This window comes from Paroedura picta, chromosome 11 (genome assembly GCF_049243985.1).
Source record: "Paroedura picta isolate Pp20150507F chromosome 11, Ppicta_v3.0, whole genome shotgun sequence".
Taxonomy (NCBI): domain Eukaryota; kingdom Metazoa; phylum Chordata; class Lepidosauria; order Squamata; family Gekkonidae; genus Paroedura; species Paroedura picta.
In genome coordinates, this window is record NC_135379.1 from 29,497,399 (window position 1) to 29,559,112 (window position 61,714).

At 41.5% G+C, this 61,714-nt stretch overlaps 2 protein-coding genes and 1 long non-coding RNA gene across 11 annotated transcripts in view; 2 read left to right on the forward strand and 1 right to left on the reverse strand.

The window, feature by feature from the left end:
* CBX3 (chromobox 3) overlaps positions 1-2,853 on the forward strand; it is a 294,217-nt gene extending 291,364 nt beyond the window's left edge. For all 7 annotated transcript variants that reach the window (XM_077303092.1, XM_077303091.1, XM_077303090.1 and 4 more), the window contains 2 exons: positions 35-129; positions 2,150-2,853. In XM_077303092.1, coding sequence (XP_077159207.1) covers positions 35-129; positions 2,150-2,276 — 222 coding nt within the window. In that variant the 3' untranslated portion in view covers positions 2,277-2,853. The remainder of the gene's footprint in view (positions 1-34; positions 130-2,149) is intronic.
* A 7,403-nt stretch (positions 2,854-10,256) lies between these two features.
* Positions 10,257-16,888, reverse strand: LOC143821133 (uncharacterized). Its single transcript, XR_013225693.1, has 3 exons — positions 16,651-16,888; positions 11,074-11,151; positions 10,257-10,596 (listed from the first exon to the last, which is right to left on the reverse strand). It is a non-coding gene; the product is annotated as an uncharacterized LOC143821133 (long non-coding RNA).
* On the forward strand, positions 16,324-59,644 carry SNX10 (sorting nexin 10). 3 transcript variants are annotated; one of them, XM_077304773.1, is made up of 7 exons: positions 16,349-16,653; positions 19,948-20,036; positions 28,055-28,103; positions 34,752-34,838; positions 40,786-40,886; positions 44,099-44,197; positions 57,128-59,644. In XM_077304773.1, the coding sequence occupies exons 2-7, from the start codon at positions 20,011-20,013 to the stop codon at positions 57,378-57,380; spliced, it is 615 nt and encodes a 204-aa protein (XP_077160888.1). In that variant the 5' UTR covers positions 16,349-16,653; positions 19,948-20,010; the 3' UTR covers positions 57,381-59,644. The 3 variants fall into 3 exon arrangements, with proteins under 3 accessions (XP_077160889.1, XP_077160888.1, XP_077160887.1); XM_077304772.1 differs by having other exon boundaries at positions 16,456-16,653; positions 19,934-20,036; XM_077304774.1 differs by lacking the exon at positions 44,099-44,197 and having other exon boundaries at positions 16,324-16,653; positions 19,934-20,036.
* The last annotated feature ends 2,070 nt before the right edge of the window (positions 59,645-61,714 follow it).

The following is a 61,714-nucleotide window of genomic DNA, read 5'->3' on the forward strand; positions in this document are numbered from 1 at the left end:
AAATTCATTTTTCTTTAAATATTTATTTTAACAGATTGATAAACCAAGAGGATTTGCAAGAGGTCTTGATCCTGAGCGAATAATTGGAGCCACAGACAGTAGTGGGGAACTAATGTTCCTTATGAAGTGGTACGTGTAGTTCAGAACACATGTTAAATTTTTATTTATGTATTTATTTTCTTAGATTTTTATACCGCCCTCCCATACGGCCCAGGGTGGTTTACATGGGACGTCATGGGCTACATAGAACACTGTACACTAACAGTCACAACACAACATATCAGTAACAATTCTAACAATAAATATAAGTTTAACAGATTACCATAATTAATTAATTGAACAATTTCAATAAAACAACTTTAACATAACCCCTAGGGAGGTCTGAATCATTCAGATTATGGAGGGTATGACTTGAGGGGTCCACCGGATGTTTTTAGGTCAGATTAACTTCAGTTTAATGCCTGGTGGAAATGCTCCCTTTTTGCAGACCCTGCAGAATACTGGGAGTTTGACCAGGGCCCTGATCTCTTCAGGGGGCTCATTCCACCAGGTGGGGACCAGTACAGAGAACGCTCTGGCCCTTGTTGAAGTCCAACATACTTTGGGGCCAGGGATTAATAGCCAGTTGGTGGTGGCACAGCATAGTGGTCTTTTGGGGGTATAGGCAGAGAGATTGGTCTCTCGGGTACACTGGGCCCAGGCTGCGTATGGCCTTTAAAGTAAATTCCAGAACCTTAAGGTTAATCCAGAATTCAGTTTGGAGCCAGTTCAGTTGTTGGAGTACTAGCTGGATGTGGGATTTCCATGGTGTATTTGTGAGGACCCTGGCCGCAGTATTCTGAACCAATTGTAGTTTCCTGATCAAGGATAAGGGTAGGCTTGTGTAGAGTGAGTTTCAGAAGTCCAGCCTAGAGGTGACCGTCGCATGGATCACTGTGGCTAGGTGTTTTGGGACTATGGTGGTAGAAGGCCTGCCGTGCTACTCTTATGACCTGCGCTTCCAGAGAGAGGAAGGTGTCGAGGATCACACTCAGGTTTTTGGCAGAATGGGCTATTGCTAGTCGTATTCTGTCCAGGTTGGGCAAACACGTTCCCTTGCTTGGTCCCTTCTTACCCAACCACAGGATCTTCGTCTTTGAAACAGGAATAGATTTTATTCCGCTGGTGTAAACCAATTATTGGAGAAGTATTGACTACTGTAGCGGGATGGATGTGATATTACTGCACATACAGTGTAGAAAACTTCAGGGAATAATGTCAGAACAATAGCCTTGCATCATACATTGTAGCAGGAGTCAGAGTAAGATTGAACTTTCCTACAAATAATTCATTTACTAATAGGTCAGCAGCCTGATATTCCATGTAAAATTTTGGAATCAGGTTTCACCAAGTTCAGTAAATTCTGCTGTGCTTTAAAATTGCAGCCTTGATTGTTACTTTGGAAAACTTCCCTGGTTGCTGTTGGCTTATTTACTGATGGAATAATCAACATTAATTGGTGAATTTATGAACTGATTTTATGAACTTAGGCAGATTGTGAGTGGGTGGTCAGGAAGGAATATACCAATGTTTGCCTCTTATGGCCCTTCCTTGCATACCCTAATTGCTAATCACCACTGTGGGATGGTAGGTGTATTTCCTCCAGGCCAGGCTGGATTCTGGCAGTTTTTATTGGGGGGGGGGATCATTTGGGCATGGAATTGGGGTCACTGTGAACATGCAAATAGTTGTGAATTCCTGCATTGTGCAGGGGGTTGGACTAGATGGCCCTGGAGGGCCTTCCAGCTCTATTTCTATGATTCTAGTTAACATACAGTAATACCAGTAAATAGAACCGACAGCCACCTCCCATTGCTGGCTACTCTAATTAGTATTGGGCTTTATAAATGACTTTCTGTTTGGGCAGAAGAACTCTTGTGGTTCTTTTCTAACTGAATTTAGAACTATAATTTAATTCCCAATAGCCTGAGTGTAAATCTCATGGGTTATAAAAGGATACCTTCAAAATTAACATGCAAAAATTGAACTGCCTTGTGTTTATGCATTTGAAAAGACATAGTAAAGGTTCTTCAGATCCTTATTACACATGTTGGTTATGTTACCTCAAACAGCATTTAAAGTAATTTTTTTATTAAAATTCTTACAACAGGAAGGACTCAGATGAAGCGGATTTAGTGCTGGCCAAAGAAGCTAATGTGAAATGTCCCCAAATTGTAATTGCTTTTTATGAAGAGCGGCTAACTTGGCATTCATGCCCAGAAGATGAGGCACAATGATTGTTTGGCTTTTTTTATATATGTATAAAGAATAAAGAATATTAATAGCTGTTTGGTTTTGACTTACCAAAAATGTGGAAAATGTCTACATTCTAATAAGATGAGTTTGATTATTTTTGAAGTGATGTGTTTTGCATAAACAGAAAGAAAAGGGTTTGTTCTATTTGCTTTGTTAATTATGGGAGAACATTTGATACGGCTCCCTGCATATTAAGTAAAATGTTTTATAAAGTTAATAGTGAACTCTTAATGGCAGTTCAAACAAACTCACCAGTGTTTTTGTAGTTCTCTATTTTGATTGACGTGCATGTATTTTATTCCCAACTTAGTCCTTTATCAGTGCAAGTAGAGGTATTCCTTTTTAAGGCCATTGAAGTTAGTGGTTTTAAAAGGGTGTAACTCTGTTCAGGATTGCACAGTAAATCTATAAGGCTGTTCTTTTTCGTATTTTTGGCTATTTGGTTCTGAAAGGACCAGGTGAAAACTTTGTAGTAAGTTGAAGGTGCAGACTGTATATTGTTTTATTGTAAATATATATACTGGTGAATGGTGATCAATAAAATACATTTATATTCTTGTTCCCTCTTCACCAAACAATGGGAAACTAAGTCGTCTGAAGGCATGAGGATATCCCTAAAGGCACAAGCTGAGTTTCCCCCCCTACAGGATTGATACCACATTACATGTACTCCTCAGTTTCTTTTTTGTACTGTGTTTAAATTGTCTAACATAATTTGATGATCACACTGATAGTATTCTTAAGTATTGCTCATTTTTACTATTTCGGCAAACTGGAGTCTGTGGGGGAGGGGTGAGAGAATTTTTATGCAGGTACTGAAGATGAACAAAATCCATTGACAGTGTCTAGAAGAAGCTTCATGAAGCAAAACATTGGAATATGTTCTCGAAACTGATGGAAAGTTTGTTTTGATCTTCAACATGAAATGTGCACAGATAGTTGTGACAATATGCTGGCCCTCTGATTGGGCCTGGAGGGAGGGCCGTCCCCCCAGGGCCGTTCAGAGGAGCTGGCACACTGTCAGGAAGTACCAATGGGCCTCTGATTGGCCTTCATTGGGAAGATCTGTCCTCAGTGGGAAGGCCCTCCCCCACTGAGCTTCAGTCAGAGGTGAGGACTACTGCCAGCCTGTAGGTGCCCACCACCAGAACTGCTGGCAACAATGGGTGTGTGTGATGAGGCTGCTACTAGTTCCTGGCTGTTTGAGGGATAGTTTCCACTTCTGTACCTCTTCAGAAGACCGTAGGCTATTTTACATTGCTGTTAGAATTACTGACATATGCAAGAAGCAGCACAATCTTAATGTATTTTCTCCAAAGAAAGTGAAACCCTTCTCTGCCATCTTAGTAGCTACTCTTATTTCAGGTGGGGCATTTAATGCTATGGGAGCAGCATTTTGTTATACTTGTTTTCACTGAATGTATGAAACACTGTAACCTTGTACGGTATCTCTTGCTGATGCATTGTTAAACAAATGCCAGCAATACATACCCATTTTATACTGCTGTACAAAGTAGTAGAATAATTGCCCCTCTGTTAAATAATTGAGTGGTTACCCCAGAAGTGAATGAGGAATAGTACAGGACAAGCTTGGATCCTGAGAAGAACTGCTTGAACAGATCAGCTTCTCCATCTTAGTCCTCTGTTCTGCCCCCCAGTGATTCAGCAAACTGCCCTCTAGATATGCTCAGCCTTCATCAGGGCATTCTGTGGCAACAAGCACAGTCACATCAGGTAAAGATCCCTTCTGTGTCTCAGTTATTCAATCTTGCTATTTATGTGACTGGCATGGAAGGTGGACAACTAGCAGTGATGTTTGAAATAGAATACCTTTTATGAGTTACTGGACGATTTGAGAACCAAAGATAAGGAGAAAATTCATTGAAGCAAGATATTACTTTTGCCCATCATATGACATCCTAATAAAGGTATGGGAAATTTTCCTAGGAAAACTAGCAAGAAGACTCAAATGCACTACATCTGTGATTCCCAGGCACCTAGTGGCATCATGGGTATCTGCTGATGGGTTTTCTGGCATCCTTTTGCTTTCACGTGGTATCTCATGAAGCCAATAGCATGTCCTGAATTTCCTTGACCTTATGGGAGCAGGAGGTGCTTTAGAAGAGCCTAGAAGGCATCTCTTTTTTCATTTATGGGGAATAACCGGAACCAGGTGCTTTCATTGTGGGAGGATACTTGGCTTTCAACTTCCCAACATTTAGTGATTGGCCTCTGTTCCCCATAGTAGCCATTTTGTGATTAGTTCAGCACACGGTGGTAGCCATTTTATGGTGGCACCTATTCCTCAAAAATTTCAAAAGTACCCACAATACCTTGAAGAAAGAAACTCTTAATGAAGCATTGACTTCCATCAGCCAGAGTCCAGTTCATTAGATGCACAAAAGGAAGCATATATATGGGCTGACTGGTTCTGGGAAGTGGAGGTATATAAGTAATAAATATTAGATGAAATGTGAGCTCTAGTTTGCTTTACTAGCTGGTTGGTCTTTAAGGTGCTACAGGGCTTTATAAATTAGAAATATTTGCTCCGAAGGGTTTGATACCATAAGTAAACTAGACTTTTCAGCAAGCTTAACATCTGCATTTGTGCTTTGGTACTATTTTTCTTGTTCAATGTTCATAAGAGCCTCTGCTGTATCAAGTGAACAATCCACCTAGTGTCAACATCCTGTTTCCAGCAATGGCAACAAGTGCCATTTGAAGGTATATAAGCTCCTCTGAACTCAAAAGATGTTTTTCTGTTTCAAAGTGCTTCATGCCTTTCTGTACCCTCTAGGTTCTCTGTATTCTACCAGACATGTTTCATCAACCTGCTGTATGTAAGAAGAATAATTTCTCAAAGGATAGGGGATCAAAAATATGGAGGCTATGATGGCCATAATTTCCCCTGGCAGTTACATTTTACTACAAGAAGTACTGAAACACCATTGACTACCATACCAAACCAGGCTCAAAAGTGCCCTGTAGAAAACTCAAAAGAGTTTCATCCTCCTCCCCAAGTAACATGGCATCCTCGCAGAAGTAATTTGTTGAGTTTTGATCTGTGGTATATAATGATAGAAGAATTCTGATATCTTTTCAACCCTAAGTCAAGCAGTAATTTAGTTTAAAGATTAAATTAGTTCAAAGACATCTATCTGCGCATAGCTCTTTCCTGATGGACATATGTTTAGTTTCCGTGTCTTGTTAGTAGATACTGTGGATTTAGTTTCAGCTGAATGAAACGGAAAGCAGGCTTTGGGAAATTAACAATTGTAGTTTAAATTAGAGTTCTATAGGTTTCTAATATAACAATTTTAATAGATTTATAAGGTTTACAAAATTAGACTTCTTAACTATTAATTAGTCTTAGCATTTCACAATATTTACATATCAACCTCCCAAGTTTGATTCGTTTCACTGTGACCCCTTCCCTGCCCCCCCCCCCCCCCCCGGGTATTACATCCAAACAAATAGTGACCATGCAAATTAAGCTTGTTATTCCTGTTTGGTTCTTGTATCTGTTAAACATGTTGTAAACTAATTTGCTGCTCACCCTCCATATGTATGGACTGGTAACTTCCATTTCAATGTATCTGAAGAAGTGCTGCACACAAAAAGGTTACACCTTGAATAAAATTTTGTTGGTCTTAAAAGTGCCACTGAACTCTAATTTTGTTCTGTTGCTTCAGACCAACATGGCTACCCACCTGAATCTAAGGTAGATGGGGGGGGGGTGATGGAGATGCTACTCTTTGTGCATTTTTAATTCATGTGACTTGTTAAAACTGCTACCAGCATACAGTTTCTGATAGTGACAGACTAATCCACAATTATGACTTTCCTATACAAATCTTACTGACAATTTAAGAAGCTTGGACATTAGAAATGTTACCGTTATTAGTCTGTAACCCTACTCCTAACAATTCATCATGTTGATAAGGGCAAATAACTTTATAAGTGGATTCAAAGGAAAATAAATTGAGAGTCACAATTATCTACCTCAAGAGAGCATTATCTACCTCAAGAGTAAAACAAGGCCTGGCAGAAAATGGCAAATTTACAATATTAAGAAGCGAACAATATAGTCCGAAACTTTAAGATTTTTGCAAACACTATTATCCCCTGCCCTGGAAGGGAGTGATGGTTCAGTGGTAGAACATCTGCTTTGCACACAAGGTCTAATCTCCAATATTTGTAATTAAAGCCTTGTACAGTAGCTCATGTAAAAAGACTAGTACATAGAGAACACTGTCAACACTTGATAGTGACCTTGAAAGGCAAATGGTATTCCGTATAAAGCAAGGTCATCCCAAATGCATGCTATAGTGCCCCCAAATCAAATCTATATGACCTAAAGAGCATCCACACATTGTGTTTTAACAACTGATTATACAAAGTGCTGCCAAGTGATGTGGAGTGTTACCTGTGAAACATTTGTGAGTATTCCTGATACATTCCCATTTGTCCCCCATTGAAATGACAGGTTCAAATTTTGACTAGTGGTCTGAGCTAGAATCTTATAGCGCATGCACAACATTTTTGATAGCATGCTTCAATTACTAAGGTTCCTGGATTTAAAAGAGTTAATGTCTGTCATAACATAAATCTTTGAAAAGCAAACCATAGCAAGCATCTCCCCTCCAAGCTTGATTTAGAACAGGGCAAGACAAATGGTTGGGATCCCCGTCCTTTGCTGGGAAGGCTGATCTAACCTTCGGGCAGAAATCTCTTCAACACACGTCCTTTCACTAATTCACATATTAGTATCGAGTAGATCTCTAAACTCTAATATACTGCTAGTATAAGGTCTTAAAAACCTTTGGAGGGACATCTGGGGGCACCTGGTAAATTGTACTTATGTTGAAATTTAAAAAATATATATTACAATACTATTTTTGTGTTCTATGAAACTTTTTGTTGCTCCATATAGAACAAAATTTTTAATCAAGAACCCCCCACCCCCACCCCTGGTCAATGGTGTCATGCTTTACCAATGTTAAAATCTGGTCACCTTATGCTAGTAAAATTCCACATTTAATTCCTCTATTGTGTGGCTACTTCCTGCTAAAGACCCACAAACCGCCCATAAGAGGAAAGTCTCCACCAATTGCAAAAGCAGGAAGTAGATCCATCCCTTATTATGCCCCCAGTTTCAAGAGAATTCCTGCGGAATAAATATTTTGCGACTTCTCCCGGGATGAGAAAGATACTGGAGTGTTGTGGATTATACATTTTTTCAAAATGAGTTTACAGGGAAATCCTATTTCCAGAAATAACAAAATTAATCTGTGGCTGCAGAATTAAGCAGAAGTCCACTGAGTTCTTGAAGATTAACAAGCGATTCCATTATAAACTGGTTAGTTAGAATATTTCTTCAGATACATGGCATGTACAATTATTTTACAGGCATTTTTGTTGCCAAATTTATAACAAAATGGGATTTGTAGCGCAGAGAACATTTGTAAATCATGTAGGTTTGCATATCTAAGTGATCCTAGCCACTGTAAACCACAAAGGTACAAAATGGTAGGGCATCCCTTTGTTCTGAGTTTCCTTCTTGTATGGCTTAATGGCAGAATCAATATAGGTAAGAAAATGTCATATTGGATGCATCTGGGAGTTAAAGAATATATAAATTTGTTTACATGCAATTATTCATTAAGCAGAGTCTCAGCAACTTTATTTTTTATTTACTTCATTTAGACTTCCAAATTTCTCCCCCCAAAGGCTTACGTACCTGGCCCCAGGGAGGCGCGCTTGGCCTCAACCAGTGTCAGGGCCTTTTTGGTCCTGGCCCCGACCTGGTGGAATGAGCTCCCGGAAGAGCTATGGTCCCTGCGGGAGCTTTCGGCATTCTGCCGGGCCTGCAAGACAGAGCTCTTCTGCCAGGTCCATGGTTCAGGCCAGCGCGCCAAGGAAAATCTGACCTCCCCTTTGGAACCATCCTTGGCGATTCATGACATTTCCCTATGTCTACCCTGGATGTACTGGGGGGCACTTTGATTGTTGCAGTACACCTTGGGTTTGTAGATTGTTATTTTATAATTTTAGGGGTGTTTTTGGGTTTTTTAATGTATTTATGTATTATATATTTTACGTATTTATGTAACCCACCACAAGCCTTCAGGGTTGGGGACTACACCGTTTGTCTTCGTGGCGTTTGTAATACAACTTGACATACTTGAGCACCTGCGCAATTGTCATGACCTGATGAAGACCTGGTCTTGCTGGACTGTATGTGTAGCCCCTACCAGGAGGCTGAGGTAGGGAAATATAGAGAGATTAAGTTTGCCATGTAGAAGCCCCATTGCCACTGGGTTGTATAGGTGGCTACAACAGCAATAGGGAAACTACCCAAGCCTGCCCCCATGTGGAAAACAACCATGTAAGGCAGCTTACTATGTTCCTTGCAAGCTTGTAAATCTGAGACCATTTCTGCACTAGAGCTAGCCTGCAACATGAAAGCAAAGTGGACCTGGTAGTAGATTCAGAGTTTCAGCCATCCCACCTCAGAATCAGAGCGGTGACATGAAGTCAGGCATCAGAGCTGCAAGCCAAACCAGGGGGCTGGTTGCAAAGAGACTTGGGAGGGGATGTGGAGCTCACAACTCTCTGCACTCAGCTGGAGGAGGGAGGGTTGTTTTGTAAGGGGGACTGTCTCTATGTTTCTGCCACTGCATGACTTGAAGTCCTGAAACTTTGCCATGATTCTAAAGTGGCAGGGTATTTTGGCTTCATAAAAACATTACCTCTGACTCACAGGCACTACTGGTGGCTGACCCTATGGAAAGATGTGGTGACTTATGTGCAGGGGTGCTCCATCTGCCTCACCACTAAGAAAGTGGCACGAGTGTTCCTCCGGCCTCTGGTGATCCCTTCTGTACCTGGGAATGAAATAATGATGGACTTCATTATGGATCTTCCCCCTAGCCAAGGCAAAATGTTAGTTTGGATGGTGGTAGATGCATTTTCGAAGCAGGTACACTTCATCCCATGTACATCTATCTCCACGGCCCCAAAACTTGCCTCACTGTTTCTTCAACACATGTATAAACTGCACAGGATCCCAGTACGTTGCCTTTCAGACAGAGGGTCTCAGTTCATTGCCAATTCATTGCCAAGTTGCCATGCCTAGGCCTAGCTGACACACAAAGACTAATTTCCTTTGTACTTTTCCAAGCACGCCAGATAGTTGTTATCAAGATGTTGTGCCTTCCTTGCCATGGTATCTGTTTTATGCTCCCTTGAACCCCATATGTGTCAATTGGTTATCTGTATGTTAGTTCTAACTATGCCTTAAGTGCAGCACCTTGTTTTGCTCTAATAAAGAAACATTTCTAAAGAAGGTTTGCTTTTCTCGGAGTGAACAAAGAGGCTCAAAATGGCTGCTTTTGAGAGTAGACTGTAGGGCATTATATCCTACTGAGCCTCCTTCCCTCCCCAAATCTTGCCTTCCATAGATTCCATACCAAAAATCCCTGGGAATTTCCCAGTCCAGGGCTGGCAATCCTGTGAATCAGGCCAAAGATCCATATAATCCAGCATCCCCCCCCCCACACACACACACACTGGTGAGATAGAAACCTCCAAAAGTCTTGCAAGCAAGCAACTGAGACCCAAGTGTCTGTTGTTTTTAGTCCCCAGGACTGTTATGCAGTTTGCTTCAGAGCATAGCACAAGTGTCTGGATCAGGAGGGGGAGTCAGGCGTGAGCTGCTGGAGTACTCAGTGCTGCTTCTTTCTGCTTTTAAAGTGTTTAAGTGTGTGTATATAACTTGCAGGAGAGTGGGGGCTGCTTAAGTGTTGTTTTTGTTTGACTGCAGCTGATTGAATTAGTGGTCTGGCTGTTGTACCAAGAGGGGAAGGGAGTGACTGCTGACTCAGCCATCTGCTGCCAAGTGGGCCTTTGCACTATAAAAGGCTCCTACTCACTTTTGGGGAGAGCTCTTGGCCCCGGAGTGGAAGAGTACTAAGTAGTTTTTCTTTTCCGCATGTACATTCCCTTTCTGCACCTACTAAATTGCCACACTCCATCTAAGATGCATTAGCAAATGTTTTTGAACTGTATTTCAGGGAATGTGCACATGAAACTGTGCTCTGGGATCTACAGTCAGGGTGGGACTCAACCTGGATTTCTTGCTGTTCATAATTATAGTGCATCTGTAGAAAACATAGATGGAAAGAGGCTAGGTTCTGTACTGTCTTGCCTCTTTTCTTCTCTCTCCACAACTTTTCCTTTATAATACTTCCGTTCTCCATCCTCATTCCATCTGGCAATTAATTCCCTCTGTTTCTTGTACTAGTGATAAAGAAAATTAGAATTAGCACTGCTGTTGATTCCACTGTGAAATTATATCCTTCTTTCCATTCCATGGAACCATTATAGGCAAAAGAATGCTAGTTTCTCACACCCCCAAACTACTGTACTGTAACTATTGAAAATAAGGAAGGAATTATTCACATCCAGGTTTTTAAATAGAATTTAGACATCATGGAAGAATGCATGCTCAAAGGAAAGATTTGTTCTTAATGGTATTTATGACTTTAAGTCATATGGCAGCAATAGTCAGCAAACCTAATGACTGTATTTCATGCTTTGATTTCCATATCCAGGGAAATGGATGTGAATGTGTGGAAAGTCTTGTTGCAGTGGTAAAGTTTAGTGTGACAAACAAGAAGACAGCATCAAAATTATTTTTAATTTTTAATCAATTATAAAGCACGTGTTACATTTTGGATACATATATTTGTATGCAGTTTAAAGAAACCTGTGTACCTCAAAAACTTGCATCCCATATTTGAAACCCTCCTGGAAGTTGGCAGTCCTAGTAGTGAATCAGCCACCATCTTGGTCCTACCAAAGAAAACACACACATTCATATCAGGGTGAATAAGGCAACACCTTGAAAGAAACACAATACCAGGTGGAAAGTTAAAGTATTCTGGTCCCGACCATACAGGCTTCAAAGATCAATATCAGTTCCTTGAATTCAGCCTGGAAACAAACTAGAAGCCACTATAGGTGGAAGAAAACTGGAGTGATATGGTCCCTATTACCCACCCCAGTAAGTACTTAGACTGCAATAAACTGTACAAGTGTAGCTTCCAGACATTCTTCAAGGGGAGCCCAATGTAGAGCACACTGCTGTAATCTAATCTAGATGTTACCAGTACATATACCACAGTAGCAAGATATTTTCTGCCCAGGAAGAGCCGCAGGTGGATCACCAGCCAAACCTGCTGAAAGACACCCTTGGGCTATTACTGCCACGTATTTACCCAACAGGTGGCCTCGGTCCAGAAATATCTCCAAGCTTGGAACCTACTCCTTTCGGTAGGTCAGACCTTCCGCTCTTCAGTAGCACTTCTGTTTTATTGGATTAAGTTTCAGTTTGTTAGCCCTCATCCATTCTAAATCGGTCTTCAGGCACCTATTCACAAATCTATAGCCTCCTTGGAATTTGCTGCTAAGAACATAAGAAGAGCCCTGCTGGATCAGATCAGTGGTCCAGTTAGTCCAACAACAGGGCATTGAGGCCAAAGCCTTCCCCTGATGTTGCCTCCTAGCACTGGGATTCAGAGGTTTACTGCCTCTGAATGTGAAGTTTCCCTTTAGTCACCATGGCCACTAATAGCTGTATCCTCTAATTCCTTTTTAAGCAATGGTCATCACTACCTGGCAGAAAATTCCATATTTGAATCACTCATTGTATAAAGAAGTATCTACTTCAGTCTGTGCTATTACTGCCCATCAACTTCATTAGATGCCCTCAAGTTTTGGGGAAAGGAAGTGAAAGTTCTCTTTGTCAACTCTCCCCACCCCATGCATAATTTTATAAAACTCATATCATGTCCTCCCCTTAGTCATCTTTTTTCTAAATTCTAAATTCTCAGAGTTTTTCAGCATTTCCTGAGATAGAGCTGAGTGCTATCTGCATATTGTTGGCAGCTCAGCCCAAATCTCTGGATGACCTCTCCAAGCGACATTACATAGATGATGAAAACATGCTGGACAAGATGGAACCTTGGAGAACCCCATGGGCCCAAGGCCAAGGGGCAGTGCAGTTGTTCCCTAGCACCACACTCTGAAACCTTCCCTTAAAGTAGGCAGAACAGTGCCTCCCAGTGCTGAAAGATGTTGACTGATAATATCAAAAGCCCCCCTTCAAGGATCGCTGCCTTGTTGTGGCAAGGGGGCTTGCGTAGTTCAGTGAAGCTATGAGCTATGCCGTGCAGGGCCACCCAAGACGGACAGGTCATAGCTGAGAGCTCTGACAAAAGGTGATCCACTGGAGAAGGCAATGGCAAACCACTCCAGTATCTTTGCCATGAAAACTCTATGGACAGTTCCAATAGGCATAACGATATGACGCTGGAAGATGAGCCCCTCAGGTCGGAAGGTGTCCAATATGCTACTGGGGATGAGCAGACGGCTAGTACGAGTAGCGCCAGAATGAATGAAGCGGCTGGGCCAAAGCCGAAAGGACGCTCAGTTGTGGAAGTAACTGGTGGCGAAAAGACAGTCCGATGCTGTAAAGATTTTTATTCCATAGGAACCTGGAACGTCAGATCCATGAATCAAGGCAAGCTGGACGTGGTTAAACAAGAAATGAGAAGACTGAACATCGACATTTTAGGAATCAGTGAACTAAAATGGACAGGAATGGGTGAATTTAATTCAGATGACCATCAGGTATACTACTGTGGACAAGAATCTCACAGAAGAAATGGAGTAGCATTCATAATCAATAAGAGAGTAGGAAAAGCAGTCTTGGGATACAATCCCCAAAATGACAGAATGATCTCAGTTCGAATCCAAGGCAAACCATTCAACATCACAGTGATCCAGGTCTACGCCCCAACCACTGCTGCTGAAGAGGATGAAGTTGATCAGTTCTATGAAGCCCTACAACACCTTCTAGAAGCAACGCCCAAAAATGATGTGCTTATCATCATGGGGGATTGGAATGCTAAAGTAGGAAGCCAAAAGATAACCGGGATAACAGGCAAGTTTGGCCTTGGAGTACAAAATGAAGCAGGGCACAGGCTGGTAGAATTTTGTCAAGAGAATACAATGGTCATAGCAAACACTCTTTTCCAGCAACCCAAGAGACGACTCTATACATGGACATCACCAGACGGTCAACACAGAAATCAGATTGACTATGTGCTCTGCAGCCAAAGATGGAAAAGTTCTATCCAGTCAATAAAAACAAGACCAGGAGCTGATTGTGGTTCAGATCATGAGCTTCTTGTTGCAAAATTTAGGCTTAAATTGAAGAAAGTAGGGAAAAGCACTAGGCCACTCAGGTATGAACTAAATCATATCCCTGACGAATACACAGTGGAGGTGACAAATAGATTTAAGGAATTAGATCTGATAGACAGAGTGCCTGAAGAACTATGGACGGAGGTTCGCAACATTGTACAAGAGGTAGCAACTAAAACCATCCCAAAGAAAAAGAAATGCAAGAAATCAAAATGGCTGTCTGAGGAAGCTTTACAAATAGCTAAGGAGAGAAGGGAAGTGAAAGGCAAGGGAGAAAGAGAAAGATACACCCAATTGAATGCAGAATTCCAGAGAAAAGCTAGAAGAGATAAGAATGCCTTCTTAAATGAACAGTGCAAACAAATAGAAGAAAACAATAGAATGGGGAGGACCAGAGATCTTTTCAAGAAAATTGGAGATATGAAGAGAACGTTTCATGCAAAGATGGGTATGATAAGGGACCAAAATGGTAGGGACCTCACAGAAGCAGAAGAGATTAAGCAAAGGTGGCAAAATTATACAGAAGAACTATACAAGAGCGAGCTTAACATCCCTGATGACCACAATGGGGTAGTTACTGACCTGGAGCCAGACATCCTGGAATGTGAAGTCAAATGGGCCTTAGGAAGTCTGAGCAACAATAAAGCTAGTGGTAGTGACAGCATTCCAGTTGAACTATTCAAAATCTTAAAGGACGATGCAGTAAAAGTGCTACACTCAATATGCCAGCAAATTTGGAAAACTCAACAATGGCCACAGGATTGGAAAAGGTCAGTTTACATTCCAATCCCAAAGAAGGGCAATGCCAAAGAATGTTCAAACTACCGCACCATCGCACTAATTTCTCATGCTAGCAAAGTTATGCTCAAAATCCTACAAGCTAGGCTCCAGCAATATGTGGACCGAGAACTTCCAGAAGTACAGGCAGGATTTCGAAGAGGCAGAGGAACTAGAGATCAAATTGCCAACATACGCTGGATCATGGAGAAAGCTAGGGAGTACCAGAAGAACGTCTACTTCTGCTTCATTGACTATGCTAAAGCCTTTGATTGTGTGGAGCACAACAAATTGTGGCAAGTTCTTAAAGAGATGGGAATACCAGAGCATCTTATTTGTCTCTTGAGAAATTTATATGCAGGTCAAGAAGCAACAGTGAGAACTGAACATGGAATCACTGACTGGTTCAAAATTGAGAAAGGAGTTCGGCAAGGCTGTATACTGTCGCCTTGCCTATTTAACTTGTATGCAGAGCACATCATGAGAAATGCGGGATTAGAGGAGTCACAAATTGGGATCAAGATTGCAGGGAGAAATATCAACAACCTCAGATATGCAGATGATACCACTCTAATGGCAGAAAGTGAAGAGGAACTAAAGAGCCTGTTGATGCGGGTGAAGGAGGAGAGTGCCAAAGTTGGCTTGAAACTCAACATCAAGAAAACAAAGATCATGGCATCCGGCCCTCTCAATTCCTGGCAAATAGAAGGGGAAGAAATGGAGATAGTGACAGATTTTATTTTCCTGGGCTCCAAGATCACTGCAGATGGGGACTGCAGCAAAGAAATTAAAAGACGCTTGCTCCTGGGGAGGAAAGCTATGGCAAATCTAGACAGCATCCTAAAAAGCAGAGACATCACCCTGCCAACAAAAGTGCGTTTAGTCAAGGCTATGGTCTTCCCAGTTGCAATGTATGGCTGCGAAAGTTGGACCATAAGGAAGGCCGAGCGTCAAAGAATTGAGGCTTTTGAACTCTGGTGCTGGAGAAGACTCTTGCGAGTCCCTTGGACTGCAAGGCGAACAAACCAGTCAGTCCTAGAGGAGATCAGCCCTGACTGCTCTTTAGAAGGCCAGATCCTGAAGATGAAACTCAAATATTTTGGCCACCTCATGAGAAGGAAGGACTCCCTGGAGAAGAGCCTAATGCTGGGAGAGATCGAGGGCAAAAGAAGAAGGGGACGACAGAGAATGAGGTGGATGGATGGAGTCACTGAAGCAGTAGGTGCAAACTTAAATGGACTCCGGGGAATGGTAGAGGACAGGAAGGCCTGGAGGATCATTGTCCATGGGGTCGCGATGGGTCGGACACGACTTCGCACATAACAACAACAACAATATCAAAAGCTGTAAAGAAGTCCAGGAAAATTAAGTCATGCTGCTCCTGTACTTTTCCCAGCTCAAATCATCCCCCTCCCCCAGGGTAAATAAGAACATTTCCATTTCATAACCAGACTGGACTGGATCTAAACAATTGCTTAATTCAGGAATCTGAAGTTGGTCAGCCACCGCTTGTTTAATCACTTTGTTCAAGAATGGTAATTTGAGAATGGATTATATTTATATAAATCTTTGGTGTCCAAAGTAGGCTTCTTTAGAAGTGGACACACCACTACCAGCTTCAATCTAATCTGGAACTCCTCCCGCCCCCCTTAAATATTTCATATTTTCACCCTATCTTTCCTCTGAGCAGCTCCGGTCAACATATACCCACCTCCTCCCTTTTATCCCCATGACAACCCTGAGATTGACTGTTCCCAGGGCCCCCAAAGAACCACTATACCATGCTAATATCCAAAAGGAACATTTCCTTTTAAAGACACACACTGCCCCCACACCTCATACATTACTGTAAAATTAATTAGGTCAGCATGGCCTATCAGCACTCCCCAGGCACAGAAGTAGCATTATCTCTCAATATACTAGTTGCTGGAGAGCTCAGGCAGGAAAGGCCTGGGCTTCCCGGAAACATATGTTTCAAGATCTGTGGAAAACAGGACGCTCAGCTGAATAGACCTTTGGCCTGGCCGGCTGCTTTTCTGACGCCCCCGAGAGCGTTTGCTTAGCGCCCTCCCCACATCTGCACCCCTCCAATAAGCCCACAGCTCTTTCTTCCCCTTCGGCTTTTTCCTTCCCTGGCGACGCGCCCAGCGAGCGAGCCCTTGCGGCTCCTCCTCCCTCGCCTGGTCACATGGATGCGAAGTCCCAGCCCAGGCCCGGCGCTGAAGAGTTGCCGTTACCGCCCTGGCTGCTGCTTTGGCTGCTGAGGAGTCGTCGCGAAAGTTCCCGGCAAAGCGACGGAAGACCAACCGGGTAAGACGTGCGGGGATCCGCGATGGCTGGCGGAGAGCGCAAGAGAGCCGTCTGGCATCTCCCTCCTCTCCCGGTGCCTTCAGTTCCTATGGGGACAGCGTATCAGCAGCTTCTGGTGCTGCGCCCTTGTGGGGTTTATCGCCGCTGTCCCCGCGCTCTTACGCGCACGGTCACCGGCGACCACACTTCTATTGCCCGCGGAGAGGGAAAGCTTCCCTGCGTGGGAAGTGGCGCCCCATCCCTCAGGTGGTTCGGCTGTGTTGTGCTCGCCCTAGAGGAGCATTGATTGGAAACGGGAAGTGAGAGAGCGGTCTGTGTCTCGATGCGCGCGCGTCTCTTTCTAGTCTGAAAGGCGGCTATGAGAGACGAGTCTCCTTCTAAGCGCTTGTGTTGACTTCTTTTCGCGGGCATTGGTTCAAAGCTGTAGTGTGCCCAAGCGGCACACAATATATTGATTATAATTCTTTTGGTTTCGGAGGAGCTTCCCACTGAGACGTCACTGTGATTCAGCCTCCTGGATCATGGCTTTATTGTGAAAGCGAATGCACAAAAACATGGACAGTTGATGCACTCGGAAGCACATCCTTCCCACAGCTTTGTGCATGAGTATAGCCCTCTCACTTCTGCCATGAACTTAGTAGGTTACTATGAGGAGGTCATGATTCAGCCCCTCATTGCAATCAATCAATAATGATGTTAATCTACTTTACAGATTGTTGAAAGGATTACAAGGAAACGCATGGGGAACAGTTTGAACAGTTGAAAGTGTGCATAACTCCTTGTATACAAAAGTATAATTATATGATAGCTGTAGCCAAATTTGTTGTTATCATTCACACATCACTCAGAATGCTGGTGTAATAAATGATGGATGTTATTTTATTTTAAACAGCTAAGATCTTTAAAAAGGAGATATTTTTATAAACCAATTCCATTTCTAATTTTTTACCCAAAATATGAACAAGCAGATGAACATCAATATAAAATAAGAGAAAAATACAATAAAAATAAAGGTATTTGGAGTAAGGAACATCAGGCTGCCTTATACTAAAGTCAGGCTATTGACTCACCTACGCGAGTACAGGCTGCTATAACTTGTAATGGCTCTTCCTGGTCTCTAGCAGAAAAAAATCTTGCCCAGAAGCGGAATATCCATTCTTTAACTGGAGAAGCCTTCATGCAAAATGTGTGCCTTCTAATGAAAAATAAAGCGCCAAGCATCAGAACACATAAATAATGGTGCTTCTGTCAAGTGTGAATAAACAGCATATATAAATCTGGAGGGAGAATAATTGAGGAAAGGAGACATGAGAAGAGTTGAGGATATTGGAATGACCTGCTTCTTGAACCTGGTTTTGTACATTTATGAATTTGTGTGAGAGAAAAAATGAATGAAAAAATGGAAACATGCATAAACCAGTAGGGCACTAGGGGATTACTTCAACTTTCCTGGATAATTAATAGATTTAAAAGCTGCAAGTATTGCACCAGAATTGTTTCAAAGACAGGCACCAACAAGAAGTAGTTGAATTGGAATTCATATGCAGATTTGCTAGATTAAAGATTAGTAGCCCCTTAGGGACCAGCAAGATTTTTGGGGTACAAGCTTGCAAGAATCGGGGCTGTTCCACACATTGAAATAAATAGCGTTACAACAGCAAAATGGCGTAACGCTAAAAAATAATGCGCCTCTGGCCATTCCTTACCACCTGGCTCTCTCACTTTCATCTGCTACCTTCTCATGCTTCTTAGCACTCCGCATGCCTCCTTGAAATGGCAGAAGAGAGGAATGTGGTTTACATGAGACTCTTTTCCACCTGTCAAGCAAGCCAGGTAGCAAATCAGCCTTCTCCATATTTTAAAGGGCCCATGATGACAAGCTAATTTTTTTAAAGTAAAACTTCTCCATTGAAACACCTATGCATCTAATCATAGATGCATAGTGCATTATATAATGCCACCCATTATGGAATCATGAGCCATGAATCTTTTAAAAATTAATCTTGTTCCCGATTTGGGGGTGGGGAGACTTTAGAGAGGCATGCTTTGTGTTTTAACTGGGGGAATTTTTTTTTGCCTTGCCTGCACAATTTAATGCCTGCTCGTTGCTCCAGGCAGTTTACTTAAGAGCAACAACAATAACAACTTGTCCCCGGGAGAAGGGAGAGGGTGGCAGGTGCAAGGCAGAGATAGCACTACTTTGGATCCAAGCATTTCATTAGCATGTGGCTTGCTGGTTCCTCTTGTGCTTTTTAGCTGGGCGAATCCACTTTATACGATTCCCCAGCTAGAGCTTTAAAAGGAAGGATGTAGCTACCGGTTTGCTGCTTGGACACTGGATGTTAGCAGTGTTGTGCAAAACGCCATAAATATGGTGTCTGCATAAGGCATTTCACTATATTTATTGGGTGCGGAATGGCCCTCAAAGTCCACTTTGCCATGGATCTGATGGAATCTGGCTGTTCTACTACAGACCAATACATCTACCTCTGAAACTATATTACAAATTTGAGACCATCAGGCTTGGGCTCTCATCCTACATCGTCAGTGCACATCAGTTAGAATGGATACTTTATTATTTTGGCTGGCTTTTGTTTTCATATGTGTTGTGCAGTGGAATTTCACATACCTTGCATTGGTCAAAGTAAGATAGTATTTTGTACCCCGTTTTTTACTACCGAAAAGGATCTTAAAGTGGCTTACAATCTCCCCACAACAGACACCCTGTGAGGTAGGTGAGGCTGAAATGTAACTAGCCCAAGATCACCCAGCGGGCTGCATGTGGAGGAGCGAAAAATCAAACTTAGTTCACCAGATTAGAGGCTATCACTCTTAACCTCTAGCTGGGTCTGAAAGGCCCAGTTTCCTGTTCTTTATAATATTCCCTCATCATTTCAGCTTGTTGTATTCTGAAGTTGTTGAAGTAGGCAACTTCCACTTATTGCCCAAAGATATTATTATATTTATATACCAACCTCCCTGAAGGCTCAGGGCGGTTCACATAAAACAGAAACAAGACATATAACTAAGTTTAATAATAATACATTGATATTGACAGGAAATAAACTAAAGACTTTGTAAGTCCAAAGGTAAAAAGAGCCTTGTGCCAATGTACAATTTAAAAAGAGCTCATGAACCCGAGGTGCTTCTTCTAAAATCAATTTATGAGTGGGTATTAGTGATTAGCTCTGTTGTAATGATACAAAAGCAATACACTGCTTGTGACGTTACATTGTAGACAGAGTTGCATATTAACATGGTTATTTTTCTTCTCTCCTAGTGATGAACCAATAGAGAACTTCCATATCCAGATTTTCTCCAGCTTGTCAGCAAAATCCAATCACTCAGGCTGTGTGCATGAAAAGGAATTCCCAGTCTCCAAGGTAAGTAAAAATATATATGTTTGGGGTGTTTTTGTGGTAACAGGGAAAGATTTTTCAGCTTGTGGATGACATTAAGTATAATATGTATGTAGTCACTGCAGAGTGTGCTGATACTGTAAGTATTGATAGTAGTCAAGTCAAACTTTGTTACAGTAGTTCAGACCAATTTATATAGAGGCAGAAGCATAAGAGACCAAAAAAATATGGTCATCAAATGTAATACAATTTAAAACATATAATAAAATAAAACTTAAAACTTTGGAGCATTGGATTTTTATGGTGGTTGTGCAAAACTTAGCCAACTGAATTGTCATTTGGGGGGGGGGGTTCCTCATCACTTAGTAGCTTCTTTGCTCGATCTATATCCTGATGTTCTGGAAACTTTTTAATGAGTGGTTCAATCAAATTGCCATGAATTTCTGCATAATCAAGGCAGTGGACAGTATATGCTCTCTTGTTTCAATTTGGCCACTCCCACAAGACCACTGATTTATGTCTGAGATCATGGAGAGCCACTGCCAGTCTAGGTAGGCAATATTGACCGTGGCGGACTAGTCTTTAGTAAAAGGCGAAAGATTTATGCGATCTGAAGAGAAACCAGAGTATATGGACTAGTCTGAATCAGTATAAGGCAGCATCAGATGTTCAGGTGGGTTGTGCTCTCTTTGTGTAGAATATAATGTAAAGATAATTATATGTCTGGTATACATAATGTTCAGATTCAGATGTATTGAGATACAGCTCCAAGCCAGGTATAAAAACATTTAAACCTACAAGTGTACATAGAGTTGACATGACCTTTAAAAGTTTTATGTAATTGTATTTGTATCAATTTTTGCTAAAAGTATGTATATCGATCCTGAACTGTGAATAGCCCAGGTCAGTCTGATCTCGTCATATCTTGGAAAATGAGGAGGGTCAGCCCTGGCTAATACTTGGATGAGAGATCACCAGGGAAGTTTACACAGAGGCAGGCAATGGCAAATGCCTTGAAAACCCCACAGGGTCCCCCATAAATCGGCTGCAGACTGATGACACTTTCCACCGCCACATCATGCTAATTTCAAAGCAATTAACTTTCAAAACATTGAGAAGGCATAATTAAATTTGTAGGACTTACTTCTGAATAAACATGTATACAGAGATATGTGAGTCAATGCAAGTGTATCAATTCAAGTGATCTTTTTATATTGCTTCCAGAATCTCTGATATCTTGATGTATCTGATTGAGGCCCCGTTTAAGGATTTTAAGGATTTGCAGGGACCAGAGCACCAGAGCAAGTGCGGTCCTAGCAGAGCACTACAGGCGCTGTTATTGGTGCTTCCCTTTTCTCCTGTTTGTGCCTATGTGTGTGATTGTAGTAAAATGGATAGCAAAGACTTAATGGATAGCAAAGAGATTAGGAGTGGAGGGAGACTCTGTCCCCTGAATTTGTTATTTCTCCTTAGCTTTCAGTTCCTATGTTAGTTGGAGTTGGCTTGCAATAAAAAGTTGTGTTCTGCAGCTCCTGTGAGTATGTAGATTTATCCCCCTCCCCTCCAATTACATAAGTGAACCTCAGGGATTTCTTTGGAATCTTGGCTGAGGTGAAAGTGGAGCACCAAAAGACAGGGTGCATGTGTTTGTGTGCACTTCTTGCAAAAGGAAGGCTGCAAAGCCCATCTTCAGCAACACTGCAATGAACAAATACCTTCAGAGTGTTTAACAGAATGGAATACAAAAGCTGCCCCAGATCGGGCCTCCTCCTCCTCTCCAGCACAACAATTACTCTCCAACTCCTCCTCTGCAGCTTGACAATCCAGGCAACAAGGCTTCTTGCCTCAGTTGAAGCCAGTGGGGCAGAACGCCAGAAGTAAGGGCGTAAGCTCTCTGCATTCTTTGGGAAGCTCTCTGTCTCTCAATTCAGGGGTTTTGTTGGTAAGGCAGGGGCGAGGCTCCTTGGACTGTTGGGCCCATAGCACATGCTGTAAGTGCTACATGGATAAACCAGGTACTAATCTGATTCAGTAAGCCCTTGCTTCTCCAACCTGTGTTTTAAGTTGTGGCACTACAGATCCTTCTGGCTTTATCACATGCAACATGTAGTGGATTGATACTTATAAGAATCGATGTTTTGAGTTACTTCAAGGTTTGGAAGATGTGAAATGGTCTTGAGCACAGTGAAGTAGGTTGCAGTAGACAGATGACAGAGTCTCACATAAAGAGAGATTTCTCATGTCTGTGCAATGTATTAAGCAAGTATTACTTCCTCTTTCCCTTCAAGGTCATTTACAGGAAATATTTTACATCTTATAATGCAGCAGCCTGCACTGTATATGCTGTCCATATTTTGCAATAGCAAAATAATTGCATAACAGCAAAAGCAGAGTGATCAGGAAGACATCCCAATCTATTTAAAAGATTTATACCTTGTCTACCAACTTCAGTAGTCTGTCTAGCTTCAGACTCATTTGAAAATATAGTAGTTGGAAATAAAACTGTTGGTACGAAAGTGATAGTTGAGTCAAACTATGGCTCTCCAGATATCCATGGGCTACAATTCCTGTGTCCGCTGGCAGGGGCTAATGGGAAATGTAGTCCATGGACGTCTGGAGGGCCAGAGTTTGACTACCCCTCTAACATCTGACAATGTCCAGTAGGATGTTTACAGTACCTGAGTTACATGGCAGAAAAAGGTTTCTAAATACGTATGAAATTTCTTTTAGTGACGCAGCAGCAGCTGGAGATCATTCCTGCTTAAGTTAAATTCTAAGGTCCTTGTGGAATGTTTGATTAGTATCCTCAACACTCAGGTCTGAATTCCTACTCTGCTGTGGAAACTTACTGGGAGGTCTTGGTCCCAATACACACACCCTCAGCCTAACCTACCTAGAGGACAAAATGGAAGAGAGATTGACATAAGCTGCTATGAGTCCCCACTGGGGTTAAAAGGCAGGATATAAATAAAGTATATAAATAATAATAAATGTACTGATCTACTTCTCTGGATATGACAGAACGGCACCAAGGTCCTGGCTGCTCTGTGTTCCCCCCAAAAATGCCCTCTTACAAACTGTTTGCTTTTTCTTTTGTTACTGTTGCCTCTGAAACAAATGTTTATATTTGTCTGTGCAATTGTGTGCCTTTGGGAAAGGGCTCTGGCACAACAAGGGTCCTGTGTTGCCACTTCCCAAGTCAAACGGTGTTGCTTTTTGGAATTGGCTTCAGTCCGCCATCTGTAAATTGTGAATAATGGATATCTGATGTTCCAAGGTGACTGGGAAGGGGAACCTGATAAAAACTGGAAGACATTTTCCTGTTTGAAAGTTTAGTAGGAAGAAATGCTAATGACAAGTTGCGATCATGGAGCTGTTCTGCTCATTGCTTTATCTGGGGTCCTGTGAATCGGTTCTTACAGTGTACTTCGGTTGACTTGAACTGAAAATGAGCTCATGGGAGTCAACAGGGACGTGACAACTCATCCCCCACTGCTACCCTCTGAGTCTGGTTCTGCAGGAAGGAACACAACAATCAAAGGGCTATTCCCAGTATCCCTGTCCCAGCGAGGCAGTGGACTAATAACTCGTGGTCAACCATATCAAAAGCATCCGATAGATCTAACATTGATTTTGGAGCTCCAGAATTCCGGGGTCACTAAGATCATCCTTGCTCACAAGATGGCAGTGTTCTTTCCATGAAGTAAAACCCAGAAGTGGCAGCTCTTCTTTCCATGGAAAGGGAAGCACAATCATTCATGTGTTTCTGCATAATGCCGCTGACTAAATAGATTGTTGAGGGAGCAGGATTCCCTGTGCCCTCAGGCAGTGCAATCCTACACTTCTGAGAGGAAGCCCCATTGAACAAAACTGTGTAGGATTCTGAACAGAACTGCTTAGAATTGTTCAGTGGGTGTATTTGATGGACTACTTTGATGAGATTCTCCTCACACACTTTTCTCCTGCTTGGAAATTATTTAGCTTCTGGTATGTCTTCTATCTTGTTTTAAAGTAAAGTTATGCTGCTTCTGTTAACTTGCTTGAACCTGACATTTATAAGAGAGACTAAGTCAAGAAGAGGCATAGTTCATAACCCGCTATGATAGTTAATGTGAACTAACAACAGGTGTAAAATGAAAAGACTGAGAGTTGTTGTCTGCTTTTTTTCTTGTAGCTCTCTTGCACCATGAGAATTAAGGGAATTCCTCCCTGGGGTTTATTGTGACAGGAAAAAATATTCTGTATTTATTATTGTGTGCACATTGAGGAAATAGATATATAAGACCCCTCCCATCCCTTTTTAAATGACATTTCATTAACTGGAAAGCTGACTAACATTCAGAAGCTTTTATGTGTGAGGAAAACATCCTGGTTCTCTTCTTGCTTCTTTTGCCTGCAGCGTCTAAGTCTGTCCTAGTCAATGATTTTGCTTATGCACAATAACAGTAATTAAATGCTATCTAGGTAAGCCACAAAAGGAATGTACAAATGTTCATTGCACGTGTCACATGGATGCGCGGTAGTCAGTTAGTCACACTTTTAATGCCTCTGGGATGAGATAGTTGCAATATGCTGAGAAACGGAAGTAGCATTCATCCAAAAATACTTTGTTAAAACAGTGCTCCAAAACAACATCTAAAAATGTAAGAATTCCCTCCCCCCCAGACTTTTCTTAATGTGAACACTCTGTTTAAATATGTGGCAAGCAGGAAGCATTGAGAAGGCACAAGGTATTTTGAACATACAGCCTGATAATAGATTATTTTTGAAATTACAGATTGAGGTCTCCAGGGAAACAAAGCGGGGGGGGGGGAAATGGGATGATAATGTGACACTATGGCGTTTTGGGCACCACTCTAGCATTCGACTACTCCTCAAGTACACTTGGCCCTCATTGGGTCATGGGGGAGGGTTGTCCTATTTAATTTACAAAGTCATATTTTTCTGTATTCTTGGACAGCCCCTGGATATGTAGAAATCCCTACCTTGAATGCCGCTTTCATGATTTACACGAACCACTTGTGTTTGTATCACATCTGCTCATGTATTGACCTGAAGATCAGTCCTGGGCAGAAATTTCAAAAACGCATGAAAAAGAATCCAGGAATATTAAGAAGCACAGAGGAACATATCAACACTTAAAGAAATCATCAACATTTAAATAATTAAGGGCATAGCCCAAGAGTGAGATTATTGACAATATATATATGTTTTTTCTTGGTGGTGATTCTGTTCCTATATGTATTTTTCATTAGTCTTTCTAGGCACTGTGAACCGCGGAATTAGCAGCCAGACTGATTAGCAGATCCACTTTAGCCATTTTTTTGGCCTGACAGCTGTTTTTTAATTTAAAAGGGTTGTTTGCTTATGCTGTTAGCTCATCTACTTCACTGATTCATGCACCCTACTGAAAAAAGCTGAAATATGTTTAATTGCTACTTATCAAGAAAAATAAATTAAGCCAGTGTTTGCCAATAGGAGCCTAATAGGAAGTCTCCTCAAGCATGCAGCTGTCACAGTTGCATTGTCCCTGGCAGAAAAGAGCTGGACAATCAGTGTTTAAAAGTTGTATATTTTCAGGTGGGTGCATTTAAAGTTAAGAAGAATCATCCAATGTTTATGTAGGCAGCGTATTGCGACACCTTGGAAAGTTTCTTCCTTTTGTAATGTCTTCAGCCTTTTTCTGGGTGTACTCTGAACTTCCTGAGGGATTTATTTTTTTACTGAACATAACAGGTCACCGAGAAAGGGAACATTTCTTCATGTTTTTCTAATAGTGAGGATCATTGGAGGTACCATATGCTACATGGAACTTATTTTCGCCATACAGATTAAAAACAAAATGAATGAATCATAACCTCAGTGCCCTTTGGAGCATTATCCCGTTTGCTTCTGTTCCCTCTGCTCCTGGCAATCTCAGTTAATGTGGGTTGGTCTTACAAAGACAGCTAATTTGAAGTTTTTAACTGTGCTTGATGTGTGGTATATCCTGCCATAAAAAAACAGGGCCTAGTTTGAGCGATTATTAGTTTCCTTCCAGCACTGTGAGCTGTGACTTGAGATGTTACAATGGTTATTATTTAACATTATGGTTGTTGTTTCTCAAATTTTACTCAGCATTTGTGACTACTGAAATGAAGGGTGCTTGGCTGAGCTAACTGCAATCTCTGTGCAGATGACTGACGTGTGTCCTCATACTTAAGAGAGCAGTTGAAGAGGCACCTTGATTACAGCTTCACTTCAGATGTTCTGTTCTTTAAAAAGGGACAGGAAACTCCAGTTCAAATTCTCTAAAAATTTAGGATCCCCACCTCCAACACTCCACATGGTCTAATATCTTCCCTCTTCTCAGTGTGTGTTTCGCTGGTTCCAGTCATTGTAATCTTTTGTTATTTCTGTCCAGCCCTAACATTACAAGTTCATGGTGAGAACAAGCTGCTTCCAGTACTTAGGCTATGATCTCAAAAGTATCCATAAACTTCATGGCTACTGTGTTATCTTACCTCTAAAATCTAGATATCACCGGTTTATAATTATAGATCCTAGACCAGGGGTAGTCAAACTGCGGCCCTCCAGATGTCCATGGACTACAATTCCCAGGAGCCCCCTGCCAGCAAATGCTGGCAGGGGGCTCCTGGGAATTGTAGTCCATGGACATCTGGAGGGCCGCAGTTTGACTACCCCTGTCCTAGACTATATAAAAGCATTTTGATCAGCTGGAGACAGTCCTGAAATTTCTTTCTGTAATATATCAGTATCAGCAAATCTTATTTAATCTCTGCTCCAAAATTCTAAATTATTTGTGCAAGTTTGGGCCCTGTTCTTGCTTCAGATTGTCTTATTTGGAACCGTACCACTTCTATTTTTCAGTCTAATAGGCATGTTCCTTTGGGTTCCTGGCTAGGCTGCATACTAGATCAAGAGTTTGTTGGAATTTATGACAGTATTGTATCTATTCCCTAACATTCTCAGCTACATAAAAACCATATTTAATTTAATGTATTTATGTAGGATATTATTATCCTACCCTTTCTCCAAGAAGGTCAGAGAAGCTTACATGGTTCTCTTCCTACCTTACTTTTACTGTTATAACAGTCCTGTGAGGTACATAAGCCCAAAAGAGATAGAGCTTTGTGGCAAAGTGGGGACTTGACCCTGGGTTTCTCAAGTCCTGGTCCAACCAGTTGGTTCAGTGCAGTAAGCTTGTGCTGCCCTACTGGCCTGTACCAACATGGCTGGGTGGTTGAGTTGGAGCAGAGAGCTTAAGGTCAAAGTACAGTCTGGGAGGTTGAGAGCCATGGAAGTCAGAGTTTACCATAGAGCAGGGCAGGGAGCATGGTCAGGCGATGCTGGGGTCAAGGAGCCAGAGCATGGGCGGAAGACAATGCTGGAGGGTGAAGAGCTAAAGCATGGATAGTAGACGATGCCAGAGATTGACGAACCAGATCGTGGATGGTAGATGATTCTGGAGATCAAAGAACCAGAGCTCTTCTACCAGGCTTTTGGTTAAGACCAGGATTTACAGTCAGGTCCTCCCCCATCCTTGTGTAATCAGTACCCCTCTGGAGCCGATATCGCCTGCCTGGGCTAACATTTCCTACTGATATTACACAACTGAGAACAGAAGTGCCAAGGTGTGGAGGGTCAGTTATAGTTGGAAATAGTTGCCGCCATCTGTGATGCAGTGTTGGCTAGATGGTTAGTCGTGCCAGCTGTTGGGAAATGTATTTTGTTTTTTGAGGGTATTCTGTATTTTAATTGTATTTTTTATTGTGAACTGCCCCAAGCTAGGGGCAGAAAATATACTTAAAACAATATAAATAAAACAATAATAAAAACACATAAAATATCACAATGGTTCTTAAGCATGGTATTTTACTGAAAACTGCTACAAGGGTTTAAGATGGTTTTCTGTGAATCTTCAGCAGAATCCTGAATGTCAACATTGGTTGGAATGTGACATAAGATGCAAAATATTTCTGTTTCATGAGATTTGTATTCCCTCAGTTATATTTATTTGGCATTACTGTTTTATGTTTTAGATTGATCTCACATGCAGTTTTGAAAATGACACCCAATCATGAAGAACAGGTAATTTTTTATTTGAAAAAGGGTATTAATGTTTATAAATCAGGAGTCATCAGGAAAAGTAGATGTGGTCTCTGAAAACACTTCTAAACTGACACATCTGAACTTTGCTCTGCTCTGGTTTGGCCCCACTTGGAGTACTGTGTTCAGTTTTGGGCACCCCAATTTGAAGAAGGATGTAGACAAACTGGAGCATGTCCAGAGGAGGGCAACAAAGATGGTGAGGGGTTTAGAGACCAAGACGTATGAAGAAAGGTTGGGGGAGCTTGGTTTGTTTAACCTGGAGAGGAGACGACAGAGGGGATTTGATAACCATTTTCAAGTATTTAGAAGGCTGCCATGTAGAGGATGGAGCAGAGTTGTTTTCTCTTGCCCTGGAAGGACAGATGAAATTAATACAAAAGAAATTTTGTCTAAACATCTAGAAGATGTTCCTGACCGTTAGAGCAATTTATCAGTGAAACAGGCTTCCTTGGGAGGTGGTGGGTTCTCCATCTCCATCAGTTTTTAACCAGAGGCTGGATAGCCATCTGATGGAGAGGCTAATTCTGTGAAGGTTCAAGGGGGTGGCAGGTTACAGTGGATGAGCGGTAGGGTTGTGAGTAGGGTTGGGTGCTTCGGCATCCAAAGTGGCCATTCGCGCCCAAAGCAGCCAGCGGCCACACTTCCTCTCCCCCCTGCAGTGTGGCGCTGGCTGCTTCGGGTGCAAACAGCCGCTTCGGACGCTGAAGCGCCCAACCCTAGTTGTGAGTGTCCTGCATAGTGCAGGGGGTTGGACTAGATGGACCCAGGAGGTCCCTTCCAACTCTATGATTCTATGATTCTAAGGTACTGGAGAACAGTTCTTGCTATTGTCTTGCTTATGAATTTACAATAAACTGCCATGAAATAACTGCATCTAAAATCCAAAATGCATGTATATTCAGTAGCATCTTAACCTTCAAAGAAGGCTGTATAATCGCTGCAATGCAGAGGTACCAAAAATATTTCTTCCAACTTGTATATTGTAACACTATGGGTTGTGGATGTGGTAAAGTGACAGATACCACAGGAAGGGTCACAGAAGGGAATTTCACTGTCACCTAATGCTCCTTGGTGCTTGCTGTCGCTATGTCTTCTGGACACACTTTAGAATAACATCCCCCTTCTTCCCAATTGTTTTTTATGTGTTCAGCATGAGTAAACTTGCCCGCTAGTACATCTGGAGAAGTGAGCTCTGGCCCATGAAAGCTGATGCCACAGTACATATGTTAGCCATTAGGACAGTTTCAGGTGGGCAACCATGAGTCTCTAGGAATAAAACAAAATTTGAAACCAGTAGCACCTTGAAGACCAAACGAATTTTCCAGGCTATTTCATGGGTCATAGCTCCCTTTGGCAGATACATACATGATCAAGCAAGCATTGACTCATGAAAGCTTATACCCTGTAATACCCTGTTGTTGGTCTTTAAGGTGCTTTAAGGTGCTTCTGGACTTGAACGTCATTTAGATACTACAAGAGTCTTAGTTCTTAAAGACTAATATGTGCTGTGACATGGGCCAGAGCCTGCTTCTTCAGATTCACATTCCAAAGGTCTTTCATTAAAAAGAGAAAGAGAGAACAAACCCAAATTCTAGTTGCAGGTAACACATGTACTTTATCCCAGTATCTAGCTAAGAAAGGGGAAGGAGAGTGTGCACCTGCAAGTATCTATTAGATCCTTAAGCATATCCTGATTTAAGAGCAGCTATAGCGTTATGGCTAAGAGCATGGGTGATAAGCTGGGAAATCTCTGGTTCACATTTGTCTGCTACAAAATCAGAAGGAAGCCCGGGTTTCTCCCCCCATTGACCAAAGAGGGATTTTACTCCAGGTCACCTGGTAGGCTCTTGGCTAGGGTTGTCAGGTTGGGAAACTCCTGAAGATTTGGAGATGGAGCCTGGGGAAGAAAGGCACCTCATTGGGGTACAATTCTAAAGAGTCCATCCTCCAAAGCATCCATTTTTCCAGGGGTTCTGGAAAGGAGCTGTAATGTGAAGGGATCCCCAAGTCCCACCTGGTGGCTGGCATCTCTACTCTTAGCTGATCTAAGATTTGCAGCCAAGTCTACTTGATCCACATGTAGCATTTGTGCTGTTACACTTTGGCTTGCAGTGAAGGGAAAGGGTAAGGATTGTTTCCTGAACAATTGTTGAATATTTTTAACTGCTCAGAAACTATTTGTATCTCATGAATCAGTCGAACATGAGTCCTTTATCTGTAGTTTCCTTTACTGTTTGGGCTTGTTTAATGTTTAATCACTTCAAAGACAGTCTTTTTCCTTGTGCAGTTTGTTCAGTTTTTTTAAAACAATGTAATATTTTTACTAATAAAATATAATTGCCACATGTGTCCAAGGCTGTTGTGTTGACAAGAGGCAGCATCACAGAAACAAACCAATGAACAGGTTTTGCATTTTCTTGACTTCCTGTTGCAAAACATAGCTTCTTTGGAGTCACAAAAAAGCTGTGGGTGTGCCTAGTTGACAACCAACTTCTTTCATCTTTTCACAGCTTTGCCAGTATTGCTAAAATAAGAGTTGCAATAATGGGAAGCCACAGTATGCGAACTTGCAATTTCAGAGGTGCCATGTTTGTGAAGAAGCAGGGGAAAAAAGACCTTTAAGTGACTAGCAAGAAGGACTCATAGTTCTATATATTTACTCTCACACACGTATCTTTATCAGTCCAAAATAATATTTGGGGAATTTGTCTCCAAAGCCCTGACTTTTATTAGCCCTGTGAAGATATTGGCTATTAAGAAAGTCAACTCTGGACTAGTTAACTCACATTTTATAACCTATGTCAACAATTCAGAATAAACTTCTATTTCTGCTGCTCTGAGGGGCAATAAACTATGTGAACACAGTATACACTGGATACACTGCCAAGAGGATTTCCCCATTCAGTTTCTGAGATTTCTTCAGATATAATCACATACTTGAAGATTATATTCATACTCATATGATCTAGCAACTTGCATTTGATTTTCCCAGTACTATATTCTGTGTTTGTGTATGTAATCCAGCCTTTCTCAACCAGGGGTTCGTGAAACCCTGGGGTTTCTTGACAACCCTGGAAGGTTTTCCCAAATAGGTGGGAGTTTATTAAATTTTAATATTTTTAGTTGTTAAATATTTATGAGGTGATATTGACCATATATTGACCCACCCTTCCCAAAACTGCCAGTGCTGGGCTTGGAAGGGTAGGGAGGGGTTCCAGGTGAGCATGTGCACAGCTATGCTTTCCAACAATATTCTGCATGATCATGCTACTTTTGGAGTTTCTTGAAGACTGAAGAATGTTTCAGAGGTTTCTCAGTAGAAAAAAAGTTGAGAAAGGCTGGTGTAATCCAAACATAGGCAGCCTTATTGTGGCCTGGAATTTTATAAACAATACATCTCTTTCTCCGGTGAACAAGGCTGTTGCCTATTAAAGCTGATCCTGCAATAAATTACCTAATCTTGAAAATGGCTGCTACATTTTTTTGCTGATACTCCAAAGAGAAACTTAGCACTTTATTGCCAGTCCAGTTTTCCTGTTGTAGTTATTTCTGATGGAAAATAAGGGACTGGAGGAATAAAAAATCAGGAAGCACTGAATTTTGGATGCCGGTGAGTACATAGCATAAAGAAACTGAACTGCAAGTAAGTTGCATTTGGCATAAAAGAACTAGCGGGTCTGAGATGCATATGATTATTGAATATTTATTATATTTGTATACCGACCTCCCCTGATGCTCAGGGCGGTTCACATGGAACTTTGTTTCTAACATAACATGTAAATGGACTGTAACAATAATAACCATAACAATAGCAATCATAACTGAAGGTAACAGTCTGATTCATAACAGTTCATCAGGTCCATGGTTCAGGTGTATGGGTACTTGGGAGGGAGGTTCAGGGGCCCTGCAGATGTTACTGATTCTGGTCGACCTCAATCAAATGCCTGGTGGAAAAGCTCCCTTTTGCAGGCCCTGTGGAACTGTCTTAGATCCGTCAGGGTCTTTATCTCCTCTGGGATCTCATTCCACCAGGTTGGGGCCAGGACAGAGAAGGCTCTGGCCTTGGTTGAGGTCAAGCAGGCTTCTTTTGGGCCAGGGATCATTAGCCAGTTGGCAGTGACAGAGCATAGGGCTTTTGGGGGGCATAAGCAGAGAGGCAGTCCCTCAGATACACTTTAAGGCCACGTATGGCCTTAAAGGTAATCACCAGAACCTTTAGCCTGATCTGGAATTAGACTGGTAGCTACTGTAATTGATGGAGGATGGGCTGAATGTGGGACCTCCATAGTGTTGCTGTGAGGATCCTGGCTGCTGCATTTTGGACCAGCTGTAGTTTACAGATCAAGGTTAGGGACAATTGCAGAAGTCTAGTCTAGAGGTGACCATTGCATGGATCACTGTGACTAGGTGTTCCGGAGCCAAGTTGGATGCTAGTAGCTTGGCTTGGCAGAGATGGTAAAATGCCAGCTGCACTACCTTTGTGATCTGGGCTTCCATTGTGAAGGAAGCATCTAGGATCATACCCAGGTTCCTGGTGTAGTGAGCCATTGAGAGCTGCACACCATCCAGTGTGGGCAGGCACTCTTCCTCACATAGGCCCTTCCTACCCAGCCACAGGACCTCTGTCTTTGAAGGGTTGAGCTTCAGACAACCCTGCTTGAGCCACCTCATCACTGCTTCCAGGCAGCTGGCTAATGCTTCTGGGGAAGAGTCAGGGTGGTCATCCATCAGGAGGAAAAGCTGGGTGTCATCTGCATATTGGTGACAGCACAGCCCGAACTTCCGGACCAGTTGGGCAAGAGGGTGCATGAAAATATTGAATAAAATAGGGGAGAACTGCTCCCTGTGGGATTTCACAAGCAAATTGTTGGTGGTTTGATGTTCTCCTATTGCTGTCTTCTGTCTGCGATCCTGGAGGAAAGAGATTAGCCATGGAAGGGCTGTCCCTCGTATTCTGGCATCAGTGAGGTGGTGAGCTAAAAAGCTTGTGGTAGACTGTGTTGAACGCTGCTGAGAGATCTAGTAGTAACAGCAGTGCCAAACCGCTTTGGTGCAGTGGACAGCAGCAGTCGTCCATCAGGGTGACTAGCGCTGTCTCTACTCAATGGCCAGGCCGAAAACCTGACTGAGATGGGTCTAGAACTGAAGCTTCTTCCAGGCATGCCGACAATTGATCTGCTACAGCCCTTTCTGCCATCTTCCCCAGAAACTCTGTGCAAGACAGGTCGATAGTTGTCGGGCTCTCAGGGGTCTAATGATTTATTTTTCAATAATGGGCATACCACTGCCTCTGGGAGTCTGCAGGAACTTGATCCGGCTGCGAGCTGCTCCAGAGTCCAAGCGGCCCAAAGCCTCATTAAGTGGCATGGGCGGGGGGGCCAGGGGGGGGCCCTTTCACAGACCGTTCTTAGGCTTTGAAGCTAGTATTAGTAATATAGGTGGAGGGAGGGCATGAAAGAAGGGTGAAGGGCGCGGATAGTTATGCCACTTCCAGAGGGTATGGCAGGGAGGTGTCGCCATCTGACCACTTCTAGGAGTTCTTAAAGCCTGAAAATTTATTTTAGGGGCTCTTTCACAGTCAAAAGGTTGAAAAAGGCTGTGCAAGAGTGAGGCTTGGTTTGGGGAGAACTGTGTGCTATTCCTACATATGAAATGACCTACCCCAATGCAGACTCTTGGTCTATCCCACATTGTTGTTATTTTCACTAACATCGGTTCTCCAGGTCCTCAGACAGAGAAGGGTCTTTCCCACCATCTCCTACCTGAAGCCCTTTAACTGGAAGTACTCAGGATTGAACCTAGGACCATCTGTACATGAGGAATGTGCTCAGCCACTGTACCACAGCTCACATTATGTGGTCATGGAGAAGACACTTGGTTTCTACATCAATTCTCCCTCTGAAAAGTGTGATAGTATTCTGCTTCACAGAGAGGCAATGAAAACAATTAAACCAAGTATTGTAGAGTTTCTGAAAATTAAAATTGCTATAATGATGGTGGTGGTGGTGGTGGTGGTGATGATGATAATAATGTATTTTCTTCTGCTGTAATGCTGGAGCTGTACAGTTGCCTCACGTTCTCTGCATTCATTCTATGCCCAACCATATAATTTTCTCCCATCCCCATGCCTTTTGGACTTTGGTTACTATTCAGCTTTGATAGTAACAGCTTTGTTGTTTGGGTTGATCTTAATGTTTCTTTATTGTTTCTTTTGGATTATTTTTTCTATCAACCAGCATAGCCAGGATGCTGGGGAAGGTTTGTATCTTGGTTTTGCTTAAAAATGAAATTAATATTTTGTTAATACAGAGCCGGACCTCAGAACCTGGAACTGGTTGCAGATGACTGAGACCTTCTCTTCTGAGCATGCCCTGGCTGCTAGGAAGTGTACAAAATTATCTAATTTCAAAATTCCCCTTTGGTATTAGACAAGAAGTTCCCCCAGTATTGTGTATTCACAATGACTCATTGGGTGTTGGCTTTTTTAAAGTTACTCTTAAGGCTTGCAGTATTAACTAACAGTGACAGTTGAGGTTTTGGTCTTGACAGATATGTTGAAAGAGCTGCAGCTCTCTTCTTAAGAAGGATCCTTATCTTCAATTTAATCCCTTTATTATGTGCTCACAGGAATTTGTAACAGTCTTGGTACGAGACCCCAAGATTCAAAAGGAAGACTGTTGGCATTCGTATATAGATTATGAGATCTTCATTCATGTAAGTATAAACTCTGTCATGGAAGTGCTTTACAGGGCATAAATAGATGAGTTACAGCAGGCTTGAATAGTTTTTGACAGTGTAGGAGTTTTAATTGCAGCATAGTTGTATTGTCTGGCAAGCTTTATTTTTTTGCCCCTCATCTAGTGCATAGTGGTGGGCCAGAAGAGAATGTGCTGAGCGTTCACAAGAATAGGACATCTGCAGAATTAATATGAGATGTGTTTTGCCTGGCAGACGAGATGTGCCCCTCCTCACTTGTTTATTTATAATCTGGCTTTCTAACTGAGACTCAAGGTGTGTTATAGCCTGAGACTTTTAACTAGAGATGCCGGGGATTGAATGTGGGACTTTCTGCATGCCAAACAGATGCTTGAACACTGAGCTATGGCCTATCATTGACCACAGAGAAGTTGCAGTTTAATAGTTCAGCTCGGGAATGGTAGAGAAGCTTTTCCTATTCTGATGGTCTAGGCCAGGGATAGTTAAACTGTGGCCCTCCAGATGTCTATGGACATCTGTCTATGGACATCTGTAGGGCCACAGTTTGACTACCCCTGGTCTAGGCTGGTTGTCCTTCACTGATATGTTTGCCTGGAATCTTTTGGTTTTGCTTTCCATTTTCCAATGCCAGTCCTACATTATTGTGTCTTACAAGGGAGCTTTGCTGTTAGATGCAGATATTATATATTGTAATAATCTGTTTCCTGACTGCCTGAAAGGTTTTTTTAAATCATACTTGTGATCTGCCTTGATCCTAGTGAAAAAGGTGGACTGTAAATGAAATAATCATCATCATAATAAAGCAATGCAATAGAAACAGTATGGCATACCATAAACAGATTGGATTAAAATGTTCAAAAAAAACAATGCAGTAGAACAGTGTAAGACACAGAATGGATTACAGAAATGGATTACAGAAATCAGAAAGCAATGCAGTAAGAGCAAAGTAATGTATACATTAAATAGTAGCACAAACTACAGCCCTTCTCTTAATAAATGCATCCTCCTGGAATGTGCAGAACAGCTTATCTTCACTGTCAGCTAGCTCTTATGGGCCTGAGATCAAGTCTAAGTTGTTGACTTTCCTGCAAATGAAGTCCTGAAACCTCACATTTTAGAAATCAACTTCAGGGTGAAACAAGCAGTCTGGGAACAATTGGTGCTTCAATTAACTCTAAGCAGATATGGATTTGGCCAGTTCCTTCAATGGGAAACCACTGTGAGCCTCTTGGAACACCAGGATGTACATTGAATAGACACATATTTTTAAAGAAATTAACTGCAGCCTCCTCGTGGATTTGCTCTGTTGTCAGTCTAAAAACTCTCTTGTGGCAAGAGAGCAATGGGATGCAGCAAATTAAGGCCTAATCCTTTGTTTTTTTCTTTAGACACTTACTCTCAAATTAATTTGTGCAGGTTTTGTATCCTGTGTTACCAAAGGCTAATTTATATCTAAAGAACTGCGCAGCAAGTTGCCTCTTTATAGAAGCAGCTCCCTCTTTTCCACCTTGGAGTGGCAGACTTTCCCACAAAGTGGCTGGTAGTTGTTGAAGGATTAATGGTATGATTGCCAGCACCCTGCTGGAGAAAAAGGATCCCCTGCTCCTGCCCCTTTCCCTTCACTCCCAATCAGCTGACTAGCGGGGGGGGGGGATTACGCAGAGCAGGAGGGAGGCCCAGAAACACTGTTTCTGGCATATATTGGAACTGATGTCATCACACTGGCATTATCCTGGCAATGTGGGCAAACAACTCTATGGTAGAAAGCTTTTTTACCATAGGTTTTTTGCCCAAATATCAGAGTGTCACCACAACATCCCATTTTGGAACATGCTAGAAGTGATGTTGCTAGAAACATAGTCTAGGCTTCCCTCCCACTCTTGAATGCTGCAAGTGTGAAGTGGCCACTGCAGATGCACTTGACCATGAAACATCCTAGATGAAGGTTACCAACCTAAGGAACATACCTGGCACACAGGAGTAGATTGGGAGATATGGTACATAGAAATGTAAATCTGCTGGAATGGTACATTCACATGCAAATCTGCTGGAATAGGGAGATACTTATCTGTTTTGCAGAGACTGAATCTGGAGGTGGCTTTCCATCTCCTGGGTCAACATATAGGGTCAACATATAGGGCATCTTTTAATTACTTCCTTTACTGTTTTTTTTTTTTTTTTGCATCTGGGTTCACTGTGTAACATGTAGGATATATACTCAGATCAGAGCCAGAATTTTCAGGAAGGGAGCCTGAAGAAATAGTCAGTCTCCATTCCTTATGGCAGAAACCTAAGGATACTTAGGTACCTCAAAAGTAAGATTGTAGATCCACTAGCCAGTATATATAACTTGTCACTAAAATTAGCCACTGTACCAGAAGACAGGAAAGTAGCAAATGCTGCACCAATTTTTCAAAAGGGATCCAAAGGGAATGAAGAAATTATAGGTCAGACCTAATATCTGTCCTAAGCAAATCAGCAGAAACTGAAAACAATTAAATTATTAGGAATATAGGGGAACAAAGCCTGCTTTAGGGTAGAGGAAATATTTATTTAGTCAATGAGTTGTTAAAATCTCCTTTAAAAGGAGATTAAATAGTTTTGTTATTATTAATGGAGACTAAAGGGAATCTCCACATTCAGGGGTAATAACCCTCTGGATCCCAATGCCAAGAGGCTACTTCGGTAGAAAGCTTTGGCCTCGATACCAGTTGTTGGACTTACAGAAGAACCGGTTGGCCACTGTGTGAGACATGATGTTGGACTAGAATGGATCACTGGTCTGATCCAGCACAGCTCTTCTTATGTTCTTAGCAGCAGATCTAGGAAGGCTGTAGAAACTGTGAATAGGAGCCTGAAGACAGATTTGGAATGGATGAGAACTAACAAACTGAAACTTAATTTCAGGTGCTAGTGGAGGGGGGTGGAGGGAAGGACTGACCCGGGAAATTAGCTATTCCTTGTTCTGGATTAGGTTACATTCCCCCAAAGAGATAGTGAACCTAGTCAGCATACGCAAGTGGCAGTTCATCAGTCTGGATTCCCAGCAGAAGCACAGTTGAGTGGGCACATTGTTTGGTGAATCGCACTTCCAATTTTTGTCAGTCGATGCGGGGGTTGTGCTGGGCCAACCAATCCATACCTAGCACCTAGGGAAATCATGGCATAAGTGCTACATCAAATCTGATAACCTCTATGTGCTGCTGCACCTGTAGGAACAAGGGTTCTGTCTCCCACTTAACTCAGCCTGCTTTTTCAGGCTGCCGTCTGTGGCCTCTACCTGTGTGGGATTGGTTTTTTCCCAAATGGGCACTGCATTGTGCTCCTGGAAGCACTTGTCCATGTAGGACCAAGTGGCCCGGAGTCCACCAATGCATGTACCAGCATACAGGATCCCATGGGCAGCTGGGCAGGAGCAGGTGATTTATCCAGGTAATGGAGCCACCAGTTCCTCCCAAGTGACAGGGCTCTGTGTTGCAGGCATTTCTTGGCCTTGGGTGTGGAGTTTTTGGTTTTCTCTAGGCATTGCTCTGCGTAATACCCTGACCTCCCGCAATAGAGGCATAAATTGTGCTGGTGTTGGCGCTGTTTTTCTGTGGGGTCAAGGTGGGGCTGAGCTCCCCCCCGGCTGCACTGGCTCTTCCTCCTTTGGGGAGGCCAGCGGCTTCGGAGTAGTGTTGCAAGTCAGGGACCAGTTACATTGGAGGCAAGAGTTTGGCTCGGCCTGGGTGAGCTGACGCTCCTCCTGGCAGTTATCAATCTGGTAGCAAAGGTGGATCAAGTCCCTCAGAACTCGGGGCCGGTCCATATGGGCTAGTTTGTCCAGCACTTCATCCAATAACCCAGTTACAAACTGATCCACTAGCACCAGCTCATTCCAGTCTTGATTATGAGAAAGCACCTGGAACTCTGCTGCATAGACCCACATGGATTTGGAGCCTTGGCACAGTTGTAGCAGGCACTAGTTGGCTCTGAGTACCTTTTGGGCATCGCCAAATGCCTCCTCTAACCAGGCTTTAAAGACTTGAAAACTCTCCAGTTCGGGGGCATTGGTGAGTAGCAGCGGAGTTGCCCAGTGAGCTGTCACCCCTTTTAACATGCTGATAAGGAAACTGATTTTCACCTGGTCTGAAGAAAATTTATGGGACCGCGCTGCTATGAACTGTTTTACTGGGCCAGGAACATTTTGGGGGTTTTTGGTTTTTGTATTGCAAAATCCAGAACAGGAGCAGTAATTGGCCCTCAGTGGGAGATATTCCACCAATAGGAAAAAGGCAGTCTGTTTTTGTCAGCAGTTGCTGGACAGATCCCTTGGACTGCCTTTTTCAAAACCCTTCCCTTCAGTCCTGCTGTGAATAAGTTAACGTGGGGCTGGGACGCCCTTAGCAGTGAGTGTGGGAAGCTATGGACTGTTCTTACCCCTCCCAGCAAGGCCAGGACAAGAGCAGGAGTGATGGAAGAGGTAGAATGTGATACTGGGCCAATCACATATGGACAGACAGTGGTGGAATTATTCCCCCATCTTATTATTCTGAAGCACAATTTAGCAGTTGGTGCTGTACTTTTGTGATCAAATGAACCAGAAATCCTGAAGCAAAAAAAAGTGATCCGGTGCGTTCATTCAACAAAGTGACTTATCCTCTACCCCGTCAAACAGCTGATCATCAGGATCAGCTTTTGGTGGGTTCTTGTTCCTTGCCTATCCTGAGGCTGCAGAGAGAGGGCTCTTTTCCCCAGCTTCAAAGGGGTCTGATCATCAGGATCAGCTGTTTGGCAGGCTCTTTCTTCCCCACCCTACTGAGATTGTGGAGAGAGGGGCCATTTGCCTCCTTCTTTAAGGTCAGTTGTTGCCTCTATGGCTTGCGTTTTATATATATGGAATGATGATGATGATGATGATGATTATAATCAGTGTTGTGAGCTGTCCTGAGCCCTCATGGAAGGGCAGCATATAAATTTAAAAATATTTATTAAAATATTGTATACAGCTTTCCACAATGTTCAAAAATTGTCTTCTTTCATTCTCTTAAATTTCATTGATTCACTCCTCAGCTGATTTTCTTCCTATCTGATCAAATGTTCATTGTTTCCGCAGAGGGAAGTTCATCCTATGATTTTCTTCTGTCCCTTGGGGTCCAGGATCTGTTTGTATCCTCTCTGTAGAAACTGTCCCTAGATCAGGGGTAGTCAACCTGTGGTCCTCCAGATGTCCATGGACTACAATTCCCATGAGCCCCTGCCAACAAATGCTGGCAGGGGCTCATGGGAATTGTAGTCCATGGACATATGGAGGACCACAGGTTGACTACCCCTGCCCTAGATGACCTCACTAACTCCCATAGCTTCCAGTATCATCTATATAATGATGGCATCTGATTATATCTATCTGCCTTTGTATGTTCTCTATCCATCAGGTTCTGCATCCCCAACTAATTGTTTGGTATATTATCTTAATTCAGGAAACAAAAATTCCACTTGACACATGGAGAGAGCTGAGTTCATGCATTCATTGGTTTGGCTCAGAGGTAGTGACAAACTGCAAATGAAAAAAAACTTGAAAGAAGCCCCAAGCTTGCTTGAATAATTCTCCCTCCCCCCCCCCCTTCCATAGTAATTAGTTACTTCCTGGTTGTCCATAAATTACATTTGCCATAATATTCAGTCTGGCAATGTATGGTTTGCTTATCCTGTATTGCAAACTACATTTTATTTTGGTTTTCAGAGCAAGTCTAAACCACATGTTTGGATGCAACAACCAATTATGGTTTGCTGAGAGTCAGGAATTAACTGGTGCCACGCAAGTAGGATCATGTGAGCTGGAGGCTGCTTCCACCATCATTCACTGAATGCCATAGCATATGAATCAAATAGTTAATGCTGTTTAAGTAGTGTAACTCCTCGGGAAATTAACTTACAAATAAAGCACAGTCTGTTTACCTTACAGACAAATAGCATGTGTTTTACAAGAAAGACCTCTTGTGTCCGTCGGCGCTTTCGAGAATTTGTGTGGCTTCGTCAAAGACTCCAGAGTAATGCTGTGCTGATGTGAGTAACTTATAAACATTTTCATAAGTCTTTTGTTTGCTGTTGTTGTTTTTAATCCATCTCAGTCAGTTCACCTTTATTGATATTCAAAAGGTACAACAAACCAAGATCTCAACAACCTGACAAAAGATAAGGCCAAGTTTAAAATAGGAAAATTAACGCAATATAAAGTTAAAACTGGCTTAATTGACCCAGCTCTCACAAAAAAAAATTTCAACCTCAAGAGTAGTCTCAGGGTTGTAGTCATTCAGTAAATACTGGCATACCTTCTGTTTGTTCACTACACAGGCCTTCCCTTGTCCCTGACCTGGAAATTGCAACTGGTACAAAATGCAGCTGCAAGGCTCCTCACTAGGTCATCTTGGAGGACCCATGTCCAGCTTAGGCTGTCGTGCCTGCATTGGTTGCCAATTAGCTTTCAGATCAGGTTCAAAGTTTTGGTTTTAACCTTCAAGGCTAAATGCGGTCTGGGTCCTGCCTATCTGAGGGACTGCTTATTTCCTTACGCTCCCTGCGAGACTCTTCACTCTGGGGGTATGAGTTTGCTGGTTGTCCCAGGGCCTTTGGAAGTTGCCCTGATCTTGACCAGGGCCAGCACCTTTCTGGTCCTGGCACCAACCTGGTGGGATGAGCTCCCAGAAGAGCTGAGGGCCCTGAGGGCCCGCCAGGCATTTGGTTGAGGCCAGGGTAGTAAGATCAGGTCCCTCCCCTTTATACCTCTTGTATCTGTAGCCCTTTCAGGCCAAACATCTCCTGTTGTTACCTATCAGCACAACAGTGACAGCTGCTCAGAAGGTCTGAGGGTTCACATTGGGGAAAGTAGTCTGGATTTTTGCCACCTGTGATTGATTGTATTGGGATTTTTATGTTGTTTTTACTGTTTTTTTGTAAACCACCATGAGCCCTCAGGCCTACACATTCTGCAGAAGCAAAGCCTTTCATGGTAGAGGATATGATGGAATCTTCTGCATTGAGCCCTTGATGGAAAAGAGTTCATTCGGGCTAGCATGAAAGCCCTATGTTGTGGAACTTCATAGAACATGAAAATACAGGCGCATCCTCACAAAATGGTTCTGTAGACCTAATTTAAGGAAGGGACAGATCTCAGGATGAGCAGGGAATTTTTGAAATTCCCTGGCCAGCCCAGTGACTGCCCATTGGGAGGTATGATGTGATATAAGTGATAGGGGCCCTAGGTGTACCTGATAGGTGAGCTGAAGTGTGATGTAATTGGGCTGTCTGGAATATGACTTGCAGGCCATCATAAACCACAGCCAGCAGAAAGGAGGGGGGGAGCATGTCTCAAAGATGGACAATACCTAGGCTGATTGGAAGCTGACGGGATTATCTGTCATCTTTGTCTATTCAGTGGCTCAGATGAGTTAATTGATAAGAAGTCAGGAGAAACACATTAAGGATCATTACAGCAAGGGAGAGACAGAGATTGCACTGAACAAATGACAACCAGGATGAACTACCACAAATGTATGTGCAATTAATGGTGGCTCAAGATGGTTCATGGAGAAAGCAGGAATTTTCTGGACTGCTGGGAGCACCCTGCTGCTCAACTGCTTTGAGCCATTTAAACCACCTAAAATGCCATGGGAAACAGAAAGCAGGGTTTTAATGAAAAGCCAGCAGAAAGATTGGAGGGTAGTCCCTTCCTGGAAGATCTCTCCCCACCCCCCTCCTTTCTGCCGGCTGTGGTTTATGATGGCCAGCAGAAACATGGAAGGGAAGTCCCTTTCCAGGGGATCTCCTCCTCCTTTCTTCTTCCTGCTGTTATTTTGGCTGTCTTTTACAGTCCTTTTAAAGTTTAAAGGGACTGCACAAAAGAACCTGAAATAGCTGAGCAGTGGGCAGCAAGCTGTTCCCTGCTGCTCAGCTTCTTTTTAGTTGTTACTGACCTTTCTAAAAATTGAAAACTAAAGGAATTGTGGTCCTTATTAATGAGGTTTGTAGGGCCACAAACTGGTTGAGTTTGTAAATGAAGCAAACCACATTTCCCCTGTTCATGCCCATCCTTAGCTCACACCTTGCTACCTCTCTCTATCACAAAGGCTTGGAGTAAGTAAAGTTCCTTTGTGTTAAGTTCCAGTATGTCATTCATTCATTAATTAATTAATTAATTAATTAATTCATTCATTCATTCATTCATTCATTTATTCATTCATTCATTCATTCATTCATTCATTCATTCATTCATTCATTCATTCATTTTGACCTATTACCCGCCACTCTCATAACTGGCTCGTGGCAGAGTATAACAGTCCATTAAAAACCCCATTAAAACCCTACTAAAATACATCCGGATTCATTAATACAAACTCCTAAAAAACAAACTCCTAAAATAATAAAACCATGGCGGTCAATAACGCACTAGCCCCTCGAAATCTAATTTAGGACTGGGAGGAGGGAGCACAGATCACATGGCGGATGCTTACGCTCTTAATGTCTTTCACTGCAGGGTGTGGAATACCAGCCTTTGTTTATTTAGTCTTATTTTTAATTTTATTTATTTTATTTATTAATCATACTTCTATACCGCCCTCCCCGGAGGCTCAGGGCGGTTTACATTATAACAGAAAACAATACATAAAACAGTCTGTAGAACATGTATAACTGATAAGCCACCTTTCAGTGAAAAACATGCTTAAGGCAGCATACAGTTGTAGCTTTCCTGTTGCAGAGTTTATAGTTCAGCTATCTGGGGCTGAAAAACGTTTGCTTCTTGGCAGCTATGAGTGTGGAAGGTTTGCATGGTGTGGGAATGGAGGAGGCAGAGATGTATTCAGACCATCTATAGAAAGTCTCTACCCTTCCTAAGCCTTTTGAACTATTAATACTGTCATATCTTATTTATGAAGTGCATTCAGCACTGCTAGTCACTCTGTGGAATGGCTTGCTTATCTGCCCTTGAAGCAGGAGGGAAAAGGAGAGGTGGAGGGAGCTGGAAATAACATTGGTTAGTCATTTGAGACCATGGAGGTCTAGATTCATTGCTGTTGTGTTTAGTATTGGACAACCAAAGCCAGCTTAGTTCTGGGAACTGTGTATAACAGAGACAAGTGTATAGTTGCAGAAATCCAAGCCCAGGGACTGCATGCTGAAACTTCTGTTTGTTCAGAAAGGGTTGTATGAACAGGGGCATCACTGTAAACAGTAATTCAGTTTGGTGCATTAACTGTTTCTGGTTTGTTTGTTTTTTAAAGACAATTGCCAGAACTGCCATCCAAAACTCCCTTTTTTAACATAAATAACCCTCAGCACGTTGACCATCGTCAGCAGGGCTTGCAAGATTTCCTCCAACAGTGAGTATATTGCTTTTTTGGAAGGTGATAGTTCTGTTGCTCTAATTAAGTCATTAATGGTCTACACCTACGGCATGCCTCATCTCTTGTACACGACAGCCACCTTGTGGCCACTGCTGAGCCTTATTTGCACACTTTCCCTTGCTTTTGGTGAAGTGATGTAATAACTTATGCTTAACAAGGCTTCAGGTTTCAGTGGCTGCTCTTTGGTTAATCCTTGAGATTTGTAAGCATTTGTGTCCGCCCCCCCCCTTTATAGTATTGTTGTGGCCTTGTTTTTATTTAAATTTTATTTTTATTTGGTTGCAGGGTAGAAATTCATTTGTAGCTCTCTATTAGCCAAAAAGAATTTTAAAAAGCCAGAGACTTAAGCTGCTGTTTTGTTTACAATGTGAAGAATGTCCATGCTTTGTGTAAACACAGAAGGTAGGAGTGCTAGAATATGGGGAGGAGGACTGCCAAACCGGGACTCGGGATTTGGGATTGGGATTAGAGATGGGTACCACCAATACCCCCTCTCCACCTGCTAGTAGGGGGAAAGGGTAGTGGATTAGCCAATCTTGCCGGGTTACCTTGCTAACTAATAATTGCTGTACTGTAGTTGTTTTAACTGGATTTTAATGGATTTTATGGGGTTTTAGAATGTCGTAACCCGCCACGAGCCGCAAGGGAGTAGCGGGCAATAAATCTAATAATAATAATAATAATAATAATAATAATAATAATAATAATTCTAAATGGGTCTGCTGAGAAGCAATTCCCATTCGTTTTAATGACGCTTGCTCCCAGGAAAACATCCTTAAGATTTCAGATGGCAGTTTAAACTGACTTCCCTCAATGGTGTCCATTTTGAACCACCTGCAAGTTGGAATCATTTTCAGCAGATTATCTGACTACTGTGGCCTGAATAGACAATACTGACCTTGATGGACTCAGGGAGAGACTTGACCTTTGTGACCAAGGACATGGCTGTCTGCTGGGGTGTACATTTGGTTGAACTGAGCTGATTACAGATTCTCTGCTCTGATCAGCTCCAGTATAGCTAAGTCTGAGTAAAAGCTGAATTTTTAAAACTTTTATTCAGGGATATTCTGGTATACTGATCAACTGGAGTGGCAAGAGCTGAGAATTCTGTACCACCTCAGCTGGGGCTGACTGGAACAGCATGGAGGTGTCAGCTCTTGCCACCCCAGCTGATCGTCCCAGGTCTGCATGCAGCAGATTTCCCCACCGCATGCATATCTTAGACCATTTGCGCACTGGAGGTTTCATGCTGAGCTGCAGGCTGGAGTTTTAGTCGTGGCAGGTTGCCTCACCTCTTCCTGCACCCATGCAGGGGAGCATTTGGTCCGGTGTGCATCATCCGCCCCCAATTTGTGCTCCTGCACTGGAGCTGGGGCAGTGAAGTTCCCAGTGCGTAAATGGTCTTTGGGACAGCTTCTTCTGTGGCACAGTTTAAACTGTGTTGCAGGAGAAACAGGACTGGCTTAAAAAAAAAAAATTTCTTCTCCAGTCTATTGCACCTGACAAAATTTGAGATTTCTGAAAAATCCCAGATCTGAATACAGACCTGAGATTTTTAGAGATACTGAAATTTTGGGGAGTCCAATAGATCAATAGCCTGAGACCCCGGAGAGCCTCTGACAGTCTGTGCAGACAATGCTGACTTTGATGGGCCAGTGGTCTCGTTCAGTATAAGGCAGATTCATGTATCCATGTGTGGTTATGTTGGTTTATCACCCACATGTTTACATGACCAGCACAAGCCAAATCTGTTCAGATCTATGGATTGATGCCCTTGGACTGCCAAACCATACATGCAAAGATTGTTTTGCTGGCATTAGATGTTGCTGTTGGCATGGTCATGTAGTGATACTACATCATTTCACACAGTTTGCTCTTGTACAGCAGTTATCTTATGGTACATTGTATTACTTGCTACCATCAGCCACACTTGCATTATTTTTTAATTAAAAAAAAACTTTCAAGATTGCAAAAATTTCATCTATAATAACTACTTTTCTATATTGAACCACAAGGAAAGGTAGGTTATCAATGTGTTAATAAAGAAAGAATCCTCCTGCCAAATCTTTAGCTTTCTAAAGCTTCCCATAATGGTCATCATTACAGCCAGATTACTTTGAGGGGACTACTGATGTATTCCTACTGCTTCAGTGCCAGTTTTTACTGGCACAAAGGACCTGTATTCATGAGCAGGATATACAACATTTGAAAGATCATAGTTCTTGTTGTATGGCACTTTCATATATGCTGAATAATGCACTCTCAATGCAGTTTGCAACTGGATTTTACTGTGTGAAGTGACAAAATCCACTTGAAAATGGACAGCTATGCATTGTAGCTCACAAGCGCATCAAATTCACCACACTGATCATTGTAAAGAGGTGCAGGTTCCTCTGGGTTACCTAGAAATGTTGCAAACAGGAAGGGTAGGAAATACTGCTGTGTTCTGCATATAGGCATCAGTCCTCACATTCTCTTGCTCATGGGGTAAATTAAAAGCAAAGTGCATTACTGCTCTGAACACCTACATAAGAAGCCCCTCCCTTGTCAAGGTACAGCTCCCTGACTAGGGAAGGAAGGCTCCATAGGATTGTAGGGACTCGCAGCCAGCAGAAAATTACACTAGTGATATTATACTACAATGAAGCTATCTTGCTGTCCTCCTTGTAGTTTGCACATAACTCAAAATAAGTATGCAGCCCACATGGTATGTTTAAAGTGCTGTCAAGCAGCAATGTACTTGTGTAGATACTGTAGGATTTTCAAGACAAGGGATAAACTGCCTCTGCATAGTGACACTGGACTTCCTTGGCAGTCTCGTATCTAAATACTAACAAGGACCAACCATGCTTAGTTTCCGAAATCTGACAAGAGCTGACTAGCCTGGGCCATCCATGTCAGGGTAATAACAATAATAGCATTCGTATAGTGCTTTCAATGTTCAAAGCCTTTCACATACCTTCAAGGCCATATGTGGCCTGGGTCCTGCGTATCTATTGGACCACCTATCTGAATATGTCCCCAGGAGAGCGCTTCGCTCAGCAACAGTGAATTCCTTGGTAGTCCCTGGGCTTTCTCAGCCTTGGCACTTGCCTGGTTGAATAGGATCCCCAAGAACATCAGGGCCCTAATGGAACTTTCACAGTTCCATAGGACCTGCAAGCCAGAACTCTTCCTTGCTGCAGCTGTAATAATAGCTGCTCTAATAGCCTCCTCTCCTGTCGCCTTCCTAAAGAACAGAGACCTCCCAGACTGACCAAGCCGATAAGAACAGGCTCACAGCTTGGGTTATTAATATTGCCTTTTAATTATTTCAATTGTTTTATTATTTTAATTGTACTATGTATACATAAATGTTGTGAACCACCCTGAGATACCAGGTGTGAAGGGGTGGTCTAAATATATGAATGAATGAATGAATGAATGAATGAATGAATGAATGAATGAATGAATGAATGAATGAATGAATGAATGAATGAATGAATGAATTGCCCACAAAATATGCCAGAATTTTTATTCCCAAGTTACAGATGGGGAGTTTATGGGAGGGGGAATGTGTAAGGCTCTCTTGACAATTCTTGGCAGAGGTGATGTTTGAACCAGGAACTCCTCACAATACTGCTTGTTTTTATTAGTTAACTTTGCCAGACAGACACTTGAGAAAGTGACACATGAAAACCTTCGTCCATCACTAGCCATTGCTGTTCACAACCTACAATCTCTCAACTTAGCTGTCAGAGGAGGCAAGCCCACCTCCTTCTATGGAGCAATCTTTAGGGGTCAGTTGTTTATCCAGTCAAATATTTATATTATTACTGGTGACACTGCTGTGTGAGAGACAACTCTGCAGATATTTCCCCCCCTCAGTGGTTATACCTTTAAATTATGATTTGAGATTGGTTGGTTACTCTTCCCCATGTGTGTGCTTAGGAACATGACCATGGCTGGGTGTGCCATGAATGAACTCATGCCTCTGAGTGGCAGTCAGGAGGCTTCCATAATTTGCTGAACTTGCTAAGGCTGTGTGTGCAAACTGTTTCTGGACAGGTTCACAGAAACTTCCCGTGAGAACCTCCCAGTTGCAAATTCAGTAGCAGCCCTGCACATGTCCAACTCTGTTGTATGGAATTTGCCAACTAATGTGAACCCCTCCTAAATGTTCTTATGTCCTTACTGCTACAAGTAGCAAATGTTCTCACAGTTGCTGTTACATGGTGTTCATCTGGCTTATGATGAAAGGAACTAAAATTTTCCACCAACTTGTAATTTTCTTTTGCGGGTGGAATCTCAATCAGTTGTGCTCAGAATCGCAAGAAGGGGACAGAACAGGCCTTTCATATTGAATGAACTAAAACTATTCCCAGTGCCCTTGATAATCAGATCTAGAATCCAGGGCTGGCTCGCTGTATTAAAGTGAGTTATGGGTAGGTTCAGTTGATACTCCCATTTAATTAATTAAAGCACAGTCCAGCATGTATGTAGCTATGGTTGATCTAGTGCCAGAAGCCTCTATTGTCTGCTTCTTCTTAGGCACTAAAGAGCATAAGGCTCTGTGAGACTTGTTATGGAGTTTGCCCTTTTACATTACCCATCCAGTTGGGTATGGAGAGAGAAGCCTGGTTTGGACTGTCTGTGCATACCAAAGCAGGGGGTGGGTTGTGGCTCAATGGCAGAAAGCATGTTTTATAGGGAGGAGGTCCTGTGTTTATTCCTTTCCATCTCCAGTTAATCCAGTTCATCTCTGATAGCAGATGGAAGGAACTTTTTGATGTCTAAGAGACCAAGTGCAACTTTGAGTGCAGAAGGCCATATTGAGGTAGATGGAGAAAATGGTCTGAATATGCATGTCACATTATCCAGTATTGCCTGAAATAGAGTTACAGAAATGTTTTCCACAAAAGCCAACTATCTGCCATTATCATTCTCAAATTGCTCACAGTTACACAGTTTGTGTGTCTGAACTTGGGAAGGAAAGTGCTGGTTAAGGGGGAGGGCACCTCCTAATTGAAAGGTCAGAATGGTTCACCAGTTGCTCCCTTCATTGTCATTGTTCCCTAACAAGTAATAAGGGGAAAGTGGATGAAAGAGGGAGAATAAGAATGTGTGCATATTTAATTATTAGGGTGTGTCTGTGTGCAACTCTCTGTATCTGTACATGTGGGTGCTCTAGGAAAGGAAAAGGACAGAGAAATCTCATCCTACCACCCCATCTATCCTGCAATTTCATTTATTTCTTATTTTTAAACATCTTGAGTGTCCCTTTGGACAGAATACTAACAGTTTAAAGTAACAGTAAAATAATAAAACTTGTTGTTTTGGGAGGTTAATGTTGGTTTTAGCCTGTAATTCATGTTAGTTTTAGCCATTATCAGTTTGGGGGGCTTTTTACATTTTCAGTCTGTTACTTATATTCAGAAACTGCCTTTATATTATTTAAGGAACAGATTTATATTGATTATTATTTATTTATACATTCCTTTTAAAGATACATTCAAGTAGTGATTAATACAGTAAAGGAAGAAACTGATCTGTATTACTGTAATTCCTGTTGAATTGTGAATATGGGTGCATTCAATAGAGGGCACCAGAACACAGGCTGTATTTTCTTATTTCTGTAGTGTTTGATTCCCCCCCCCCCTTCCTTTTTTCTGTCATGGGCTGATGTAAATGGGCTGAGTAAATTTGTTGAAAACAAAATCAAAGTGTTAACCTTCTGCACATATGCAAGCCTGCATCTGTCACTGTATTGGATTACAGAAGATACAGGAAATCTTTAGTTAGGATTAAGTTGTGCTGTTCACCCATATGTTCTCCTGCAACAAAACAGTGTGTAATATACCTAATAAAATCATGTTGAAAAGAACCAGAGTTTGGCCTCTGCCCAAACAAGACAAACCACATAGTTTGCCATTTATTTTTTTAAAATCCTTGCTTTAGATTAGGGAGGATAGACGTGTTCTGAAGCTCACATCTTGCATCCTCCACAAATGGTCTAAAAGTAAATATTGTGGAAGATAGCCTTACAAAGAAAGGAATTAAAGTGTGGTTTTATAATCTTCTATTACACCAGAGATTAGGATCTTTAAAAGCCTCTTGCATGTAGAATTCCACAATTCACTTGTACCAGGTCTTGAGCCAGCAAAAAAATGTGAAACAGAGTGGCACTTTTGCATGTTCAGATAAGCATTACTCTTCACTATTAGGACAGTCTTCTGCATTGGAGCAGCTAGGCAGGCCTGGGCCTATGTTTGTGCAGAAACACATGCAAAACTTGTTTAGAAAACATGTACTATAAATGCATACATGAATATCCTTTTTCCACTATCTGAATCTGCCTGTTAAAAATGGTGACTACTTGCTTAAATCAACATCCCAGGGGTCTAGCTGTTAATTTGTAAGTTTGGGGTGCCTATTTAAAAGTTGAAAACTTTTCTGTTGAATTTGTTTTTAATGTAGATTCTCCCCTCCTGCTTTGTTACCTACTACTTGGCTTTTCTTTGCCTCCTGTTTTTCATGTCTATGGGTTTTAATTGCAGTATTCATACTCACAGACCCCAGCCTTTCGTTTTTCACTTTTAATTAATAATTCTTTTCCCGAACATATTTAGGAGCAGTTATTGTGCATGAGTGGATGGGGCATTTGTCCCTTCTTCTGACCTTAGGAGCAAATAGGGTGAACCATTAAAAGTTTTACTCTCCCCTCCTTATTTATTTATGATGATTATTATATTTATATACTCCCCTCCCCTTAGGGTGGTTTACAGAGAACATGAAAGTCAGATAGATACAATATAGGTTTGATAACTGTGTCAATTAATAATAGTGATAACAGCAATAACAATACTAATAACTGTTGACATATTGACTACAACTGTGCAGTTTTGTCAATGCAAGTTTGCCCCATGGTGTACTTGGCGGGTATATCTGAGGGGGTGGAATTCTGGGGCCCAGTAGTTGTTGTCGAGTTAATTGGCTTCAACCAAATGCCTGGTGGAAGAGCTGTATTTCTCAGACTCTGCAGAATTGTGCTAGCTTACTGAAAGGGTCCAGATCTCCTCTGGGAGCTCATTCTACCAGGTGGAGGCCAGGACAGAGAATGATCTTGCCCTGATTGAGGCCAAACATGCTTCCTTGGGGTCAGGGATCACCAGTTGGTTGGAATTGGCTGAGTGTAGTACTCTTTGGGGGGGGGGAGTATAGGCAGAGACGTGGTCCCTCAGGTACACTGGGCCCAGACAGTGTATGGCCTTAAAGCTGATTACCAAGACCTTAAGCTTGATCTGTGATTCAACTGATAATCAGTGCAGCTTGGTTCTTGATGATTTGGCTAGCAAAATGAGATAGATATCAGAAACCTTTATTGGCATAACAAACCACAATCTAGAGAGAACAAAAATCAAATACCAAATAAAACTTATAGAAAGCCACGTTTCTGCCACAACGAACATTGGGTATTTATTTTCAACGTATTCCCAAGAGTACTCGCAATCCTGTCAAGTTTGGAAGATCTTGTTCAGATAGCAATGATTTTATAATGATGGATTTGGAATTGTATTTGGTGTATAGATCTGCCATATAGCAGTGAATAGCAACTCATTGGGCCAAAAGAGCTGGGCAATCCAATACAATATGTACTAGAGCAGTGGCTCTCAACCTTCCTAAAGCTTCTTGTCCCACCATGCCGATCTCGCTGATTTCCACCGCTCCATACAGACAAACACTGTATCTCGATCTACCCTGCAAGGCTTTTGTGTGGATGGTGCCCCCCTGGCCAAACTGCTTGCCCTGCTGCAACCCCTGTGAAAGGGCCATTTGACCCCCAAAGGGGTCCCGACCCCCAGGTTGAGAACCATTGCACTAGAGTGTCTGGGACTTCACAGCCATGTAAGCAGTATCTTTCAGATGCAGATATTTGGTGAAACCATCCCCAAGACACATTGGAGGTGAAGGAATTTACTCATGCTAGTAAAAGGGCCCTCCTAGATAAGTGGGAGTCCAGTGAAAATATGATGGCAAGGTTTTGTATTTTGGAAAAATATCTCAGAACTAGGCGGAGCAAGTGTTGTCTGGAGTGGAGAACAACATTTGAGTTTCAATGTCCTCCAATCTTCGCAAAACTGATTTAGTATGTCTTTTTCACTCAAACCCAAAAACCGAACAATGTCTAGCCCAGTACTTTTCTTTCAGTAGAATTCTGTTGTACCAGCTCAAGACATAAGAATCGCTTAATAGATCACTTAACAAGCATCCTGAATTGGCAGAAAAATGAATTCTCAGCCAATACTTAAAGGTCAGTAGCCATGCTTTTAAGGTCAAATGATGCTGACCAAGTTTAACGAGAATGGTTTGATTGGCAGCTCTTTTGGGTACCTCTAGTAGGGATCTTAGAAACATTAAGAGACTCCAGTTCATGGTTAAAGTCAGTGATCCAGACTGAGATGCCATAGAACAATTTCAGAATTAATTTCATGGAATAGATTTTTTAATGCAGCTGGAATATTCTTTTTTCCCTTTTGATGGTAAAATTTGGCTAGTGAGACTAGGAATCCTTTCAGGGTTTTAACTACCTGCTTTCTATGAAAGGCCCATTTATTGTTATAGAATGAGGCCAAGGTATTTGAGATAGTTTACTTGTTCAATGCAGTGATCTCCAACCTTTCAAGAGTATTTGTACCGGGTTTGCTAGCAAAATCATGAGACTGTGACATCTTCCCATCTCTGCTCATATTAGGCTTCCCAGGCTACAGCCTGAAAAAGCTGCTGCATCTTTTAAGAGCTGCATAGAAGGGAGTATCAATCACTGTTGCTTTTCAGGTCAGTGCTGTAGTGGCAGGAGAAACTATTTTTGCTGTTTTTCTTCTGCGCAACTGACAGCATGGGAGGCCTCACAAGGTGTGGACCTGGTAATCCTATGCTTACTTTAGCCCCTGGTTTATAATTTTCTGCCCATAACTTGCAACCCTTCCTGTTCCAGGCCCTGTATGATAGGTTTATTCAAGCCTCACATTCTCCTGACTCCTCCATGCTTGACCTCCATGCTTCTACCCCCATTCATTCCATTTTCTGGAACACAGGCAGTTCTGACCTGGTTCCTTCAATCACCCTGCCATATATGGCATTCAGTTTTCTTTCTCAAGTTGCCTTCCAGCCAGTACACAGTTTTTCTAGTCTTCAGGCCCTTGTTTTTTGTTCAGCTTGTCTTCTCTGTCCCTGTCTTCAATAACAGACTATACTTTTTTATAGATTCATTTTCAGTTCAATGTTCACTGTTAACCACACTTTCTTTGAGGTTCTTTGCTTCCCTATTTTCCCACAAAGATGTATCTCTTACCTAGTCTGTCCCTCATTCTTGTGTGAGTGGATGGGATCCTTCTCCGCCCATGACTTTTCCACTTCCAATACAAAACTGGTGCTAACTCACTGTATAGCAGTGTTCTGCTCACTCAGAAGTTAACATGTTTGTGAGCATTCTATAACATTACAGCAATAATTTCCTATCTAATTCTGTCTGGGAAATAAGTGGCTTTAGGAATGTCTAACATTGTGTAGGATGGGGTTTCAAGTTCAGACTGTGCTACACTGTAGACTCTGAAGGATGACTGTGATGTTCTTTCAGGAGTCCACCACCACCTAATGAAAATCTGTTAAAAATTAAGACCACCTCAAAGATGCCATAAAGAACAGGCTACACAAGCAACATTCTATAAGTCAGGGATATCCTTCCTTTTATACCTTTTAGTTAATAGAAACAATTGATGCAAAATGCAGAAGTTCAGAACAGAGAAAGATGCTTTGGGCCTTGTGCAACAGTATCTGCGCTTCAATTCACAGGTGAATTTATGCTTTACAGTGTTTGTGTTTGTAGGTTGTCATTTAAGGAGCGTCTAATTTGTGTTCTCTTCACTTTTTAAACCTCCAGATGGCACTATTAAGCAGAAAAGAAAACTAAAATAATGAGTCCAATGTAAAATAAAATTGGAAATTGAATTATAGCTGCAGAGGATATGGGGGTGGAAAAGGACAGTAGCCTTGAGGTACTGATCAACCTATACTCTTATCACTTTTGTTTGCTGTACCCATGTGTTAGATGACCAGCAAGTTAATAACAGTGCTTCAGTAGTTCAAGGTTTAGCACAATTACACTGGACATGAAATAAAGCTAAAATGAATTTCTGTCCAATATCATTGACATTAGTGCTCATTACTTTTGCCGTGCAATGCCTCAAACCATCAAAAATCAATTCTAAAGATTACCCATTATTTTATAAAGAAAATATGTTTCAAACAGCAAAAAAGCAGTAGCAGTATTGTAATCTCATGAAGAGTTACATAGATTTTTTGCCACCCAACTAAAATCCAACTACAGAAGCCAGTGTATTTTGGCTGTATGCTTGCTAAGTGTAGCCGATATTTGTTACAAGAGTCTCAGTTTAAAATAGTGGGCTGTACGTTTGCATTGTAATCTGACCTTTTTCTGTAAAATTCTGATTATGTTGTGTCTTATATTTCTGGTATTTGAGGTTTCCTAAAGTTTATATGAATTATGGTTTCTCAAACTGATTCCATAGAAGCTGCTGGTGGTAGTGGTGAGAAACAGAGCAGTTTTCTGGAATCAGATCTGGGGCAGAATCTAGACAGAGCTGAGTAATTTTTTCCACAGGGTTTTTTGATGGGAAACCAAATGCTTAAGTGAGCAATCTTTAGCAGGTCTACTGAGAATCCTACTCAGATCTCCCAGGAAAGTGTTCTTAGGATTGCACTGTAAATTACTCTTATGTAAAATAGTAAATTTAAATTGTGCACTTGGTTTGAAGGCTGCAGCAGTATAAAAAAACAAGTCTGTATTCTGTCAAAATAGTACTAGTAGTGGTGTGAGGACAGCTAGGGTATAAAACAATCATATGAGAATTAAACAAGCATTAAACTAACCTGGATTTTGTGAATGTTGGGTTTTTGCCATTGCTGTCTGAGAGAGATACACAGATGTGTGGGGCACATTAATGGCCAACAGCAATCAGCCCAGGATGAAATTGCACAGGGCCTTGAAGATATCCAGAGCTCTTTGAAATCAAGGATTTCCTATTTGTTGAAGTACTGAGGACAACTCTGGACACGTAATCAAACATACTGTTGTAATTGCCACTGGCTTATGTGCATTTAAGTAGTTCTTTACTTTTACCCTGGCATCTGGAAAGCTGCAATTTTTATTTTAAAAGAAAATGATCATTTCTAGACTTCTTGGTTGTAAAGTACCTCAGCAGTGTTTAGGCAGTATATGTGTTTAGCACAAAAATTTAAAGGTGTGATCCTTTTAGTTTTTATACAGCTCTCCAAAACCCTGTGTTTCTTATATTTTTTAAAATGGATCTTTGTTCTGATAACCTATTGCTTGGAAACAGGGTTCATATATACATTCTATATTCTAACTTATATATTCTAACTTATTCCAAGCACAGAGTTTGAAATTCAGCTCACCCACTGGTTTGTTATTCTTTCCTGCAAATCCTGTATAAGATATTTCCAGCATTAAGTCTGTATGTCCTAGTACCTTTCAGTAACTAATGGTTACATTACAACAAATACTGGATTCTAACAGAAAATTTAATAATGTGGTGCCTCTCTTTTTGATATATTTAATCCAACTATGGCTAATTTGATTTAAAGAGTGAACCAGGCTGTGATTTTGCATTACCCCTGATTGGGAAAGGTAACTTTTAAGTGTTGCTATTACACCAATGGCAAATCTTGGAGAACATTATGAGTAACTTCTTGCCAAATATATGCTGCAGTTCTGAAGCTACTTTCTTCAGCTTCAGAACTATGATTGAGAGAGGGTCCATATTACATACCACTAAATACTTCCAATCAATTTTGGGGTGTTAAATGTAAATTTTAGGACTTCAGTTCCAGTTACTTTCAAGTGGATAATTATGTTGTTCTGAAGTAAATTTTAGTCCAATTGCACCATTAAGACCAACAAAGATTTATTCAAGGTGTGAGCTTTTTTGTGCATGCACACATCCTGTTCCATTGTCTGAGGAAGTGTGCATTCACATGAAATCTCATGACTTGAATAAATCTTTGTTGGTCTTAAAGGTGCCACTGGACTGAAATTTTGTAGTTCAAGTTACTGTAATCTACAGGGACACTTTAATGTTCTAAAGCAACATAACAGGGAAAAATAGATTGAATGATCACAACTTTGTCTGTACTTGATAAACCTATGTTTTTAATACTGCAAAAGAAAAGCCATCATTCTTAAAAATACTTTATGCTAATTGTACATTTTGTTTAATTTAAAACATTTTGGCTAAATTAAACATTTAAAAAAATTGAAAGCCACATGAGAGCAAAATATTGACATAAATGATTGTCTAGTTCTCAAATGATTTTACAAACTTGTTGAAAAGGGAAATAATAATTGTACATGACATGAAACTTCTATACAACTATAAAAATACATGAAGTTCAGTTACCCCAGGAAAAGAAGTTCTGTTTAAAACTGGCATCTAAAATGATGGCCTAAACCTTTTGCAGCGCCTTCTTCATTGATGTAGTAATTTTTAGAAAGATTAGGAGGTTATTGATTGTAATTCGTGTATGCTACCTCTCTACCCCAGCCAAAAAAAAGTAATTGATACACATGGTAGTAACAGATGGTTAAATGGGAAAAAATGCCCTTGAAATTATTCTTATAACAGATGTTCTTAACTATTAGCATCATATTTTTACTCACCTAAAATTACAAATAATGTAATAAAGATAACACATGCTCAATCACATTAGTAGATATACTGCATTGAAAACTGCATTTGGGCATAAATTACAGTTAACTGAAAAGCAATACAATAGAGAAAAAATAATCTTAAAAGTCTGTTCAGATTTCTGATTTGTTTTTATTTTTAGGATCCTCCAGGATCCAGTACTGCTTTCAGACAGTAGACTTCACCTCTTTGTACAAACCCAGCTGAGTCCAGAAGAGATTGAGGCATGTGTATCCGGACATACTAAATACTCTGTGGCTGATGCTATCCAGGAGTTTGCTTCTTTGAAACGCCGTTTCCCTGTAGAACATGAAGAGAAGAAAAAAGAAGAAAATTACGTGGAATCAGATTCCGAGAGGTTACTTCCTTACAACCTACTAAACACACACACATGATAATAAACACACTTTACTTTGTTGTTGTTTTTGATGCAATACTAAGATAATGAAAAATTAATTGACTGAGATTTTATTGAGCTGTGACAGCTCATCATAGGAGTCTTCACATACACCTCCACGCTGAATTAATGAATGCAGCAGAAATTCAATTATCTGCATTCTGATTATGTGAATTTCATTTAGTCAGACTTGAATTATTCGCGTTTAAATTATCTCGCTAAAAAAATATCCAACTGCACTCCAAATGGCTAATTAAAAGTCCAAATTTCCTGTCTTTCTTTTGTGACTGGGGATAATTAAAGTTCTCCTCTGTTACTCAGGCTCTGAGTGTGTTGTGAAAACCAATTTCCTCTCTCTCTCTCTCTTCCCCCGCCCCATTCTCTGCAGTTCATCCTCAGGGCTTGGACACAGCAGTGATGATAACATTTCACACTGATGTAAAGCAAGCACGGTTCCTGAAGAACCCTGAAATATCATTGTATATTGCTATCACTGAAATGACAGATAATACCCTCCATTGTGGTAGAAAGTTACATGTTACACTTCCATCCAGTTGTCTTTTCTCTGTTCATTCATTCATTTTACATTTGTATGCAGTTAACAGTCCCTCCAGTACTGAATCATAGAAGTGTTTCCTGAGTGGGATTCTTTTACATGATTTCTATGGAACTGTACTAGAGTGGGAGTAAGATTAAAACTGTAATTGGATCCTGAAAACTATACTGGGGTAGTTTAACTTCTGGAAATTCATTGGTATTTTTAAATGACACTTCAGCTGTCTTTCCAGTCTGGTGTGATCAACATAAATATATTGTAGAAACAAAATAAACCTTTAATTTGGTATTTTCATAAATAAGTAAGCGATGGGCTGATTTTACCCTTCCAAATTTGCCAATTAAAATATTTCAACTTATGTTTCTAACATTGAATCCAGTGTTACATCCACAACTAATGGCCACAATCCAGAGCACAGTGAAGCATGCTTAAGGTAATTTAATAATGTTAGCTTTACACTTCATCCAATCCTGTACTAAATCAGGGTTCACTGGCTATATGGTGTCTGTCTTTTTGTTGTTACTGTTGTCAAGAATAGTCTTTAGACACAACCTAAAGTTACAAAGTGATTGAAGTTATATTTTAATTAATTTAAAACTGAAGTTTCTTACAAAGATACAGCAAGAGGGAGGAACATTTCAGCCTGTGAATACATTAGAAATAAACCTCTAAGTGACCTAATAGACGTTTATGGTGTTTTTGTAGAGGCACATTTAAGATTCCAGCTGAGTAGCTCCATAAATTCATTCATGTATGTTTTGACAGCTCCAGTATAACTCCTCTGGTACCCTGTCCAAAATGCATGTACTTGGAAACATTTTGTTCAAATAAAGTATATGTATTTTAGGGATTAGAGGTGGGAGGGGGGAGAGAGCAGGTAGCTACTTTGAGCCAATCTTTTTTTTTTTTGGTTAGCATTTCCTAAGATAAACATCAAAGTGACTGCAGGCAAAAATATATCTCCTGATCTCTGATAGAAACCTAGCAGCAAGACATGCTTAGGCAACTGTTTTAATGAAATTTAATGAAAGCTGCAAGTAAAATGGTTTGTAATTGTTTGCATAGGGTGAACAAAAGACATCCAACAGAATAAATGCCTGAAACTGTGACCAGAAAAAAATTACTGGAATAATTTTAAATAAACAATATTTTAAAGTATGTATATCTGATTACTATTAATTTGAAGGAATTTGTGCATTTAAAGTTTTATAAGCCTGCTATAATCAGTACACAAAATTTAAAACCCTATTATGCTAGGGCAAAGATGTGAAGAAATGATTAATAGTGTGATCCTGCATGTTTACTCAGAAGTAAATTCCAATGACAACACAAGCTAATTTTCACTTTAGGGTATATAGAACTGCATCCAGTTATTTCAGCCTAAGGATCCTAAATGCACAGCAAACAAAAAGCACAAGGACAAACTTCTGAAGGCTGAGTTTACCTCAGAGCAACCAAATTCAGTTGTGAATTCTTGGATTTATTACCCCTTACACAAATCACATACTGTTACACGGCTACTCATTTGAATCTATACTGTTACACTGTTTGCTTCCTCATGCTGCTTTAATAAAGGCAATGTTTAAATGCTAAATATTTGTGAAACACTGGAATGCTCAATATCATATTCTCTACTGTTTAATATATATATATATAGAATGTGTTTGTATTTTGTCACATTTCAAAATAAAATATTCTGTATTTAATTGATTAGTTCCTATTCCTTAATTGCCATTTAGTTCATTTTTATATTTTTGGTATACTGATTTCAGTACAATTAATTTTCTAACAATGACACCATGACTTCTTCATCTCATGTCCCCCACTTCTGGATTCATTTTATGTCAACATTTTATCTTTCTTTCCTGTTTTATGTACAATTAAAAATAAGTTCTGTTTATATCTTAATGTAAAATAGAGTACTTTGTTGATGGAGAAAGCAAAGTATTTATCAAGTTTGAGAACTGGTAGCAAGTGACTGAAAAATACAAAGAATATTTTCAGTCATTATCTTATGGTAGGTGGAACAAAAAGGGGAAATAATTGCACTTTTAAAACAAGGCGCACGTATCCTGAGTTGCAAAAACCTGTTACTTGAAAACCTATGCATTTTGCAAAAAAGAGAATAAATATCCTTATTGTACTACTTATTTTAAAAACGATTCATTTTTTCCTGACATTTATGAAACTTGCTACTTTTTTCCTGACATTTATGAAACTTGATACTTTTCCTACCAGCAATTCTTTTAAAGATTCAGTATCTGCTATGCTTAATTCTCTTTTTCCTCTCCAGCAGGGCTTTCTCCCTCATACACAAGAACAATCCTAATTATGCAGAAGAAAATAATTTCCTTTTTGGTAATTATAGTAATGCTAGCAGAAATCCCAATTCCTTTTGTAAGTTTTTGCTCCATAACAATCATTTTTGTTTATATAATTATTTTAGCTGTGCTGTCACTGCTTTTGCTTAACCGTTATGCATTTCTGTATCGTTAGCAAAAAATAAACAGTCCACCTTAAAAAAAAATCAGTTTAAAGTTTAAAATTTGCCCTCTTTGAACTGCCCTGACTTCCGGTGTGTGTGTGTGAATATGGAATCTGCATTCCTCTATTTTTTTTTGGTCTGGGAAGTCTTAGATTTGCTACTTCGTCTCTCACGTTATTTTGCTCTTTTTTTCTGTATAATTTACCCTAACCAGAAATGATCTGCCCAGACAGATCACTGGTCAGTCACTGGCCAGCTCCAATTCAACCTCAAACAATAACCACTAGAAACACAAGTGTTTGCCGGGGAGATAAATCTGTCCCCCGGACTGCGCTCTATACTTTTCGAAATGCTTTTAACCCTTTCCCCCTTCCCTGCTCCTGCAATTCCGAAACACAGCGGCAAAAAAAATTAAAATTAAAAAAAGCCCTGCCCAGAACGCTTCCATTGCTCAGCTATCACCAACTGCCCCCCCCCCAAAAAAAGAAAAAAACTTTTCTTCCTCATTGGTTAACTTCCACAGGTGGTCTCTCTCTCCCTGCATCTGACAGCAACACCACAAATACCTAAGACTTGAAGGCTTAAAGGGTACCAGTCCACAACCCCTCCCCTGCCTGCAAAACTTTCCTCCCAGCCCTCCTCACTCACCATCTGGCTTCACACTAGGCGCAAGCCGAAGACTGCCTAGTCATCAGCAACCTCCCTCCTCCTCCTCCTCCTCCTCCTCCCTCCCGCCTCGCCCCTCTAGGCAGCCTTTGCACCACCTGGAGTTGCCGTTTGCTGCTTTCTTACCTCAGGGCCTTGATCCACTCCCCCCCCCACCCCCCCGGGCTGGACTTTTTCCTGCAGCTGCAAGTCCGTACTGACGGCGGACGTGAGCAAAGCGCTTGCTCAGCAGCTCGCTCTCTCCCTTCTCCTCTCCCCCCCCCCCCCGCTCCCTGGGAGTCTGTGTTCCCGGCGCCCTCCATGCTCCCGAGCTCCGCCGGGGGCTGCTTGTCAGGTAGAGAAGGCAGCCGGCCTTGATCTCGTAACCCATAGCAACGGCCCAACGAAGAATAGGCAGGACAGAGCCTGCAGGGAAGAAGCAAGAGATCATCAGAGCCAGCAGCCCGGCGCTTCAAAAGATGACATCGAGGAGAACAATAACCAAAATTAAGTGATTTCTCCCCCCCCCCCCCGGTCCCCTTCTCCAAATCACAAAAGCCATACGGGGCGGAGAGCAATGCAGCAGCGTTAACCTCCAAAGCAGGAGCGCTTGACTTTTCAAAATTGGCAGTGAGAGGCGTTGATT

Excerpts from the sequence above, each read along its gene's own strand:
- SNX10 (XM_077304773.1), top strand. The coding sequence starts at position 20,011 with ATGAAAAGGAATTCCCAGTCTCCAAG. Across the intron at positions 20,037-28,054 it reads AGGAATTCCCAGTCTCCAAG|ATTGATCTCACATGCAGTTT; the intron begins GTAAGTAAAAAT and ends TTTATGTTTTAG. Across the intron at positions 34,839-40,785 it reads ATTATGAGATCTTCATTCAT|ACAAATAGCATGTGTTTTAC; the intron begins GTAAGTATAAAC and ends TTTACCTTACAG.